This window comes from Diadema antillarum, unplaced genomic scaffold, assembly GCF_040938485.1.
Source record: "Diadema antillarum isolate AM-2024a unplaced genomic scaffold, OU_Dant_1.0 scf00000103, whole genome shotgun sequence".
In the NCBI taxonomy this organism is placed as follows: Eukaryota; Metazoa; Echinodermata; class Echinoidea; order Diadematoida; family Diadematidae; genus Diadema; species Diadema antillarum.
This window is the reverse complement of record NW_027270992.1, coordinates 4,146,820-4,207,767: the sequence shown is the minus strand read 5'-3', so window position 1 is coordinate 4,207,767 and position 60,948 is coordinate 4,146,820. Positions and strand designations below refer to the sequence as shown.

The 60,948-nt window shown below is 38.2% G+C and overlaps 3 protein-coding genes across 3 annotated transcripts; 1 reads left to right on the top strand and 2 right to left on the bottom strand.

Annotated features, from left to right (window-relative positions):
• Window positions 1–1,358: 1,358 nt before the first annotated feature.
• LOC139718947 (uncharacterized) lies at window positions 1,359–10,796 on the bottom strand. The gene is made up of 4 exons (XM_071630393.1): window positions 10,718–10,796; window positions 5,950–6,372; window positions 4,788–4,887; window positions 1,359–3,017 (listed from the first exon to the last, which is right to left on the bottom strand). Exons 1-4 carry the CDS (start codon window positions 10,776–10,778, stop codon window positions 2,981–2,983), a joined length of 621 nt encoding a protein of 206 aa, XP_071486494.1. The 5' UTR covers window positions 10,779–10,796; the 3' UTR covers window positions 1,359–2,980.
• Window positions 10,797–27,667: 16,871 nt separating this feature from the next.
• Window positions 27,668–43,632, top strand: LOC139719028 (dnaJ homolog subfamily C member 21-like). Its single transcript, XM_071630471.1, has 17 exons — window positions 27,668–27,773; window positions 28,177–28,305; window positions 32,646–32,734; window positions 33,391–33,516; window positions 34,955–35,128; window positions 35,316–35,366; window positions 35,989–36,068; window positions 36,995–37,116; window positions 37,463–37,544; window positions 38,182–38,433; window positions 39,321–39,452; window positions 40,023–40,137; window positions 40,523–40,532; window positions 41,263–41,413; window positions 42,147–42,308; window positions 42,782–42,827; window positions 43,435–43,632. The coding sequence occupies exons 1-17, from the start codon at window positions 27,668–27,670 to the stop codon at window positions 43,630–43,632; spliced, it is 2,025 nt and encodes a 674-aa protein (XP_071486572.1).
• A 5,665-nt stretch (window positions 43,633–49,297) lies between these two features.
• Window positions 49,298–53,075, bottom strand: LOC139718946 (alpha-ketoglutarate-dependent dioxygenase alkB homolog 7, mitochondrial-like). Its single transcript, XM_071630392.1, has 4 exons — window positions 52,705–53,075; window positions 51,325–51,498; window positions 50,651–50,775; window positions 49,298–49,648 (listed from the first exon to the last, which is right to left on the bottom strand). Exons 1-4 carry the CDS (start codon window positions 53,023–53,025, stop codon window positions 49,519–49,521), a joined length of 750 nt encoding a protein of 249 aa, XP_071486493.1. The 5' UTR covers window positions 53,026–53,075; the 3' UTR covers window positions 49,298–49,518.
• Between the last annotated feature and the right edge of the window lie 7,873 nt (window positions 53,076–60,948).

Genomic DNA, 60,948 nt, shown 5'->3' with positions numbered 1-60,948 from the left:
TGGCACTGGACGAACGACAAAGGAGAAAAAAACAGTGAAATAATTGAGAACACTCTATAATCATCGATATACTCTCTTTCTACATGTACCATTACCTATATACTGCTGGAGAAAAAAGAAATGTATACAGGGATTCATTTTGAGCCGGAGCTCAACAAGAAGTGAACAACTATAGTTGTTAACGCACGCAGACACACGCTCCTACATGAAAACATCCCAAACCGATATGCACACACCATCTCTGAGAGGAAGTTGGCTCACACTTTGTATTATTTGCTTGCTTTGCCTCCCGTTTTAGTGAGGCGAATGTATAGGCACTTCCGGTATCTCTCGAGTTACCTTCACGGAAACAGTTTTTTAAAGTTTTGAAGTTAGAATGACAACAGCGTGGCTGCCAACACTCACACAGACCGATCGGGAAGAACGCGTGTGCTTTACAACCATCTCAATGGGCGAAGAATATTCCTGCAGTACAAAGATGTCTGCATTTCCTTGCCAGAACATACAATGATATCCAAATTCAACGAAGCACCCTGCAGAGAGGTTACTCCACAGCTTTTCATCAGCCTTGGGCGCATATCAATGCGACACGTCGGAGCACACATTAGTACGTATTAAATTTTGTGCAAGAAACAAGAAGTGATAGGCAGAATATGATTCACAAACATGGGGAATACCCTAGTGTTAAAACTTGATACATGTACTTGATTCAAGGACTACGAGTAGAGTTACATTTCCCATTGCTCGAGCCCAGTGACACTTCAGAATATTCTTTTTCACGCCAACGGTGGGTGTGGGACGGTTATCAATTTCTGTAAGGAATGCCCAAACCGCCTCACCATTTGATATAAAGTTATATTTTACGGCGAGACGAGAGCGAATAAATATTCACGGACATACACTTTGTCACATTGTAAATGTTTTCTCTGCGTACAATACAAGAGTAAAAAAAAATGCATAATGTAAACTTACCCTGTTTGTGCTTTTTGTATCAGCTTCGAATCGATATTTATTCATTTACATGAATATGTTTCAAATAGAATTGTGGATTCCAAATCGCAGACCAGAGATTTTTTTCTTTCCAGATCATGGGTGAACTTTCATCTTGGCAAGAGGACTCACATGTGCGATATGACAAGCCAGTCATTATTTATGTGAGGAATTTACATACCCTGCCAGATTGGTTTTTTTTTTCAAATTTTTCTGAATGCTAAAGTGTGCTACAATATAGTCCTAATGAAAATATACTTACATACAATGTACAGAAGTCAGGGAGTTTTTGTTATCTACAAAGCGTGCTTTCGTGAATTTTTTTCTTCATTTTTATCACTGAATATCAAATTGTGACCTCTATTCATAATTCCATCATTTAAAAGCATATGCTTTTTTTATTAAACACACATTTTTGAGCAACTCACAAACTATATTTCCGCTTTCCCTTTTCACACATATCTTGTCTCTTTTTCAATAACTCAAGAGTACTATTGTCGGGATGTTACAAAATACAGTGTAACGTATATCTCTCATTTGTGAAGACAAATTCCAATCAAAACAGCAACAATCAGATAAGATACAGTGTAGCTACCAAGGTCGAAACTTCTGTTGTAGATGAGAAATTCCTCAATATATATCTACAAAATATCTACGGCTAAATAATATGAAACTAGGCCACACACTATCACAAAAAGAAGACACAATTATTCAGACGAGTTTGTTGTTTTCTTCCTCATACAGAGTTTAGAATGGGGTCAGCTTTAACTCCAAAATAATTGATGTTCTCTAAGCGATGAAAAATCGGCTAACCATTCACAAGTCGTGTTTAGTTTACCTTGGGATCTTGGCACAGTAAATAAAACCGAAAAATCACGGTACTTTTTCGTGCTTATTCCTCTTCTCTCTATCATAATACTCGCAAATGAGGCATCTGCGGAAACAAAAATTATATTGTTTTCCATTTTTTTTCTAGCTTATAAGTGTCTCAGAAAATTGCTGTTTGGGTGCGCAATCATACAAACTGTAAAAACTTATTCGAACTTTGGTCCTTGTAGGTATTTTCACAAGTATTTCACATTATTTGAGAAAATTGTGCAGATGATATTTTTGTTGTGCATTTCGTTTGACAAGACTCGTGATTCCACCATGAAAGAGTATTATACCTCTTTGCCATCTTAATCACACGGACCTGCTCAACTTTCACTTCTATGCTACAATGTTTCTCACACACATACTGTACTCTTTTTAAATGATTTTAACCAGGAATTCTATTTTTTTAACCTTATTAATATACATCAAATCATGAGAAAGCATAATCTTCCACCGCATACTTTTTTTTTATACAATAAAAGTATAAGTACATGTTGAATGCAAGGTTGCTCCCAAATTATCGATTAGTTTGTCCAAAACTATTTGAAACGGCCAATTTCACTCTCGCAAAAACAGTGACAATGAAAGAAATAACCGCGTAATTTTGGATGTTTTGCTTGTGTGTATGTGTGTAAGTCGCGAAAGGATTGTCGCTCTAAACCTTCCTGGACACCTCAGCGGTATGTATTGTGTTGCTTTTTTTTTTTTTTGGCGCGAAATGCAGACAAATCCCGATTATTGGCCATAACTCATTTCAAGCTATATCCATTTCGCTTCTTTTTTTTCTCTCTCTCTCTCTCTCTCTTTCTTTTTTTTTCTCTCTCTCTCTCTCTAACACTCACACACACGCACACACACTCACACACACGCTCTTTCACTCGTTGGCGCGCTTGCTCCGACTAATTCGTGCGTCCCCTTACAGAGTGTTTGTGAGGTTTTTTCTTTCTTTCTATCGTTGTCGTCTGCCCATTCACACATTATTTTGCTCTCTATTTTTTTTTTCCATAGCAACAGTTTACAGGAAGTATAGACTCGATGGTAATCCTGAGAAATTCCCCGTTGAAAGACGGCCACAGCAGACGACGCCGATTGATTTGTGTCACGTGACCGAGCAGCGTTACGCATGACTGACGTCAACCTCCACGTAAGATGTTCTGTCGAAAGGAAAGGAAAAACAAAAATACAAACTTCATATTCTGATATCACGATTTCATCGGCAACTCCTCTTAGGAATGTAACGCTCAACGTGATGATGGGGGCAATAACAATAATTAATAAAAATCACAATAGACATTCGTGAAAATGAAAATCATCTTCATCATCATGAAAATATTCAAATAATGAATACATTTTACCTACTCATTTTATTCATGCATTATACTTCAGTGGCGGATCCGTGGGGAGTGCACCGGGCGCCCCCCCCCCCCTTTATTTTTTGTTAAAACACAAGAAATAAAAGGAAAAAATTGGGGGAGGGGTGCGTGAGCCCCCCTCTAATTTTTTAAGGCGCCCCCTCTTTACGGAATTCCTGGATCCGCCCCTGTACTTCGCTCCTTCTCTCGAAATAGCACTGATGGTTACTTGGCTAGACATTAACACAGCAATTTATATTTTCCTTGGAATGCCCCCAACTTATCTGCCCGTTTCATGTAAATGAAAATGAGACCGTGCGCACATTCGATATTGACGGTTGTACATACTGGTACATTTTCACAAAAGTGAAATGACACACCAAAAAAGTGTCAGCTCGTAACTACAATCCAGCAACCAAACTGTTTTGCCATTTTTTGCAACATCACTTCCTCAAATGACAGTATTGCATCTAGAGTTAATACTTCCTGAAGAAACAAACCGCAACGTAGACTTGATACGTTGCTTTACCGTAACTTTGGCATCACTTTCAAACACATTGATATCTACGTGAATACTGGCCAAAATCCGCAGATAATTATGTACGCACGTGGCAGAATGAGATTAAAACAAAACAAAACGCCCCGTCATCCATAAATTATATTACTGTAATTATGTAATTATGTTAGTTTTCTTTCCGGCAGTCATTGTTGGGCTACTGACGCGTTATGCTACGAATCACTCAAAATTACATTGTCATTTCTTTTTTCTCAAAACGGCACCACCATTAACGGGAATCAAATGATCAGGAGATGGGTTCCTTATTCGTTTAAGTAAATCCTATTTATGTGCCAATTACGGCGAATCTCTTATGGGATAATCATCAGTCTCTACACACATCGAAGACAGCCATAAGCGTTGCCAATCGTAGAAGTAAAATCAAGAAACATGTACAGTTTACATGTACGTGGGCTTTTCAAGAGTTATACTTGCAAATTTCCGATTACTTTCAAATGATATTTTCTGCCGAATATACAAAAGTAATTTCACCTATATTATCATGATATGGAGTTCCGTTTTGAACTGCGCTACATACCTTTTGTCAGTAAACGTCATTAATACCCAGTTTGTTTGTGGTTTTTTTTTTTATAAATCTCTAGGACTTTGCTCAAGATGTGAAGGACATTGCGATCTTGCAGGTTTTTAGAAAAAAGAAAGATATGATTATTCTTGAATTAGCTCCGTGAAAAAAAAATACTTCTGACAATTTCAGCGCAAGACAAACGCATTGATATTTGACTACCTAAACCTTGCGGCAAAATAATACCAATCAGCGGCTGTGATGTGTTAAAGATCTGCTGACAAAAGAGCTTCTTCTACCATTTTGGTAAGCATATACACTTACTCGATGCCTTGAGGTGAAAATAACTTGCTAACTGTATTTAAGGGCTACTTTATAATCACGGGGGCTGGGATCTCATCAAATTTTAACGTGGGGGAGGGGAAATGACAGAGGGAATGCATATCAACAGAAGGTCCGGGTGAAAACTAGTGACCCGGAAGTTATTCCTCACCCGTGGTACTTCCACCAGAGAAGAGCTCCGAAGGCGGTGATGGTCATCAATATAAGCAGCGTGGCCAGAATGGTCAGTGCCACTTGACCGCGGGACAAACCTGGAGTGGGAAACGAACAAAGTTAAGATAATGGACCTTTTTCATAATGAATAGCAAAGACTTTGAACAAGAAATAACCCCAATAGGGATTGAGTGTCAACCTGAAACGGGTGACGAAAGTGGCTATATATAAACGCGTTCCTGGGAGCTAGGAAGGTGCGGGAGGATGAGACCGTTGGGAAAAGGGCGGGGAAAGGAGAAACAAAGGTCTATATACGTCTAAAGTGATGAGATAATGAGATAATTTAATAATAATTGTACATTTTATTAACCATCTTATTACCATACTCGGAGCTCAGATACACACACACACAAAATGGAAAGAAATGACATACTCGGAAAGACAAAGACATGAGACAAAACCGTAAAAAGTACCCCCCCCCCCCAAAAAAAAAAAAAAAATACAAAGATGAGGAGGAGGAGAAAGCATAGAAAAGAATAAAGAAGAAAAAAAATGACGTATAAGTGTTGTGTTAAAATGCTACAAGAGGAAGAAAAAGAAAAAGAATAAGTCGTGGCACAATATCAATAGTAACAGAACTAGTAGTACGGTAGCGCAAGTAGTACTACAAGTAGTAGTAGTAGTAGTGGTAGTAGTAGTAGTGGTATGAATAATAGTAGTAGTAGCAACAGCAGCAGTAGTATTAAAAGTATAAATAGAAGTAGGAGTAACAGTAGTAGTAGTAGCAGCAGAAGTAGTGGTAATAGTAGTAGTAGTAGTAGTAGTAGTAGTAGTAGCAGTAGTAGCAGTAGTAGTAGTAGTAATAGTAATAGTAGTACTAGTAGCACTAGTACTAGTAGTACTAGTACTAGTAGTAGTAGTAGTAGTAGTAGTAGTAGTAGTAGTAGTAGTAGTAGTAGTAGCAGTAGTAGTAGTAGTAGTAGTAGTAGTGGTAGTAGTGGTAAAGCAGTAGTAGCAATAGTTGTAAAAGATGCAGGTTGGGAAAAAAAAGAAATCTAAACAAATCAATTAGAGAGGGACAGAATATAACCAAGAAACCATAGGAGAGTTGTCTGAAAGTATACATTCATACATACATACAGACAGACAGATAGACGTACCTTCATCTACAACATCTTCATCTTTATCATCATCACCTCCCATGTGTGTATCGTTATCACCACCTTCGTTATCGCCTTCGTGACCGTCACCGTCTCCCATTGGAGTGGTGGCCGGGCCCTCGCTTCCCATCATGGCTGTCGAACCGCCACCGCCCATGGTCGGGGCATTGGTACCATCCATCGGCATCGACGGGCTCTGGGTGGGGGCCATACTCTGCGTCGCAGCGGCAGGAGTTGAGGTAGGTGTGGGGTCGCATCTTCCCTCGGTCCCCGTCCACGTGCCGGACTCGCAGGTGCGCACTTCACTGCCACTGAGGGTGAAACCTGGGTCGCAGCTGTACGTGGCTGTCGTCTCGACAACATCCAAGGATCCGTCTGCAGGGGGAACTAGGGCGGGGCAGTTCGCCGGCTGTTGCGTAGTTGCTGCAGAAGAAATAGGCAAAGGGTCTTTCAGTACTTCAACTTAAATTGAATCTGAACTTTATTACCAGTATACAAAATAAAGAATCAACACATAATGTTCATTGCATGAACATAAGAAGGAAGAGAAAAGAGCCAGAAAATTATCAACACTCGATTCTCGCACCTCTATCAATGTAAGATTTCATTCAGCAAATTATTTCAGCAACAATATACATCAATATATAAATATGATACAGTATATAGTAATATTGGTGTGCAATAATACACAAGTACATTAGAAATAGAATAATAATGGGCAATCTACATACAAAGAGCAACAGTGACGTACCTAAAACTAGTACATTAGACCCCGAGACTGCATGGGTAGATCACAATTCATCTGGTTTACAAATTACAAATCATAACGAACTATCTTCATGAAAGTTTAATCATTAAACATTTTCAGACATTCCAAACAAGGTCTATATAATAATTATGGAGGAGGATGCTTGGTGATGGTCTCTTCCTCATACAACGATCGAGTTTGTTGAAGGGAACATTATCTGCTTATACAGCAGAAATATATTTCCCGTCAGAGATATTATTTCTATTTTGGGGTACTTTTTCGTCATTTATTCTCTCCCCGGATCAGAATGAAGAATAGTTCAAGAGAATCTCTGACACAGAGCACGGATCAGTATGAAGAATGTACAAGAATAAGAACGTTCAGCATCTCAAACAGTAGTGGAACCTTCTCATGAAGTTAGGATGTTTCCCGTCACCCAAACTATACAATGAATTTAATCATTAACCTTGTTTGAAGGTCAAATGTTGGTCAGGTGGTTGAGGGAAAACCTTGGCCGTTGGCTTGCTCCGAGCATGGACGTACTGTACTATATCCATGCTCTGAGGTAGAACCCAATTATCCACACAATATTTATAGAATGATCCTCGACCGTACACCTTTAAGGTGATTAAACGTCTTATACGATACCAGGTTCGTAAAATTTCTACAACAGACAGGGTGACGAAATGAGGTATGACACTACACCTCCTTACTACATTCAAATCTTCCCGATTTCGTTATCTTTTTGTTTTGTTTTGGTTGTTTGTTTGTTTGTTTTTGTTTTTGTTTTTGCTTTTTTGTTTTTGCTTTTTTTTTTGGGGGGGGAGGGGGGGGGGAGGAGGTACATGATAATCAACTTTCTATAAGGTGTTGATACGTATATTAGTTCCTGACTTTGATTTCCCGAAATACGTTACTTGTGACCGATTACGCCTTTGTAATTAGGCCTATATTGTGTGAGTTCTCTTGAAAAGTTGAGCACCCCTCCCCATCCTCCCTTATGGCACTTGATATCATTATCAACTTAAAAGAAATGTAGAATTCAAGTTTCATATTTTCAAAATGTCCCTCAATGCAGTTCGATTATCGCAACGTCAATTATTGACTAATCAAATGAGCAGTGTTTCGTGATGTTATATCTTGTAAATATCTATAGGCCGTCCTGCTGTCGCCGTACGATTTAATCATCATATTTTGGTGTAAATGATATTAATGAACTATATGCGACTTGATTCCATAACACTTTTCCCAGAACATAGAAGTTGACAAATGAAGACTTTCTGAAAAACATGTTCAGAATGAAATAATCAATTTTTTCCTAAGTCTTCACTCTAGCAAAATGAAGTCACTGTATCAAAAGGGTTTTCAAATCTGACTTCACTTCAGCAACATGACGTCACTGTATCAAAAGAGTTTTCAAATCTGACTCTGAAAAATTCTTCAAGTCAACCCACGTGTCCCTCGAGCACTCTAACCGCACAGTTTACTCTTGCGGATGCTCTTGAAAAGGCTATGTGTGCATCCCTGCCCTTCAATTTATCAGCGTAGGCTACATTGTTCGGTTGTGTGCTGAAAGAATTAGCAAACGCCGATTATCAAAGCCATTGATATCTTGAAATCGCCATGCCTTCTTGCACCAACGTCCAAGTCGTTTGATTGGACTTTGTACCCGGTGAATAGCCCCCCGCGCTATACCATTGTCCACTCGGTTAGGTTTTCAAAAGAATGTGACCAAAAAGGTGCCGAAGTCAATTCGAAGTGATCAAGCATGTCCCGTATAAAGATCGACATACGCAGTCATCTCGCATTGGCAGATCTGCAGGGGCCGTTTCATAAAGATTGATCGTAGGATTTATCTTACGATTGATGCGATTAAAAAAAAAAAAGTTACGCTCGAACTGCTATGAAATCTGTGCTGTAAATCCAGCTGAAGTATCTTTATAGAACAGACTTACGATCAGTATTGATTGCATCTTATGCTCGATTATCTGAGTTACTCTCAATAAATCAGGCGTAAGATCAATCGCAAGTCTTTATGAAACAGGCAACAAAATCCATGTGTGTACGTTTTGTTTTTTCTCTCTCTTTCTAATGGGGGGGGGGGGCGAATTCATCGTGATCTGCATCCACGATTGGAATAGCTGAGTATTAATTATATCACTTGTCTGTATATAACTTTGATGAAATGGGATGTGAAGCCAAAATATTTATGTGGATCGAGTGAATGCAGCAGTAACAGTAGAACACATGAGTGAAAGTTTGAGGACAATCCGACAATCTGTTGAAAAGTTGTGAATTTCTTTTAAGTTTCGGTGCCGCCATCGCTGCATGGATGAGAAGACTCCAACCGATATTCTAAATCTGTAAGTTGATGCTTTTGGTGATCAACTCGTTTTCCTCCGAAATTCTGAAATCCCCACAGAATTTGTAAAACACCACATCGGGTGACCGACGTGTTTTGCTTTGTTTTATTTTTTTACAGCAGCACTGTCCATGAAAAATAGGTGGTATTGGGATTATAGGTGGCCCATATATCGTATATAACCTATATAAGTTAGTTCTTAACGTAGCGACAAGGAGAAAGGTCGAATTGCGTTACTTTTTTTTAAATTCCTCAAGACCAAAAGTGACGAAAATTGATCAGCTAATTACCAGTCATTCGTCTCAAATTACGGAACAATACTGCTGTCCATCATAGCCGTAAAATTAAGTCATGAGAGAAAAAGACTACTGATACACCTCTTCCTTCTTAGAAGCCTCGAAGTAGCCTTGACTATCTTCATCCTCCCTTCCCGCCATCTTCTTTGAAAATACATTGATAGTAAACTACAGCAGACTCTGTAGCGCCAGCAAGGAAATTGATGACTTCAGTACATCCGAAGCGAGAGTATTAAACTTGTTCATGTACACTTTACAGAATTTCACATCCCCCCCCCCCCCCTCCATTAAAAAAAAGCGTGTGACCGGAATCGCATTTTAACACATCTGTGAGCAGGATTGAATGGGAATACACAAGGGAAACTAGACCAATACTTCAAGTCGAATTTCAGATAAGAGTTGTAGCAAAGAATACAAACGGCTCATTACGTAACTTCTTAGATGTGCCTGGTAACATTACCCGTATTACAGCGGTCAAACCGGCGTTTATCTAATCAATGTATATGACTTTACCGATACCACACTTTGCATTCTTGCGCATGATTATCCCTGACCAGTGCTACTTTTAAAACACCTTCTTTCAGTTTTCATTTGCGAGGGTCCACAGTTTATTGTGAATTCGACAATCTTTGACTCTTCTGATGCAAGAAATGATACATGGTAAGGATATTATCAAAAAAAAAAAAACAAACAGCTATTGGGAATTTTGACACAATTCTTTCATTCACTATTATTCCATCATGGTGACACCTGTCACAGTCGGAGTTTCTCACATTAAAAAAAAAGTGCGTGAATGAAATACATCATGGTATAGGGGAATACACAGACGAACAAAGGGAAAGCTATATAGCTACACCTGAAATCTTTACTTGTAAATTCAAACACGAAGGGTTTATCTTGAGAACGTACCGATATTATTCCCATCCCCATAAAAAAGATAAATCAAAGAAACAAATTCATAAAATTGTGGCATGAGCTCAGTGCAATAAGAACGGATCACATTGAATCATGGTAAATACAACAACGATGGAGGCCAGTGCACGCGCCACAAGATTATTGTTTGAAAGGTGGGGGGGGGGGATCATCAGGAGTTGACGTTGTTTCCCTGGTATTAGTACTGTAAATTGGAAGTCAACTTTTACAAAATAATGATAACTTCGTGTAGATTTCGTCAATATAGGACAAGATGGATGATACGCAAGGGTCTCATACCATTCGCCCATAGTCGTCATCTTAGAAATCGGGGTCCCACAAAATGTCATGAGAGAGTGTCGTATAGCTATCTTGGTAAACACCACTTGATAATGTGCACCAGACAGTATATACGTGTACTTGTTACAAGAATCATCAAACAATACGTACTTTGAGAGGCTGCTAATGATGCCAAGCAGACGACGAGGACGGCCACATGATGAAACGCCATCTTTGACTCAAGATAATTCAACCTGAATGACGGAAATATGAGAAAAACAAACAAACAAACAAACAAACATGAACGTAAGTATCAAATACAAGGCATTGTACGTGTATACAAATCATATACAGTTATATATTCTTCAGATAGACATACAGACAGTCGTTGTGCTTGCTTATTTTTGTAGATTCATAAATGACCTTGCGACCTCCACGGGGGAGCGCGATGGGTTCAGGGGTGCTAAACATGTGGTACAGGCTCTTCAACTAAAATCATGCCTGATATGTCCTGGCACCTCGTCCCAAATTTGAATCGCTGAAAGCAGGCGGGTGAAACACGTCGGCTGAACAGTACATAATATTCACTGTTGTAATGGTGCTTCCTCACCACCATTTTATCTCATCTACAAAATAGTGGCTATAGTTTTCACGAATAAGAGAAAACATTACATACTTCCAAACTATAGTATTTCACGTTGGAAGATGGAAAAGCAGAGTGGATCATAATATTACTGATCGTTTCTGTCATAGACTGTACAAACACATTACAGCTTTCTGTCATAATAACGATCACATCACGCGCTCCAATTAAAACAAACCTTTCCTTGGATAGAATGCATGTATAATGTAATGCACTTCACTTTTCAGTTGGTTTTTGTGGGTGATAGCCTCAGCTAAATTTTACATGTTTTCTGAAGACAGTATAAACAGCCAGGTCAAAGCATACTATACCAGGGAGGTCACCTCTCTGACTATATACACAGCCTAGTCGCTGCACGGCGTCTGGTCGGGCTATAGTCAAAGCAGAGGAGAGATAATGGCAAGAACAGCCCCATGATGCAGTAATGTATGTATTAATCCATTCTTTTAGCCTGAACAAATTCTGAAATTTACTGCCCTATGGCCTATCCCTTCACAGACACGATGTCTTGCAGATTCAGAAATCACACATCTGGCGAATATGCACCGTTCAGCTTCTGCGTGTGAGTGTGTGAAGCAAATACAGGCGCTGATGTAAATCGAAAGCAAATTCTACGTTCATTTTGTCGGACAACAAAATACATCATACATGAGTTTCTTCCTTTCACACGGTATACCGTACTCTCGCAGCATCCACGATCATACATGCGTAATACTGTGGCAAGGTAATCTCGTTATACAGTATATATACTGAAAAGCCAATTGAGAATTCCCCTTACACCGATCATGTTCATATCCGTAGTTCCGTGTGCCAACACTTCTGTTTATTTTCATTCCTTGCTCATATCCGAGTCTCTCTAAACATCACGTCATATAGACGTCATAATCCGTACTCTAACCACATAACAAATAACGACGAAGACAAGAAAATGAATATGTCTTCTCCGAATAAGACTGATATTTGATGCTATGTGGAGATGAGTTTCTACTGGAGTTCCGGGTAAATAAGAAATGATAGGCTGACGATAAACTTATACACTGTATCATTTCCTGAGAGGGTATAGGTCTATACTCTCCGCAGGTTCTGCTTGAGACAGTTTTAGAAGAAAAAGAAAGTGGATAATTCATGTTGTCAGCTGGAAGAGTTGAAAGCGGAGTGAGACGATAACTCGCAATAAAAAAAAAACACGAAAAAAAAAAGAACAACCTTTTCCGTGGTTTCGTTTGTGTTCGTATCTGCTAACTTGAACTCCTGGGGGAGAAACTGGAAAACGTGATGCCATAAACGAGTCGTTTATATCTCCATGCATACTAGAAAACATCTTGAAATTGCTCTCTTCTGAGACAGTTAAACTCTCACACATTTTACGTGGCAGTTCAGATTTCAATATTCAAAATAGAATCCCGTGTTTCTTTTTTTCTTACGCGACATACTAAAGCTATATTACATCTCGTTTCTTGTTTGCGATTTTATTTTTCTTCAGACAAACTGGCAGGCAAACTCAGGCAAAACATGAAGACGTAAAAGCGGCATTCACATAGCACTCATTTGTATTTACACTTAGGAAGAAAGGAAAATAATGGAAATTGTGACTAGTATAGCCTATTCGCAACCTTGGGCTCTGCTTCATGAATGGTTAAATAATGATAACCGCAAAATGAAATACCCTACCCATCATGTGTGCTAATAAGGAAAACACTTTCATTGTTCCACAAGCTACACTACAATTTTCTCTCTAGTCTGTTTATAAATGCTTTGTAAAACATCACGGTAAACATGGTATGTCATTTGGGGCATTGAAGAGAGATCCTAAATGATTATCTCCGCTTTAATCAGAATTTACAAGTTGAGGAAGGAAAAAAGATCACGTGACCAATGTTTCCATTCACACAAGGTCATTCTATTTTGTTGTAACTATGTCCAATACGCTGTAGAATATAACACACGATGACCCACACAGGTTCATCATACACTGTGATATTAAATACAGTTAAACTTGTCTACATCGATAGACTGTTCAAAGGAAACGCCAAAATGTGGTGCCGTGGTCGTTGTAGACAGGTTCCATGCTGTGGCCATAGTGATAACAGGGGGGGGGGGGGGGGGTGGTATCTATTATTCTTTTTATTACACGTGCACAGCGTATCTACGATATAATGCTTTATCTGCAAACATCCAGATACTCGCATGCATGAGACATGGACACATAAATACGACTATGTATTAGAGCGCTATTTGGTCAGCTAAGCAGCTACCCCTTCAAAAATAATGATCACCTATTGCCTAGCCATACATAGGTTTTGGCTGAACTTATTTGATGCAACGGTCAACAAAGCTTCTGTAAATTGGTCGCTTTTAAAGTGGCATTAACTCTTTTCTGTCTCGTTCCACCTTCCATCACGAAATATCTACGATGTTGAGCGATGATGATATCAAATGGTTGTTGTTGTTGCTGTTCTGTCTGTCTGTCTGTCTCTTTGTGAGTGTGTGTGTGAGCGTGTGAATGAAATAAGGTCTGCATACCACATTAATTTTTCGTCTGTCATTATTATAATGTCTGCACTAAGTGTGGGGCAAATTAGTTGTTGTGTTGGGCCTCAATTTCTTCTCTCTTTCTTTTTCCTTTAAAATAGAACAACAAGTGTGAAATTTGTGCATGTTTGACTCATTGGCACATGAAGGGATAAGAGGCTGCATCAAGTAAAATTCGCATGATACTGAGAGGGGAAGATGATAGGATTCTAACAGTCAGATGAGACTAGTGATGTCACAGTCAATATTGCACCTCCTGTTCGTGTGTTTTTATCCATTGTAAAGAAACTGTCCAAGTTCATCGACGGTCGACAGGATACTCGTTTACAGCTGGCCTCTTATGAGCACCTTGCCTCTGGTCAGGCCTCCTGGGTCAGGTTTATAGTTAGTCTGGTTTCCAGACCCTTTGCCAACTGGACTCCGCGGCGACGAAGTCGCCGCCACGCGACGAAGTCGCTGCCTTTGCCGAATGCAAGCGACAAAATCAACTTAAACTATACTAGTTTTCGACGTTGAGGGCGTCAATATCATGAATAGCGAAATAGTAAGGGCAGAGGGTCTGGAAGCCAGACTAGTTTATAGTCCACACCGCATGACCTCTTATAGACTAATTTGTCATGGTGGAAAACGGCGAGGTAAGGCTTAAAGGGATGTATGGCATTGGTGGAGATGAGAATTGACTTTTGATTGATTTTTTTGCAAGATACATGTCCTAAGAAACTACTTATGAAATTTTACAGAGCATATACCATTCTAAGAGGAATTCAGAGTTTTTTTTTGATGAAAATTGGTTTTGAAATGGCTGACACATTAAAAAAAGAAACAAAAACAGTGACTCGGGAAGATCCTAAACATTTAAAAGATTGGTCCCATCTTTGATCAATATTGCTTGTTTTGGATATCTCAGCCATTTCAAAACCGATTTTCATCAAATAAACGTTGAATTCCTCTTGGAATTACATCCTCTTTCATATTTCTCATTATTTCACAAAAAAAAAAGGTTAGAAACCTGAAGACAGGTCTTAAAAGAAACTATACCATCCCTTTAAACGAGTGTACCGAGACGGCACTATGACTAGTACCTCGTTGATAGTACACTTCAACTGTATCACTATTTACTTCCCACCATCCCCCCCCCCAATACACACAGACTGATAAACGTATTATACTCTATTCAGTCAATGATGTGTAAAACACAGAAGAGACGTGATGTGTTTGATGAGGAAACACAACCATTATTTCGTCGTCATTTCTTTGATCACGCGTTCATGTTGGTGAATGTAGGGCATATTTTCGTGCACTATTCATATTATCAAATCTGAACGCGGCGGATGTTATGTATGTCTGTAGAGTCTTTTGTTACATGGTCATTATGGATTGATGACTAGGTTAAGAAATCCGTTGCGAAACTTACAACAAACGAATCACTCATTGATGGCCAACTTATATCATAGGTCCTGCCGGAAAAACGTGAAGAAATTCGAGTTAGTCACAGCCTATATATAGGACCTACAACCTGCAAAGGAGGGAGTGTCTCAACACCAATATAAAACAATATTAATACAAGAAGGTTTCGCTCATCTTTTTGTTATTATGTACACTGTAAAAACATCGGTGTTAGATTTAACACCACGGGTGTTAAATTTAACACCGATCAAGTGTTAATAGAGGACCACACCCACAGGTGTAGAAAATTGCACTGTGATGGTGTTGAAAAGTGTTCACCTGACACTTCGTGGTGTTAAGTTGACACTGTACCTGGTGATATTTTGACACTGTACTGGTGTTAATTCAAAAATGACAACACATGGTGTTGATTTGATATTTGTTGGTGTTAATATCAATGGTTTAACACCCGTCCAGCTTCAATAAGAGACCACACCAGCTGGTGTTACTGTGGTGTAAATTTATTTTCACATTTTTTCAAAAATCTAGTATTTTAATGTAAAATTCTTGATCGTCTTGTTTAAATTAAAAATCAACAAGAAGTGCAGTTACTAAGAAACTCTTCAAAAAACAGTTTTATATTTGAAAATGACACCCGGAGGTGTTAATTTAACACCATAAATGAGCACCGAAAATTTAAAACCAGCTAGGTGTTCACTATTTAACACCGGACTTTTTGCAGTGTATGATAATTGGAGAACACAAAGGCTATTGAAAATGCTAGATACAAATGCATGCCAGTTTCAATAAATATATTTCTCCTTAAAAACCATTATCTCAACGCTTTTCCAAGATTTTCTCAACATTCACATGAAAAGAACAGGAAAAAAAATGAAATAATGAAAGAGTCTAGCCGTTCATACGCACTACCTCTTGAGAATTCAGCAATGTGAGGTTTATACACAGCTGCTGCTGAAAAAAAAAAAGTGAAATAATATATTCTGTCATTCGAGAACAGTTTGCCTAGTATAACGAGTCTCATGAGGGCGTCATATTATTTCGAGGAACCCGAATCTTTGTGAATTTGAATCTACGACTTTTTCAGCATGAATGTCATGAAACAGAAGATTATCATGCAGTTCATATAAGCCCCCCCCCCCCCCCCACCCTTCCCAAAATGAAGAAAGGTGCACAGACACTTGCAGTTCCTGGTGTTTTTTTTAAGCATGAGTGCCATGGCGCAAAAGACATGTAATCGCGACAAAGATATGTAATCATCATGCAGATCGTATATTCACACACCATTAAACCGGATTTCAAAAACTCATTCCTCCATATTTTACCATGGCCCTATTCTTTGGAATACTCTTCCTCCAACAGTCAAGAGTAGTAAGACTTTACGTCAATTTAAAAGGCTGTATAAAAAAAATATATATTTTTGATGAAATGTATCTGAAACTGTAAGTAGAAGTATGCATTGTTTCCACCTCTGCATCTTCTCTTCTCTTTTCATTGTATCTTCCACCTTTGTTTCATCAATTGAATTTGTATGATAATTGTTTCGTTGAAATGTATTAATAATTGTTTTTAGGGGATCATTTCCAACAAGCCTCATGTGTGCTTTCTCATCTATGATCCCTCCATTCAAAATAAATGTACCAAGGCAATTGTGTTTTGATATTTGTAAATGTTATGTTTTGATATGGAAATACATGAATGAATGAATGAATATGCCTCCAACCGAAAAGGCCCTTGTAGTTCCTGTTATTCTTTTTTTCGAGCATGAATGTCATGGCGCAAAAGCTATAGGCCCTATAATCATCATACAGTTTTTGATCATATTTACAGTACTGTATGCAAGGAGGTCCATGAGGGGTTTGAGCATGTCTCTGTAGTTATGAGTTATGCTCGAATTCTTGCGCAACATCCTCAAAAACCATGCAGCAACAAGCTCTGCAACATCCTCTTACATGCTCAAAATAACATGTATTCAAACATGTGAAACACGTGCAAAACTTGAGAAACATCAAACTATATGTGCGCAAAACGTGAGACAGAACATCAAACATACGCGGGACAACGAGAAGTAAGTCGCAAAATATCACATGAACGGTCTACGTGCTTGTGATGTCAGCTCTGCACACGTACAACTTCCACAATATTCTCACATTCAGAGCTTGCAACATGCTCAAATTTTAAGTTCCCTGATTATGCACCCAGAAAAGAAGAAAGTTATACAGGCCCTTGCAGCTTCTGTACAGTGACAATCATAACGTCATTTGTCTGATCGAGTGCATGCTTGAACAGTCAAAGGGAAGATACAGTTTTTGTTGAGATGGGGCTTCAGGTTTCCAACGTTTTTTGACGAAGATTTTTTTAAATGATGAGAAACCTTTACATGATAAAATATGAAAGAACATATAATTCTAAAAGGAATTCAAAGATTATTTGATGAAAATTGGTTTTGAAATAGCTATACAAAACAAAACGATCCTAATAAAAGGGCGGACCCATCTTTTACAAGAATCACTTGTTTTACCTAGTTTGTATTCCAGCCATTTCAAAACTGATTTTCCTCAACTAAAACTTTGAATTCCTTAGAAAGCGGTTTCTAAGTATCTCGCAAAACGTTAAAAGCCGAATCCTCACCTCAACCAATGTACCAGTATACCATCCCTTTAAACCGTGATGAAAAATTGAGCTTTGCAGGAATTGAAGAAAAAATGTTGGCATTCATGCGTGTGTGTAAAAGATGCACGAAACTCACCTCAGTATTTCACTATACTTGATGAACAATTTTGTAATTATCATAAACAGATTAGGCCCTAGATAAATCACGACATCGTGTTTTTTTTTACAAGATATTCTCAGAACTTTTAATAGCATAGCTTCTATGAATTACGCAATGCCAAAGCTGAATTCACGTTGAGCATGGCTCGAGTCCTACAACATAATTATATGTCGTACCGCGAACAACATCACCCCTAACCAACTCCTTGCCCTTACCGAGGGTTATCTATTTACTGCACTGATCAAGTGCACTCATCTATGAGGCTTTGGCAAGGATTAAACCTATACTAGTGCCATATTGTATCACAGATAGAGACCCCCTAGAAAGCATGCACGCACAGCTTGAAAATGTCTCGGATCTTTTCTCCTTGGCATTATACGTCTCTCTGTCTCCGCAGTATATAGTGCCATCACAATGAGATAATAGGTGCACACATCAAAGAAAGCCACAAATCACAAAGGAGACATGTGCGCAAATGTGTGTTGCCATATTGCAGAGGGGATAGCCTATATAGCGTGGTACGTTGGGCTTTTAATTAGACGCGACGGGATTCGGATAATTGGCCACGCAGACAGTCCTATGTGTCCTATAGTATGAAGTACAGCCACGTCTGAGTACATGCCCTCCGCCGTTGATATCTCATTTAAGGTTATCAGTGGAAAATGAGACTTAAAAGGCGCCAGTGAATTTGGAAGTTTTCATCGTATAATACTAATATCCTATCAATATTCAGCAATTATTTACTACTCCAGCGAAGGGACAGTGATATCTAGCGATAGCATGAAACGCATATACTCGGATGAAGTGGACATCATGCTATGCAAGATATAAGTCATAAAAAGGAACACATTAGGAACAATATTTTGTGTGTATAGGCTTTGCTTCAGGTTAACAGTCTGCAGAAAGACAGATACACACATATAGGATCCTACATACATATAGGGCCTATACTGCATAACAAGGATATTAGGTGAACTCAATGAATAAGAGGAAAACAAGATTGATAGACATAGTTTAAGGAACTATAAAAAAGGGATTTACATTTACATTTGTAACTTGTTATAATTTGATAGTGTGATAAATGAATAGAAAGAAAGATAGGTAGATGTCAACAGAAAGAATGATATATGGACAGAAAGAGATATGTACGTATACATAATAAATAATGGATACACACAGGTGCATATCATCGATTGATTACTGTTTAATGAATATACAAATATAATTAGAAGGGTTGGAATACTAGACGTAGACGGGGAAGTGGAGGGATAGAATCCCTGGGTATCATAATAGGTCCGTATAAAGTGTAACTCCATGTTATGTTTAGTATACTGTTACTGTAAAACCAGGGAGGTGACATGTTCTCCCGTCCTTGGTAAAACCAGATATATTCGTGGCATGAATCTTTCGCGACTTGGAGCCCACGGCATTTTTCGCGGAACGAAACTTTCGCGAATTGTCACTGGTATTAAATGCACTGTATTTTGCAAGACAAACACATCTGCCTGTATTTTATGCTTTCACGAATCTTGGCTCCTCTCGAAATTCGCGAAAGTTCCTGGTTTTGCAGTCACAGTGTATGGCGGAAAATCGGACGAATAGAAGGGTGAGGGTTCACCAAAGTTGGACATAGAATAAAAACATTAAACATTAAACAATACTAAATGAGTTTTACCTATATAAATCGTACGTACATGTATGTCAGTGTACGCTAGCGAAGTCAAACATTAAAGTTACTCTGCTCTCCTCAAATATCACTATGTCTCATCATACGTTTACGTAAAATTTGAGTTGGTAAATCCTAGCTCGAGTCACCCTTTAATTTGATTAGTATATCGAATACATTCGATTAAAAGGCTATTATTACCTGAATGACATCATGCATGAAACAATTTCCGTTTAGAATCGACTCGGTGTCTTTCATTACAGTCTTTGTAAAATACATGTCTCTATTTTCGGCAAACAAGATCTCCCCGCTGTATACGTAGACAAGAGTAAAAAGGTCACACTTGGACATGGTCAGAGGAAAAAAATCACATCCGCCTGTGCTGCGGATAATTGGTTAGGGTCATTCGCGGAAGCTGACGTCATAATGAGAGAGTGCAACTCATGCATCCTCCACTACGACAGTCTACAACACAGTCTGACGTACATGATTGTATAGGTCATTAAAGGGGGATTAAAGTGCAGTCGCAACTTAGTCTGGAAAGAAGGAATAACATTTCCTTAGGGCGACAATGACAATGTGATCAAAATCGGATGAAAATAAGGAAGTTATAAATGACATTTTGAAGTTTCACTTACTTTTCAGGAAACAGCAATTTAGCAGTCGTTATGAATACGCAAATAATGTAGTGATGATCATCCCCTCACAACTTACTCGACAAATAGTGAGAATTGTGAGGTTATCAGTGCACTCATTTGCATATTCATATCAACTGTGAAATGAGCAGTAATTACCATGGCGTCGATCCCTAATATTTTTATCAAAATGTTTTCTGTGATACTCTCACGATCTTACTCTTTCTTAATCTTTAGTGGAAAAATGAGCAAAGAAAATAGGATTCCATTTCTTAATCTTAGAAGGCAAAATCATCACCGGAGTGGAAAATTCCTCTGTAAATACGCGTCATGCTTCTTAGCGTCATCTGATTAGAAGCCATCTCATCCTAACATCACTAGCAGCATCAGTATATATACCAATGATGCATTCTGCTATAGTGATGTACACATGATAGCGAGTATAGCGCTATTCAATGAATGATATGCACGGGTTCTTCGATGAACGATAACGATAATGAGATGAGATTCACTGTGTGAGAAAAGCACGAAGATCGTCGGTATAGCTATAGGCCTATGGAATTGATGGCAATGATGCACTTAAACGTAACTCGTATGTAACGTAGATAATTTTTGCACATAATTTTAGATAGTAAAGACCAGCAATGGAGCCGTCCGTCCATGACATCATACGCATTCATATAATCAGCGGGGCGGCAGAGATGGACACGACACTGAAGTACACTGCATTGTATGTGTAAAGAGAACCGTGTATCATACATAGGCAATGCAAAACCAAGGAGCTATTACGAGTGTAATAGCTCCTTGGCAATACGAACAGATTCATCAAGGCATCTGTGGTATACCAATTCGCATCATTTAAAACTAAACTTCCAGACGGACAGACAGACTGCAGGGAAAGGTAGCTGCATATACATACACACACAGTGATCATGGTGATTCAGTATATTCTTATTGGCGAACAGACGCACTTCCGATTACTGAAGACTAGCTTCAGTCATTTATAGTGTAACAACTGCTGTTTCCTAAGGGATTCCCCGCCGTCCCTTGTGGAATATACTGCAGTTGCTTTTAAAAGCTTGACAGATATATAGATATACTCTTACGGGGAATAATAACGTTTGGTGCTATAATGTAATCGCAATCATAGGATTAATTCACCACGAATGTAGACAGCGAAAATGGACGAATTCATTCATAAATATTGCCGGACATCAACGGTTGCATCACGAGTATATATAGACGCAAGTGGGGAGTTTCCGATGAGAGAAAAAGTGAACCGGCGAATCAGTATACGACCGGTCGCGACCCCCTGGTAATATTCCACTACCATTACACATCCTGACACTACAAGTGCGCATACAATGGTATAAAAGACACTGCCTCTTGTATATATGCACAAAATGCAACGCAATGATTTTCACATTTTATACCATAAAACCATGGTCGATTTTCACTTCGTTTTTGAATGAGTAACAATGGAATGGAATGCTTACATCTCGTTCTACATTTTTGAAATCGACTAGAGAAAGAAGAGATAGTCTACGTACCTTTACACGTACTTAGGACAGGTGCATGCAGAGGAATGCTGAAATTGGTATAGATCACCACGCCTGTGCTACAGGATACAACCGCACGCTGGTAATGCTGAAGATCAATTGAGCCTGATTGTGCACACGGCGAAAACACGCGGTTCCCGTGTTCTCTAGCACAGCGCTTTCAGTACGCCCGCTCGCGCTCTGTACATTGACTGTAGGGTCTTCCTCCCACATCCATGCTCTCACACGCGGTTTTTTCATGATCCAATCGTTTCGAATACAATGGCGCGTATGAATAGAAAAGTCGGAAAAGTCCTTTCATAAAACCTATTCATGCATCTCAAAGAAGGGCTCCAAATTGAAGCCACGAGTTCCTTCAATCGGTTTGTTTCGTTTCTCGTCAAACAAGACAAAGAAAATCACATTTTTTTTAAATCAGCGTGCGTGAGTTTGAAAAAAAAAAATGTAGTGGCCTGGAAAGTTTTAGTTCAGTAAATTAGTGGAGCATTCAAGAAGAAGAAGATCGAAGAAGACGATGAGGAGGGGGAGGAGGAGGAAGAAGAAGAAGAAGAAGAAGAAGAAGTAGAAACAAAAGCAAAGTTGCAGACCGGTTGATTTTGCAGTGAGAACGCGCGAATTTCCTGTAAAAAGTTGCGTCATATCCTTTCACTTACAAGTTCTAAAAGTGAAAGTATGACCCAAACGTATTCTGAGGGGATGTTTACTTTTGTAGCTATACTCATTAGCTGTAACTCTAGCTTTGAGCATAGAAATGTTTATCACCTGACGTTATAAAAAAAAGGTAAGATGTAATAAAACTGAATTAGGGGCTTAATACCCTTGGCAAAGAGAACCACCTTGGCATTGTTATCATGATTGACGGAATATACGATTTAGAAGAAAACACTTTTATTTTATGTAATCTTAGGACAAAACCATTTTGTATATTTTTTTTTCAACTTCATTAGACTGAATGGTGAAAGAACAGCCCTCACTGGTCAATATTGTAGGAACAGCATACTTGATTAAAGGAAATGATTACAGTGAAGTGTTTAATGATGCTATTACGACCTCACTCCTCAGTCTCTGGTTGCTGTTATAGTACCTTCAAATATCATACAAAACTTCAAAGTTTATTCATTATTCTCTCTCCCTCCCATTGCACTTTCCCCTCTCTCCCTCTCTGTCTGTCTATCCAGTATCTATCTATCTATCTATCTATCTATCTATCTATCTATCTATCTATCTATCTATATCTATACCTATCTAAATATTCATCTATCTATCTTTCTATCTATAATACATCTATACATCTATCTATATATCTACCCATCTTTCTATCTATAGTTCTACCATCTATCCATCTATCTATCTATCTATCTATTTATTTATTTATTTATTTATCTATCTATCTATCTTTCTATCTATCTATCTATCTATCTATCTATCTATCTATCTATCTATCTATATCTATACCTATCTAAATATTCATCTATCTATCTTTCTATCTATATAATACATCTATACATCTATCTATATATCTACCATCTATCTATCTATCTTTCTACCATCTATCCATCTATTTATCTATCTATCTATCTATCTACCCATCTATCTATATATATTTATTTATCTAACTATCTATCCATCTATCTTTCTATCTGTCTGTCTGTATATCCCTCAGGATTCCCTCAATCCCCATTCATCTTCTTCGTCCAACTACTACACTACACTTGTATCTCTTCCTCTCTATCTATACAATAATTAATCTCTCTTATATCCATCCGTCTTTAAACGTATCTATGCAAATACACTGGATGTCTTGTAATCTGTCTTTCGTCATAACTATATTCCATTCTCTTTCACCATGGTCCTGTGTAATTCCTCGTTCTTTATTCTTTCAATTCTGTCGATAAAAAGTCAATCATAGTTCAATTGGTATATCATTTAGATCATACTTTCCTGTCATCTATGTTTTATTTTTTCTTATTAGTGGTGCCCCGTTTTTTGTTTTTTGTTTTTGCCTTGAGTTCGTTTAATTGCTTTCTCTTAAACCATCTCTATTCACGATCAACTTATAGATTTCAATCAACACAACACAATATTAGTATTTTTTAGTTTCCGTACTAACAGTGGCTTAGGAGATTGGGGGAGTCATTTATAGCTATAAAAGTGAGGATTTGCAGTAATTGAATTTTGACAGTCCGTTGTCCGTGGTTTTCCAGGCGTTTGTTACTAGTATGCTCCCTTTCCAACTCGGATTTATCTGCTCAAGATTAAATCAAGAAGATAGATTGACAAGAAGAAGCGTATAAAAGGAGGAAAAATGAAGATGCGTCCACAGAGCTGAAATGGTCTGCAACCAACCAGGGAGGTGGGAAGAGAAGTCCCACCTCCCTGAACCAACCTTACAAAGGCAGTAACGTATGAAAGCTAAATTATGTGGGTCTGGGGAAGGAGGAGAAGGAAATATAATAAAATTAGATTAAATCTATCTATCAATCTCTTGATCTATCCGACTGTATTCCATCCATCAGTAGATTGGGGAAGGCTTCCATAAATTGACATTGAGGAAACACTTCACTCTCTCAATGTCTTTCCATAGCCTTGCTGTTAGTGCACTCGTCCGTTCGTGTTTGTCAAATATAACTCCCTCCCGTCTGTGTAATTATACCAATTCACTATCTCCATATACGTCATATGCATTTCCCTGGTAACGCGGAATACGATTAATCGACGACATCTCATAAACGCTGAGCATCCCTTTTGAGAGGGGAAAATAAAAACTAACGTGAGGATGCATATTTATGGCATATAGTCCTTGTAAAAGATAATATTGGCCTAACACTTGTCTGTTCACGGACTGTGGTAAAAACTGCAAGATCCTGTGTCTTCTCCTTTCTTTTCTTTTTTTTCCACCATGACGCTTTATGACTAGAGAACATGAAGAGTGAAGTAAAATTACAATAACGATTAAACAAAAACAAAAACTGGACGTCAAATGCCTTAGCCCGAGAGCTCCGCAAAAAACATATATCCAAACAAAAATGCACAAACACACACACACACACAAACAAACACACACAATGTAATCAACCCAAGTTGTCCAAAAAGGCGGCCTTCAGTGTATATTATAGTAACTCTGGTTTCTTTTCATACGAAATAAAAGATACAGTGTAAATACTAAATTGAAACGTTGCACTCTTTTGAATTTGTCGAGAAGTGAATTAGTTTATCAAGTTACGAACATCAGTTTTTTTTTTTTGAAAGATGCCATTTCATATGTCATATCCTACCATTCTAACTCCCATCATGGTAAAATAGTTCGTTCTCATTATTGTATCTTTGTTGGCAAATAATTTTTCGTCATGAAAATGATAAATGTAACAAAGAGAGAACAAGATGAAAGCATGACCATCAATCATTTTCTGGTCTACTGAGTAAGCACAGAAGTGTTAGGGTTCACGCATGAGGCTATTTGTACTGTTTAGTGACAGCAACTAAAGAAATTGTATGTTGTTGTTGTTGTTGTTTTCTTTTCTTGCTTGTGTGTTGATGATATCGATAGTTCATTCAAAGGGCACTAAGAGGCAGCAAACATAGTTATTGCAGACACTGTCAAACAGATTGTATTCTAGTAATATGCTTGAAGTTTCTTCAGGGAGGTGGACCTCCCTGTTTTCTTCTATCTTGTCCATTTGTTTACCGGATCTTGTCTTTGTTTATCTGTTGTTTTGCTTTTGTACTGGTTTCCTTGCTTGAAACCCGATACTGCTTTTGATTTAAACGTTCTGCGTGATAATCAACTGTGTGCAATAACATAAATTTCAAGGGTTACAAGCACAGGTCATTCTAATCATGCTGCAACGGGTTAACCCCTTTATGTGCCAACGAGTCGAATGTGCACAACTCTCGCACGTAAACCTATACGAGCAGGTAGTATCACTGGTACACAGAGGGTTAAGTGATGCATTCAAGTTGTATAATTTGCCGAGTACATAGTGATACAATGACACTCCTAAGTGATATAGTTTTAGTGGAGTACATGTATTCTAGTGATACATTCAAGTGGTATATTTTGGTGAAGAGTTCTAGTGGTCTGGTGGTACAGGTGTATATTCAAGTGTTATCAGAAGTCTATTCCATCAGTGGGCTATTCAAGTTATTATCTTCTTATAGTGATATAATCTAGTCATAGTGCTAGTGGTTTATTTTTTATTCAAGTGTTACTTTTTAATGACAGATACGTGTGGTATATTCTAGCGGTATATATCCAATTATTTAAGTGGTATATTCTGCTTGGTATATTGTAGTGGTCTAGTCAAGTGTTATACTATAGTCTACAGATACATACTACGGTATCAAGTGGTATGCAAAACTGCAAGTGGTATGCAAAATTGGTATGTCTAAGTGGTATATTCTAGCGGTGCATTCACGTGGTGTATCCACGTGGAATATTACTATTGATATATTCATGGTATTATATTCTAGTGACACAGTATCCAAGTGTTATGATGTTTCAGTGGTATAGGCCTAAATTGTAGACCTACGTCCACGCGATGTACATACAACTGGTAGTATAATATTCAAGTGGTTTTTATATATTCCAGTGATATAGGCATATTCTATAGTGGTGTATTAGTGGTACAAGTGGTATTAGTATTCTGGTCGAGTGTTATAGTAGTACATACACTCGGTGTATCCACATGGTGTTAAATTCTATTGGAACAATCACGTGATATATCCACGTGGTATAGGCCTGTATTTCATTGATATGCTATACAATATGTAGTATCCAAGGGCTATATTTTAGTGGTATACATGACTATTGTATAGCTCCCCACTACAATTGGTATAATAAGGTGATAGTGATTCTGATTCCACTTAGACATGATTATAACACTTAGATATCATCCATCATCCACTGCTCGGGAATACTACCCGACTTAAGTCAAGTAAGTCATTCTCGTGATATATTCTATCATAGTATATATTCTGGTTGTCTTAGGGTGGTGCTTTCACTTGCAGTGTACTGATAACCACGTGGTATAACAGTGGCATCAAGTGGTATGGACGCTGGCAGGCCTACATTCACTTGGTATATTCGCGTGGTATATCCAAGTGGTATATTCCAGTGATATATTCCAGTCGTATATTCAATAGGCGGGTATATTCCAGTGACCAGTGGTATATTCTGGTTATATATTCTAGTGGTGCATTGTAGTAGTATCATAGTAATATAATTTTAGTGGTATATTCCGATCACAATATTCTAGGGATATATTCTGTAGTGCAATATTCCAGTGGTGTATTGATCCAGCGGTATATGACATATATCTTAGGAATGTATTATGGTAGTACACTTGTGTGCTGATGTTACAATAAGTATCATTCTTATTACCAACGTCATGGTTTATGTAATGATTGTAGGTCTACCCGTCCATGTTTTCTCTTATTTTCATGCCAAAGTGTTTTTTTTTTTCTTTCTTTCTTACTCATATCGATATCTTCACAAACATGATTATCTTAGAAAACGTTTGTAACAGTGGTGGAAATGATATCTCCTGTTGACATTTTTAAACAGGTAGCATAATAAGATTGCTCGTGTGTCTCGATACTCTCAGTGTGGTTATTATATTGTATTACAAATCCACACCTAAATCCAACAATGGAGCTAGGTCCAACTCAAAAATACTGTGATCGCATTTCGATAGATCATTATTTCGCAATCTATTTCTGCGATGTCGCAAAGCCATGTGCGCAGTTCGAGCAAAGGGGGAAAAAGTACACTGCACGCAGTGTAAGTTTCGATGTGTACTGACTGCTCACTATACTACAAGACGACGACGGCACACGGAACTGTGTATGTGCGCCGCAAACTTGATTGCAGAATTTCGTTCTTTTTTCTATTGTGAGGAAATAAAGGAAAGATGCCTGAAACAAAATGTTATTACGAGGTTCTTGGTGTTTCCAGAGACGCCGGAGATGATGAACTGAAGAAGGCATACCGTAAACTGGCTTTGAAATGGCATCCTGGTATGTTGGCTGAACAAGAAACCGGTCATTCGAAATTCTAGTCCCACTCGTGTTATTTTATGTTGGAAATATAAAATGTCGTACAAGTGGTATGAAAGTGTCATGATAAACTTGGAACAAATGCCCAAGCTAGATTAGCAGTTTCGATCTTACAAATTTCACTTGTACAGAGAGGGCCAACAAATTGAAGAAAACTCGTACCTCATATCGTCACCCTCTGGCTCTGCTTATCTTGCTTATCTTATGATGTTTTTCATCATGTTCATTTTACACGTAACATGATTTTGACTTGCGCTTCGCGCTTAACTGTACGCCTTTTAATTTTACCGTATTTGAAGTCTTTGTACTGCATAGTAGTGCTAGTAGGTCACGCCACTTCATTTTCTTCCAACTGTCTCAATAGATAAGAATCCAGACAATGTGGAGGAGTGCACGCGCTATTTCGCTGTCATCCAAAGAGCCTACGATGTACTTGGAGACAAGCAGGAGCGGGCCTGGTATGACAAACATCGGGAGGCCATCATCAGAGGAGGTAATACTACATTTTGATGTTTCGAATAAGACTTTCTCAGTTGGATAGAAATAAACAATTCCCTTCCTTGGCCATAGGAGGGCTAATTGATGCGCATGAAATCTCATGTAATATGTGATCCATTTCCACAACTCCAGAAGTGTTTGATAAAAGCACTTGCAGGTTTACCTCGGCAGTGGTATTGTGATAAAATTACAAATCATCAGTGAGAAAAATTTCACAGTATCTCAATGTCAATGTTCGTCACTTCTTGTTTTCAGTTTTGAAAGTTGCACATCGCTGCATTTGCCCATTTACCCATCTTTGCAATGAAAAAACAAGCAGACAAACAAACACATGAAGTGAAAACAAACTACCCAACTTGGGTTATCATTTCTCACTTGGATTCATATGAATACAATTGTTATCATGGTATGGCATGATATCAAACAAAGGGTGCTCCCATTCATTTTCTAACACTTTGTTAAATGTAGATGTCCAAAAAAGGAAACAAAATGAAATGAGGGATATCGATCCTCATTCATTGTGATCTTTTGTGATGACTGATATGGCAACTGTAAGTGAAATTTACTACTAGACTAAATTACATCATACTAGCAGTTGCAGCTCAGGAACAGTGTGAGACATTACCGTTTTAACTCTTAACGTGCCATGGTCGCCGAACGGCGACCTTAGTCCTGACGTGCCATGGTCGCCGATCGGCGACTAAAAAGAACAAGAAAAGCATTGATCATTGAAGTTCTTGTGGTACTGTAATGTGTTACACCAAGCAACTGCCAATGATATGTACTGGTAGCTGATTAGTATAGCCATCGTTTCCACTAAAAATATGAGCATGCTTACATTGGAAAGTTTTGAGTAAATACACGATTTTTCAGCTAGTTGTATTTTTTTTTCGCGTCGGGAAAATCCGCAGCGGGCGCACCCTCTGCGAGATGTGTATGGGTCAAAAGTCTCATAGGTAAACCACGCGTGTGTGTGCTATTGAATCTGCGTGTATTGTCTATGCGGTTCCACTTGCATTGTTCCGCTTGGACGCTGTCCTGCGGGAAGCTGCTTTGATTTTGTCCCTCACAGAGGGTCAGCTTAGGTTCGTCAGTCAAGTCTTTCATCCTTTTGTTTTGGTGAATGTAACTAATCGTCCCCACACTAGTAAAGGAATTGCACGTGGACAAAGGCCTGCCGATTTCAATAGAGTACGCCCGCCCGCAGTCCGCTTAGACAAAAGGAGGATTAGCAGGTTCTTCCTTCTCAGGTGGACAAAAGACACTATTCCAGAACCCGGGACTATTGCTTTAGTTGCAAATACAGGATCTGGGACTAAAGGACTCAGATTTGGGAATGAATTACTGAGGCAAAAAGAGAAATTGCCAAGACAAAATAAACTGCTAGTATCTTTGGAATCATACAATTCTAGAAGACAATTTTGTTATCATTTGAAAGAGGAGATGTTGCTCTAAAACTTTCTCACAGAGTCAAGGGAGCGTTCCATTGAAGAAAAAACACGACTGACTCTTTTTTTCCATACTACACGAAAATCTTCAATAATTTTTTTTGATGTATCAATTATTTCTGCAATATTTCAGGTTCAGATAGATATTGTGGCAAACTGACTGCATGACACGAAAGAACAAACATTTCTTGATATATGTTGTGTAGAACTCAATTAAACAAGGAAAAGTAGAAATTACGCGGTGCGTAAAATATGTCCCCGCCGGAAGTAGCATTTAGTAGCAAAATGTACAATATCGGTAAAAAATCAAGGTCAAAGGTCAAAGAAGTCAAAGGTCAAAATTCTGTGTAGGAGTTTTGAAGCCCTCACCTAGTGCCATCACAAAAAGCAAACGGAATCGAAATCGGGTTAGAAATGGCGAAGGAGTAGCATTTTGTAGCCAATGTACAATATAGGTCAAAAATCAAGGTCAAAGGTCAAAGAAGTCAAAGGTCAAAATTCTGTGTAGAAGTTTTGAAGCCCTCACCTAGTGCCATCACATAAAGCAAACGGAATCGAAATCGGGTTAGAAATGGCGAAGGAGTAGCATTTTGTAGCCAATGTACAATATAGGTCAAAAATCAAGGTCAAAGGTCAAAGAAGTCAAAGGTCAAAATTCTGTGTAGAAGTTTTGAAGCCCTCACCTAGTGCCATCACATAAAGCAAACGGAATCGAAATCGGGTTAGAAATGGCGAAGGAGTAGCATTTTGTAGCCAATGTACAATATAGGTCAAAAATCAAGGTCAAAGGTCAAAGAAGTCAAAGGTCAAAATTCTGTGTAGAAGTTTTGAAGCCCTCACCTAGTGCCATCACATAAAGCAAACGGAATCGAAATTGGGTTAGAAATGGCGAAGGAGTAGCATTTTGTAGCCAATGTACAATATAGGTCAAAAATCAAGGTCGAAGGTCAAAGAAGTCAAAGGTCAAAATTATGTGTAGAAGTTTTGAAGCCCTCACCTAGTGCCATCACATAAAGCAAACGGAATCGAAATCGGGTTAGAAATGGCGAAGGAGTAGCATTTTGTAGCCAATGTACAATATAGGTCAAAAATCAAGGTCAAAGGTCAAAGAAGTCAAAGGTCAAAATTCTGTGTAGAAGTTTTGAAGCCCTCACCTAGTGCCATCACATAAAGCAAACGGAATCGAAATCGGGTTAGAAATGGCGAAGGAGTAGCATTTTGTAGCCAATGTACAATATAGGTCAAAAATCAAGGTCAAAGGTCAAAGAAGTCAAAGGTCAAAATTCTGTGTAGAAGTTTTGAAGCCCTCACCTAGTGCCATCACATAAAGCAAACGGAATCGAAATCGGGTTAGAAATGGCGAAGGAGTAGCATTTTGAAGCAAAATGTACAATATAGGTCAAAGGTCAAGGTCAAAGGTCACAACTGAAATTCTGTGTAGAAGTTTCAAAGCTCCCATGTAGTGCTATCATATAAAGCAAACAGAATTAAAATTGGCTCATAAATGACAGAGAAGTAGCAAATTGAACATTTTGATCACACACGGACGCACAGACAGACAGACAGACGGACGGACAGACACACGGACACACACACGTACGGAGCCCGTTTCATAGTCCCCTGCTCGAACTCGTTCGGCGGGGACAAAAAAGTCAATAGTTTCAGAGATATGGCGGTTTTAAATTTCATTGTTAGTCCAGTTTCAAAACGTTCTGGCATTAGGTAAAAACCTCTGGCACGTTAGGGGTTTTGGGCCTGGCACATTAAGAGTTAAGATCATATTTGTCCCTGCCGAACGAGTTCGAGCAGGGGACTATGAAACGGGCTCCGTACGTGTGTGTGTGTATGTGTGTGCGTCCGTGTGTGATCAAAATGTTCAATTTGCTACTTCTCTCTCATTTATGAGCCAATTTTGATTCTGTTTGCTTTATATGATAGCACCACATGGGAGCTTTGAAACTTGTACACAGAATTTCAGTTGTGACCTTTGACCTTGACCTTTGACCTATATTGTACATTTTGCTACAAAATGCTACTCCTTCACTATTTCTAACCCGATTTCGATTCCGTTTGCTTTATGTGATGGCACTAGGTGAGGGCTTCAAAACTTCTACACAGAATTTTGACCTTTGACTTCTTTGACCTTTGACCTTGATTTTTGACCTGTATTGTACATTTTGCTACAAAATGCTACTCCTTTGCCATTTCTAATCCGATTTCGATTCCGTTTGCTTTATGTGATGGCACTAGGTGAGGGCTTCAAAACTTCTACACAGAATTTTGACCTTTGACTTCTTTGACCTTTGACCTTGATTTTTGACCTTATTGTACATTTTGCTACAAAATGCTACTCCTTCGCCATTTCTAACCCGATTTCGATTCCGTTTGCTTTATGTGATGGCACTAGGTGAGGGCTTCAAAACTTCTACACAGAATTTCGACCTTTGACTTCTTTGACCTTTGACCATGATTTTTTACCTTATTGTACATTTTGCTACAAAATGCTACTCCTTCGCCATTTCTAACCGATTTCGATTCCGTTTGCTTTATGTGATGGCTTCAAAACTTTTACACAGAATTTTGACCTTTGACTTCTTTGACCTTTGACCTTGATTTTTGACCTTATTGTACATTTTACTACAAAATGCTACTCCTTCGCCATTTCTAACCCGATTTCCGCTGCAACAAACTCATTGATGCCAGTCCAAAGATTTAAACTTCCGGCGGGGACATATATTACACATCGCATAATTTCTACTTTTCCTTGTTAAAATTGGCATACATGTAGTTGATTTCCTTGTTTTGGCTTTGAGCAGTCTGTAGAGTCGTTCATCTTTTCTTTTCTACCCTCTCTTCTTCCCTTCTTCTTTCATCTTATTGGTTATAGGATTTGGTGAGGACTATGAAGATGACTTCCTTAACGTGATGGAGTTCATGAACCCTTCGGCCTACACTGGCTTCGGAGATGGCAAAGATGTAAGTGGACTGTGACGTATGCCAGCTCAATGGCAGGCTTGGGTTTCAAACTAGCATAGGTGGATCTTTTTGCCAAGCAGTCATATAAATTGCAAGCTGTTCATCAATGTCTTATTATGATATAAAGGCATTTCTGGGAGATTTCATTTTGTTAAAGTTACATTGACATCGTATTGACACTATCCTGGTAAAAAAGTTGTACACTGTTGCAGTATTTTTCTTGCATTGTGGTGTCATTTGAATGGATTTTTTATTTTTTTAAATATATTTTTAATATCTAGTGATGATGGAATGGGAGAAATGGCATTTCATTACCTAATCAGTAAAAAGGTATCTAGGAAACAATGTAAATTTGTATTATGCCGTTAAACTAAAAGTTAGCTTACATTGTACTTTCGGACAATTGAAGTTGAAACTTTGCTATTCTCTCAAGGTAGTAACTGATGTCAGTAGGAATAAGTCCTTTGGGATATTAGGGTATACTTGCCCATGGTAGTGTAAAACCTTAAACAGACTACAATAAAAACGTTCCTTTTCAGTTCTTTTCTTCGTCGTAAAGACATGAAAGTTTAATTCCATTTGAGGATGATTTCTCTTGAGTTGTGTCCGACTTCAACAATCAGCGTGCTCTCTGTCTGTTTGGTTTTTTTTCCCAGGGATTTTATGCAGTATACCGTGACATCTTCTTCAAGATTACAGAAGAGGATCGTCGATACATGGAGGAGGGTGACCCAGAGGCTAATGCACCGAGCTTCGGTGACTCTCAGAGTGACTATGATGAGGTAGCGACAATGATTTATATGTGATGCTGTGAATGTTAGCATTTTCACTTGTGTACGTTTGTAGCAAGTGCCTTGTGCAGTGAGACTTTGGGTAACATTCTGGTTTTCAAAAGAGTGTGTAGGATGAGGCCCCATGCAAGTAAACACCCCAGTGTTGGCTTTCTGTTTATCCTGAAGTAGCCTTTACTCGCACACATTTTGTAGTCTTTAAAAAAAGACTCCGCTCATTATGGCTTTATCAAGAATCAAATACCTGTCTATGTAGCATGGCACAGTCTCAAGTTACCATCATGTAAGGATTACCATCAGTATTGGGAAAATTGTTATAAACTCATTCATCACATTTTTGGTTGAAGATGCCATCAAAAAACATAAGAACATGGATGAAGTGTTTTGGATTCTTAATAAACCAGGCAGGACTTGTTTGAAGATTTGACAAATGATGTTTGAATGCCAATGTACACCTTTGATTAAAGGACAAGTTCACCTTCATAAACATAAGGATTGAGAGAATGCAGCAATATTAGTAGAACACATCAGTGAAAGTTTGAGGCAAATCAGACAATCCGTTCAAAAGTTATGAATTTTTGAAGTTTTTGTGCAGTACCCGCTGGATGAGAAGACTACTGCAGTGTATGAATAACTTAGATGTCACATGCGTACAACAATATAAGGAAAATATAAAGAGAATTTCACAAAATTCCATCTTTTGAAAAAAGTACACATTCCCCTGACTCGTTACCAACAAATAGTATGGGTAATATTATTCCCCCTGCCTTTAGAAAGAGGCAAGTCAAGTGCTCTTTTATTATGCAAAAAAGTGAAAATATGTTGAATTTTCTTTTACATTTTCTTTATACTGTTGTACGCATATGACTCACAAGCTGTAGTAGTCTCCTCATACAGCGGTTCCAACACAAAAATTAAAAAAATTCATAACTTTTGCATCGATTGTCCAATTTTCCTCAAACTTTCACTGATGTGTTCTACTAATATTGTTGCATTTTCTCAATCCTTATGTTTATGAAGGTGAACTTGTCCTTTAAAACAAAAACAAAAACAAAAAAATGATGAAATATTGGGATGGAGGTTTACGGCTTGCACCCATTATGTTGCTGGAGGTAAAAAGAAATGGCCTTGCATTCTCTTCACTGTCCATCAAACAATAATGAGAGGAGCAGCATGATGTAGATTCTTTCAACATTCGTACCTGTGAACGAAGCTGTATACAGTATGTGTGAAATTCAGTTCACAAATAAATTTCCTAAATTTTTAGTCAGCACACATTTCCCTTACAAACTGACCATGAACTGACAGTACTGATTCTTTTGTAAGCATATCAAATATTGATTGAAGTTTACTTTCTTGAGTATCAATCTGTTATAGATTTAAGCAAATTACGCAGGAATTCAGTTGGTGTTGCCTTTTTTGCCGCCAGGTTGTCCGTCCATTCTATGCCCACTGGCAGAGTTACCGTACAGCGAGATCCTTTGTGTGGGCAGAAGAGTATGACACGCGTGACGCTCCGAACAGACGCGTAGCACGCCTCATGGAGAAAGATAACAAGAAGAAGCGAGAGGCGGCCAAGAAGGCATGGAATCAGCAGGTTCAGGTGAGACACTCTTGCAAGCAAAGATTACCATCGTCATGTGTGTATGACATCACTAAATTCATCCTTTTGCCCTTAGAAATGTTTGCATTTAAAGTATTTGTAACAAAGTCTTTCATCCTTTTTGTTTTTGATGAGGAAAGAGGAGCCAATAAAAAGTATAAAGTTTTGATTTTTCTTATCTCTGCAGCTTCTTGTGTCCTACATACGGAAGAAGGACAGGAGAGTGCAAGCACACAAGGTAAGCGCTGTACCCAGTCACAAATTCTTTAACTCTTTAGCTCCCAAACCAGTCCATGTTGCCTCTCGTGAAAATGAATAAACCACCTGTGTTTGTGCATGCGTGCGTGAGGTGCAGATTTGTGAAAAAGTATGCCTTTCTTTGTGTTGCTCATATCATTCGCACATCACCCTTCTCCATAGGTTAAGTTCTGTACATGTGCGATCAGTTGTCTAATTTGATGCATGAACACACATCCTTTATGAACTATGAATGTGGGTATTTTGTACAACCTCGGTCGAGTCCGACTATAAACCAAACGATATGATTGTTGGACAGATGTCATTCACTTCTTTGATATCGCTTCTATTACAAGTGTGAATTACTTGGTGTGAAAGTGAAAGTGTATTATACCCAACAGCCATCTGTATCGGAGTCCAATATAAATACATAGAAGCATATTTCACTTTCAATTCAATAATACAAATGATGTTATGAATTGCTTTACAAAATGTACAAAATGATATGATAAGGTATGCAAGTGAAATGTGATATCTTATCTGCATATGATGTGCTAAACTTTGGTTACACAACTGTGCCTTTTTATGCTAATGCTTCTTTGGGTTTTTCTGTCTTTCGATAGAAACTGATGGGAGAAAAAGCAGCAGAAAGAGAGCGACTTGAGAAGGAACGCAGAGAGAAACAGCGGAAGCAGAGGGCAAAGTGAGCTGCATTCTCTCATTTCATTATGGTGTCTATTGATGACATATTCACTGTCAATAGACTTCAGTCATACTGTATCTATCTGTCTTTGATGCAGATGAAGACTTTATTTTATGATAAACTATAGATATCTTGTTTTTCGTGGGGGGGGGGGGGGGGGTGGGAGACATGGAGGGAATCTGGATGACATTTCGTCATTTTGATGAAAAGTTGACAAGCATGACGTTTTGTTGCAAATTTTTGTATGAAGATCAAATACAAGAAATTATTTGAGCCCGCAAAGAAAGGGACCATTCATTCATTCGTTCGTACGTTCGTTCGTCCGTCCGTCCGTCCGTCAGTCAGTCAGTCAGTCAGTCAGTCAGTCAGTCAGTCAGTCAGTCAGTCAGTCAGTCAATCAATCAATCAGGTTTATTAATATTACTGCCATGGCAGCCAATAGGCTTACTTGCGAAGAACAATGTAGAAATACAAAAATTTTAAGTTAAAAATATGTACAGTACAGTATTTAAAAAAGAAACAAATTGCAAATGAGTCAACTAATGATGAGGAGACCAAAAGAAAGCCAAACAATTCCAGTATATACGACACCAAGAATGGATAGAATTAGAATTCTTTGAAATTGAAATGATAATCACATTACTATCCTTATTAGATAAGTTAATGGTAGTCCTCAATCCTTTCTTTCTTCAGTTAATAAAAAAATCAGCTAGTGTTAGTCCTCAAATCTTTTTTTGTTAAGTTAAAAAAATCAGTCAGTGGTAGTCCTCAATTCTTCTTTCTTAGTTAAATAAAGAAAATAAATCAGTTGAGTAAGCCCTCGATTCTATCTTTGGGTCCTCCCACCCCCCCCCCCCCCCTTCTCCGTTTGTGAGTCTGGGTCTCTACATGCCAACAGTAGCATTTTTTGTGTCCTGTCAACACAGGGAGTATGAGCAGCTGGCTGCGGAGGGCCAGAAGGCTATGGAGGAGATGGAGGAGGAGTTCAGGGCAATGGAAGCGACGCTGGACGACGAATTTGGGGCAGAGAGTGAGGACCAGAGCACAGGTACGAGTTTTGAACCCACGACCTCCTGATTGCTAGACAGGCATCACATCCACTGCACCACCAAGCTTGGGCCCGATTGCCAGTGATAGTTCTGATCCCTCATGGCAATGAATACTGCATGTTCATTCAAATTTACAATTTCTGCTTCGAAACAAGAATTACTAAAATTTTGTTATAAGTGACACATTTCCTATTCTTTTTTTTTCTAATATCATTTTATGTATTTGGTTATTAATTCGTATTAATTGACTATTGATATATGTGTATTTATTTATTTATTTATCACTCTATTATTTTTCATCCATACACGAGTTAATTTTTATTCATGATCATTTTCAACAAACAGACTCACAGGAAGAGGAGGTTGAAGAGGATCTTGATGACCTGTTCTGTGTGGCGTGCAACAAGAGTTTTAAAAGCCCCAAAGCGTAAGTTCAAGTCATCAAGCAAATTCATCATTCAATTATCAGTCACACTTGTAATGTTAGTTATAGGAGATATGTTAGACAGATGTAAATTTTTTACTAAGTATCTGGGCAGTTTTTAGTTTAATCCTGCTCTATCAATGGTGATGAACTTTTTCTTTTTTAAGTTAATCTCACATCAAAGCTAAAATTCTCATTCTCAAAATATATTTGGTGCATTATAAAAAAACGACAACAGTGAAGCATAGGTATATTGTGAGGTTTTTGAAAAGGTTTGGTATTGTATGAATACGAAGATAGTGTACTGTTGCAGTGGTGTGTGTCAGTTGTAGAGCTGTGCCAAAGCTATTGACTGCTAACTTTAACAGATCTAGGGCCCGTTGCATAAAAGTTACAATTATGGTAAGTTTGCTATCCAATGGTAACTACCATGGCAACAATACTCACCAGCCAATCAAAATCAAGAATTCCAATGAAGTTACCATTGGATGGCAAAGTTACCATAATTGTAACTTTAATGCAACGGGCCCCTGGACATCAGTTTGTGGATGTTCTGGGCATTGAAGGAATGGTGCCCTCAACCCCCTTTTCATTTCTTTTCTCTTTTCTTACCACATTTTCTTTTACTCCTTTCTTGCAGTTTCTCTAACCACGAGAACTCCAAGAAGCACCGGGAGAACATGGCCCTGCTGAAAGCTGAGATGGAGGCGGAGGAGGAGGCGTTTGCCGGAGAGGAGCAGGAAGTGGAGATTGGGGAGGAAGAAGGAGAAGAAGAAGGGGATGGGCAAGATTTGGAAGGAAGAGATGGGGAAGAAGCAGAGGAGAGACTTCACAGCGATGATGAGGAGCTGGTAGAGATATCTGTGAATGGCTCAGGACAACCGAGGAAAAAGTGAGTTGCTGTATAAATGGCGCTCCCACTACGACGAACATGGTTATTACAAAATTTTGTTACAACGCAGTAAAAATTAAGGTCCCAAAGTTATCATCATTAACCCGTTGAGGACGGTTTGATTTTGCTACAACACACATTTCCCATAGACGCTTGCCCGAGTATACTCGGGACTCGTCCCCAACCGGTTAAAGTCTATGGTGTAAAATTCTCTTCAGCTATAATGGAATTTTGATTTAATGAAGTTAAACTTCCCGTCCTGAGGACTTTGTTATAATGGGAGTCAAGTGTATACTATATATTTTTTAATCCTCCAGAGATTAATTCAACCTGGACCATCTAAATCAATTTGATAAGGTTTCTTTCCAGTTTAAGATGAGAGAGAATTCAACTTTTCAATAAAGTTTTCATAAAAGAGTTGCTTTCCACAGTTGGTTTTCCTAATTGTTGTTTTAGGCTTGTAGAAGTGTAATAAGATTCTTAATGAAGTGCAGTTTCTGCAATTGTGGCAAGTTGATGTTGATTATGGTTGACGTTTACTAATGGAGCATCGCCGAGATACATGTCACAAGTAACAGATCAAATCCTGTTGGACATGATATTGATTTCTCATGTAAATGCAGGCATGGCACTTTTTTTGTAAAGTATACTTTATTCTTTAAAAAGTAATTGATTGATTTTCGTGAAAAAATTAATATTGCAGTGCTGAGATAATTTAACTAGATGTCTCTCACTTTATGTTGTATCTCAATGTAATGTTTGGAAATGTTGCACTCATGTAAACTCTTGTTCTTGTTTGTCAATCCTCTGAGACAAGACTTTTGTTGTTTAGATATTCATATGATCGAGCCCAATCGTTTTTACTCAATAATTCTCTCTCATCACAGACTGACCAAGAAGCAGAAGAAAAAGAGGAGACAGCAGGCTAAGGCAGACGAGACAGAGGAAGTGGAACCTGACCTTTGCCCTCCTGACAATGACAAGGAGGCCGATGAAGAACTGGAGAACTCCAGAACTAAGTATGTTTAGTTTCACCGCATTGTTTGTTGTTGTGGTTGTATATTTGTGGTGTTTGTATGTGTGTGTGTTCTCTGAAAATTTGCATGTTTGATGTTCTTGCTTTGTTGGCTTGAGGTGCATCAGTATTCTTTTTTGGCCGAGTATGGTCCTGTAAAAGACTTACTCATTTTGTGGCAGGTCTGAGTTGGTTGTTTTCAGGAGCGCAGTCATCCAAGATAGAATAGCAAACAGCACAGTGCAGTGCACAGCAAACCACTGTAGGTTTGTAGGTGTGTGCATCTATAGCTTTTGTATTATGCATTTTGTCTGTGTGCTTTATGTATGTTTCTATTCAGTTGTAAAATTGAACTAAACATGAAGAAATGTATCTGTCATTAAACACTTACAAATATACTGGTTTGACAGAAACTTACTGTCCAAAATCTGAATTTGAATCTCAGAGGTAATCATGTTCCTTGTTGCCCATCACCAGCAGGTGTAATGAAGTAAGAAACTGTGTCACTTACAGATCTCTATGATCATTTTTTTTTTCTTCAAAGTTTGATTTTGTTTCTGTTCTTTTTGTTCAGGTTGTCTAAGAAGCAGAAGAAGAGGAGAAGGCAACAGGCCAAGGCAGGAATGGAGGAGGACGAGGATGAAAAGGCTGGACCTTTAAAAATTGACGAGAAAGAAGATGCTAACAATGTTGACAAGGCCAAGTAATCAAGGAATACACCCATATGTCCACTAGCGTATTCACAAATATTATGTTTATGATAAGAAATACACATAATTGTTCTTTTTAATCTGGGCCCTTTTTGTCCAAACTTGCAATGATTTGAAAGCTTATTCCAATTACCATGAAACACTTGTCCATTGTTTATGACACATGTAGTTGACTGTGGAAAGAGAATACATGTAGCGCTTGACTGCTTTCACACAAGTGGATTACCACCTGTCTGTTCTCTGTCGACCTATAAAAAGGATCTCGTTTGGGGGCATTGGAGGCTCTCGCAGAATTGCGGGAGGAAAGGGTTAACATTTATAGGGGAAAACTCTATCAGATGGATAATTTTACACTTTTGCTAAGAAACATGTTGGTTGTTGAGATTAAGATGTTTAATAATGGTTTATTTGTTTTTAATGTAAGGAATGTTGTTATACTGTACAAAGTCAAACAGGTACAGAATGTTTGGCAAAACTCCAGTATCTACTGTAGCATGGACCATGATATGATATCAAACACCTGAAGTCTATGTGATACTTTACCTAGTATCAAGAGTTTGCCAGAATGATGATAATGATATTGTCTTTTAGTTGTCCAGGGTAGCCTCTACAGTGTTAACACTGCTCTTCCAGAAGATCCTACCACTTTTATTACCCTCTGACAGCATTGTCAGGCACCCATTTATACACCTAAGTCTAAGGGAAAATTATCAACAAAACATTTTGTCCAAAGGTAAATGCACCAGGCAGGACTCAAATTCTGGCCTTCTGTTTTCAAATCCTTGGTCTTGTCTGCAATACCATGGTGCTCCCTTGCATGTGTCTATAAATATGTATAATATACCCCAAAATGATATATAATATGATTATACTGTGCACTCCAGTTCTAACAAGCACAGTTATAACGAAATTTCGGTTACAACGATATAAAAATTCGCGCGTCAACATTATCCGATCTATGCTTTTTATTGTTTATTTGTTCGGATATAGTGAAATTTTGGTATAACAAAAGAAAACTGGCGGTCCCGAGGACTTCGTTATAACAGGAGTCCACTGTATATTACATATAATCATACCCAAGAAAAATGTGTGATGACCTGGAAGACAATTCACTCTTTACCAAAGTGTCCGTTTTCGTCATCTTAAGGCTTTCCAAGAAACAGAAGAAGAAGAGGCGGCAACAGCGTGAGATGCCGGGAGATGAGGATGAGGAGGAAAATGGGGAGGAACTTTTCAACAATGTGCAAGACGACAAGTAAGCATGCACATTCGTGTGAGATGTTCATCGTATTCAAGCAAAATTGTATAGCTTCAAGTAACAGAAAGAGATGGCTTACAAGAATAGCATATTTCTATGTCATAATGAGCTGCAGCTGTTTCATAAATTCTTCAATTTGATTGCCTCTTGATGGCAGTAGTAACAAAAGGCAACTTCAGCTTCATTTAATGCATGATTTCACAAATAAGGCCCTAACAGTGACTATATGATATAGTGAGACAGCATGAAATTTGCTTTGTGAAATGTAAATTTTACTGAATCTGAGTGTGAAATCACTTGACTGGAATAAAACATTGGTTAAACAGGACGCATTCACTAACTCGCGTACAAAATAGAAACTTTGTATAAAATTCATATTACTGAATGAATCAAGTTCAATTGATTTGACACACTGTTGCCAATAGTATTTACAAACATGTGACCAGTTACATCCCACAATCTACGTGCAAAGAGACATAGAGATATGGAACATGGGATTTACAACAACTACTGTATAACTGGACAATGCATTGCATAGTCCACCAGCATGCCGGACTTAGCCACACCTAAACTTTAGCCGAGCACTTGTAGGTGTAGCATAGACAGTTGCTTAACTGGGACAAAGACCTAATACCCATGAGTCACCCTGATCAAGCAGTGGTGATTATATTTCAAGGAGAGGGTCACATTTTTAGATCGTTTTCTCTTCTTCAAAATTTTCTTGTCCCAGGAAGGGGAAAGTAGAAGAAGACAATCAAAGAGATGACGATATGGAGAAGATACCAGAGGAGACACTGGATCCAGACAGTCTTGGGACTGATGTGCAAGAGAGGTTGCACATTGGGGAACCTGCCGATGAAAGCTGCCGAGATCCAAGTCAACAACAGTCGAGGTGGGATTCTATGCATCTTTATCTTCACTCCAAATTAGTCCATTTACCCCGTTCAGAATGATTTTAGTATTGAAGCCATGCCTACTGTTATTACATGGTTGGCTGATTTCACTGTATATGAATATCAACACATGGATTAGATTAGAAAAGCAGTATTAACATATGAATCATTAATATTTGTATCTCACTGTCCATAACAGTCTAAAGGAAATGAGGGCTATTGTAATCTTGCACGAACATATAAGCAAGCGTCATAAAGTAGCGATAATGTTGAAACTTACTTTACATACTTCTGTCCAGGAACTTTGAGTTCTCTCTATCCCTCTGAGGTAAACTGCACCCAGGTCTTTATTTCATAAACATACATGTAGGTGACTGACTTTTGATATAATTGATTATTACAGATGTTATATATTGTTCATTTTATTGTCTTGTATGTTTGATTCTTGTTTTATTAATTTTCAATCCACCAGACATCAAACAAATCATGAGAGGAATCAAGTTCACAAGACAACAGAGGTGAGCATCACAAATCTTTCATTTCAGAAGCTATTACTAATAGGGAGAAAGAGAGAATTTTTTTTTCTTCACCTCACAACTTGACAGTGTTCACAATTCTGTTGTATGATCATGCATGTTTTCCATCAGTGTTTCTTTGTTTTACCAGTTTGTGTTATTTTTCCTCACAATATACTGTAAGTGCAGATGATCACTATAAAGTATTGTTGAATGTTGATGGTGTCCGAATAAGTCAACAACACAGAGTCCACTTTGTTTCTGATGAGTTTACACCACAAAATGCCACGGGCTTCAGATGATTTTCTTCATGTACAGTGGACTCCCGTTATAATGAAATCCTCGGAACCGGCAATTTTCTTTCGTTGTATTGAAATTTTGTTGTAACTGAACAAATAAACAATGAAAATACATATAGTGGATAATGTTGCGGCCTGAATTCTTACTTTGTTGCAACCGGAATTTTGTTATAATCGTGTTCGTTATAACGGGAGTGCACTGTACATATATATGACATATGAGATGTGCTATCATTAACTTTAAAGAAGATCCGGTTACATTTATATTTCGCCTCACTACTCCTTTTCCTGCTCTCCACTTTTCGCTACAGGCTTCCACATCTTCAGCCGAGCACACCTGCCACACGTGCTCTTCACACTTTTCGTCGCGGAACAAGCTGTTCAAGCACGTCAATGCCACGGGTCACGCTCTCCGGCTACCCACCGAAGTCGGCGCGTCAAATCACCCCTCTGCCCCAAAGGGCTCCAAGAAAAAGAAAAGACAGAGAGGGAGATATGAACTAGAATAATGGATGCCACAAACCTGCCATATTTATACAAAATATTGAATTGGTGTCTGCTGACTTGCCAAGCTGGTAGTTTGGTTGCTGCAGCATCAAACTCTTTCAAATATTTATGATAAAGAACAGCAGAGCATCAGCCACACTGCAGTTTAAGAGATGGAATAGTTTTGGTTGAGAAACAAAGCAGAACAAAATGGTCCTAATTAAAGGTAGGACTCAACCTTTATAAGGAACACTTTGTTTTACTTTGTTTTTGGATATCTCAGCCATTTCAAAACTGATTTTCATCAAGAAAGCATTTAATTCCTCTTACAATTGTGTGCTCTTTAATATTTCATATAAGTGGTTTCTAATTACTTTGCAAAAAGTTGAAATCTGAATCCCCATCTCAAGCAAAACTATACCATCCCTTTGAAGTCTCATCCCCTGTATGCCTCAATCCAAACATCCAAATGAAAGTTCACTCCACGGAAGTTGACCCAATGAAAAGTGAATTCAAACAAACAGTACATAAGACATTTTTCACAAAATTTGGACAATGGAAAGTAAGGCAGTTAAGGAATTTCAAATCTTCCCATGCTTTTGGGAACAGTATCTGGAGTGGCAGTCATATATGCAAATTAGATGAGATGATATCATAGCCCCAGAGGGCTCCCCTTTGATCTGCCAACAAATGTTCACTGAAATGCCATTCGGCTTAAAATGAATTCAAGAAGATGAAATTATGTCCTCCACATGAAATTGTTGTAGGGGTTTGAGCAGTGATTATGTTGTGAGGGAGGCAAATCTGTTGAAGTACAGAGAAAGCCACGGATTTATATATATATACTGTAGGAACAATCAATGGGAAAATCATGATGCAGTGAAATCCTGTCTAATTTGCACAGTGACGGTGACAAAATATCAGGCTGTTTTGTGCTAACACATGAAAATCTCAACAAAATTCTGCACACTTTTTTTTTTCAATTATAATGAACTGTCACTACAGTATCCAGCCTGATTGTAATAATTACCACAGTCAACTTGAAGGCATAGTACATCCTGCATCATTTTGAACATGAGGGACTATTGCATGTGAAGATCTGTATGCAGTGACTTGCGTGGAAGTTGAGATTCAGGACACCAAGGCCTCCAAAGACTATTGAATTCAATGTATTAGATTAAACACGAACAATAATCTCTTATGATCAGTTTGTAAACATCCTGTTAAGCTTTTCTGGATGTGGACAGGATGAGACGATTCAACATTTATGCAATAATCAGTTTCAAGAATATATTTTTTTTTCCCATCATACACTTGTGTCATTTGATCAACATGCCAAAGAGAGGGGCTGCCAGAGGCAGATTGGTTTTTAGTTGTCTTACAAGTCAAAGCTTCTGTTCAATTTCACAGCAGAGTGGAAACTCGATATAAAGAGATCTGATGTTACAAAATACACTGTAACTGATATAACAAGCTAATTTCTCCTGTCCAATTAATTTATTTCCTTTGTTTTGTATTAATTACTGACTACTGATATAACAAAATATCTGATATAAAGATGAAATTGTCTTGGTCCCAAAGATCTTGTTATATTGAGTTTCCACTGCATTTTTCTTTGGCATGCTACCAGTAGTCCACATTCTGGTATTGTTGATTTTGATCTTACAGCGTAGTTTGAGCATCTCCTTTGGGCAAAATGGGCAAACCCAGAGCTTCCAAGTCTCCCGATTCTTTACAGGCACTCCCTGAATACATATGTCTTGAAATATCTGTCTATGTGGTGACAAAGAACATAGTAGCTACCCTTTTGATATTACTTTACCCTATTAAGGTGCAGGTAACACAGAAAATGTCTCCCATAAAGCTTTGGAGATATCCTCAATTTTTATGTTTAAATGTTGGCAGCCCTGGAAAGTAACTACGAACATCAGGATATTGTGTCCTCCACCACTGTAACCTGTTGAGGACGAATCCCAAGTATACTCCAGCCAAGTGTCTGTGAGAAATGCATGTTGTAGCAAAATCAGCCCGTCGTCAACAGATTAATAATATGCTGTGTACAGGTGCTTGTACTATAGCAGTGTATGATGCTGTAGGTCTATGTATACGGGTACAAAGTCCAATAAATGACACAAACATTTGTCTTCACAAGAACTTTTCCTCAGGTATGATATGTCGATTGTAGCATCATTGTTTTATGAAATTCTGGCAGTCATGGTCGAGTGAAAGTGAAAGTGTGTTTCCCGGATGAATATCTGTTTAGAATGTGAAAGAAATACTGTATACGCTATAATTTTCGCGTACATAAATTTTCGCGAATTGCCGCTGTCACACATTTTCGCGAGTGGTTAAATTCGCGATTGGGGGATCAGAGAAAATATGAAGTGGCAAAGAAAGTGTGAATTTTCAACTTACTAGCAAATAAGAATGATACTAGTTATACACTGCATGAAAAAAAACTTACCGGTACCAAACTCTGCAAAGTAGTAAGTTAGAATTCAACATTTTTGAAGTGGTTAAGTCCATCGCGCTAGATTTCTGACGAGTGGTCCCCTTGCAATAATGGATTGGCTCTCTACAGTATTCGTAAGTAGACGTGGACGAGCGTAAACAAGCTTAGCCAGTATGGTCTGTTCGGTAAGCCGTGACATGGTATAGTACTGAAATGTTCGTATATCAAAGCAAGGGATTCATTTTGGAAGGTAATATTTTCGCGTGTTGTTAATTTCGCGAATAGCTCCCGACTCGCGAAATTCGCGAAAATAAAACCCCCGCGAAATATATAGCGTATACAGTAAAATGTATGTACTGTATATTCAACCTATACATGTAGACAAATGCACAGAAAGGGGGTGTCAATTTACCAAGCATTACAAATTTGTGTAATTGTACATTTGTAACAATCCTGGAAGTATGTATACATGTATGAGTGTTCTGTAGAATGGATGCTTTGTAAAACTAGGGTCTTAATGGCAACAGTCAACATTAAATCACTGCCACAGAAACTGTGTAGTCTCACATCAAAATAACTTCAGTTGACGATTTTCTCCCACTGAATAATTTTTAATGAAAAGTCACTTATCACATCAGTGACAATGTATAATAATACATACATGTAGTATGAAAGATTGTACAATGTACTAAAATAGGTCAGTTGTTCAAAATTGCTCTTTCGACTTACATCCATAAGTGACACTGTCCCACAAATTACCATCTAATTTGCGCAAGACATTACATGTGTACTATCAGCAGGCAACTGCATGCATACTTTTCCCATTCTTTGCCACTTCCCCTATGTATCGCCTTCAATTCTCAAGATGAACTGTAAGCAGATGGCCTCCTGCTTTGAATTTCTGGGTTTAATTTATTTTGTCCTATACATGTAGAATGGAAATTTTCTATTAAGAGATTCAAAGGATCCAAATGGTATGTGTGATCAAACACTTTTCATGGTTGCAACAAAATATGACAAAATAATATCTCTTATATTCCAAGTATATCTGTTTTCTTCCTTAGAGAAACAACAAAAACGACTACTTGATGCAAAATGCAATTCCCTGCAATCGATGACATCTTTAGGTCAATTTTCCAATTATGAAGACTAAATAAACAAGAAATAGAAAGAGAGTAAGAGAAAGGAACAACAGGCTAACATAGAACTGAGATAAGCAATTTGAGTAAACGGAATAAATGAGCTCCTTACATCGCTGTGTTCTACTGTATGTATATAGAAGCAGCTTCAAGCTAGTACTTTATAAACCATATATTTTGAAAGGTTTTTATTGTAATTTTGCAAGTCCCATGCTATTTGCAAATCTAGAAACAAGCGAAAATATTAAATCTGACCCGTCATGAATGCAACATGCACGCATACAGTTCTCCGTTCATTTCTGTACTTCCCCCATCGCAAATGAAGCCACTCATAAAATTACTGGAAAGTCCCTACAATTTGCGAAAAATAAGACTCACTATTATATCATGGTGTATACAGTAATCTAATGGATCAAGACATGCTGGAAAATACGGCAAATTTTGATTTAAAAAAATTCTTCCAACTGACCATCCCTTTAAAATCACCAGATTCATTGCAGCTCATAACAACACACTGATAAGAGTTGGGCACCAGCCTCTATTTCAACAATTTACAATTACCTCAACAGCCTTAAACTCTGATGCCGGGATTTTGTAGACAACATCTGCAATCATTATATGAGCTTCAATAAAATACATTGCACATGTACAAGGAAAGGGGGAAGGAAAGAATATTCCTGGGAGTTTTTATAAAGCTTTGTTTTATCTATTGGTCTACAATTTACTAGTCGTCTTTAACTTTTCAGTTTGCTTTCTTAACAGTGTGTTATATGATCCCAAATCAAGGGCTGTTGCGCGTCTGAACAAGATCATTATTCAGGTGCGAGTTTCTTCACTTTGTCTCCCTCTACAAATTAAATTTGTTAAGATCGCAACTGCTGATCTGTAAATTCATCATGTCACTGCCGGCAACCAGGGACAGCCTGGTGGTAGTGTCGCTGCCCGGAAAGCAGTAGATGACAGGTTTGAGTCCCACTGGTTCTTTTTCCGACATGTTTGTTGATTTACAGATCAGCAGTTGGGATCTTAACAAATTTAATTTGTAGAGGGAGACAAAATAAAGAAACTCGCACCTGAACCTTCATCCCTCTGAATAATATCTTTCTTTCATTTAAGATCATTATTCTATGATACAGTGAGTTAATACATATTTTTTGAGAGCTTTCATCACGCTTTGCTAATGAAACCTTGAATGATACGAGGCAGTTAAAACATTAGTATGTCTTACATGGTGACGTGTAAAAATGTATTCCCATCACAGAAAATAACACATGACCAGTAAATCATACGATTACAACAAACTTGTTTCCATTTGCTCAGCCTGTTTCTAGCTTTTGCTTGAATGAATGACCAAAATATGCCTTCACCTCAGATGCCTTCAGTACATAAATCAATGCCTCCAGTACAAGTTAATCTGCTGGACTTGATTTGCAGTGCAATTAGAATGTTCCTTTCACTCTCTTCTGAGGAACACAAAATACAAGAACACAAAAATACCAAAAGATAACAGTATATACGACACAGTAATTGCACCACAGACAATGATGTGATGTAAAGCAAAGTGAAACAACTAAATACGTAGTTTGTAAGAGCGCTATATAAATAGTAATCATTGTATTGCCTATATTTGGTGTTACTGTGACATGCAATCAGCACAAAATTTCAGGTTGGAAGACAATCAGAGAAAGACCTTGTACATACTGGTTTTTTTTTTATTCTTCTTGTAAAAAATTGTTTGTTTTCATTTTCCATCTGTACAAGATGGCTGGAGAGCCCATATTCAGCTGCACCAGCCGGTCTTCCACTGGGTGCGGTTGTGGGTAGGCCTTCTTGAGGTGGACCATTTCGCAGGGTTATGCATCCTGCTCTATGCAATGAATGAATGAAGCGGGATCTTTTCCGTACGTGGGTTGTGACTCTCTCACAGACTGGACCTTTGTTTTATGTCCTATCCAAGAGACAGAGTGTTTTGCCTCTACTAGAGAAGACAGCATAACACACAACATAATAATATTGCTTTTTTAATAGTAAGGCTAACTTAAAATATCAGACCCGTCCCTGAACCTGAGTAATTCGACCAGAAGTCAGATACGCTACTGACTAAGCCACCTCGCTGCCCTAAACTAAGAAAATATAATAATAGTAATAATAATAATAATCAGTTCTTAGAACACATAATACCATACGATAGCATGATGTAGTCTCTATGCGTGAAAATATGACCTTTCTGCATTGATGGGGCATCAACTGCTTTGCACATACAATTTATATGATACAACTTATAGGAGTCTATTAACTATTGCATCATCCAGCGGTCTTCACTGTGGAGGGGAAACTTCATTCCTACACATAATGGATATTCTCCTGTCTCTGGGCACAGGCTTGCCTCTGAAGATAGAATCCTCGTCCTTTAGAACCTCATGGGTGTAGTCATAGCGAATGGTGTCTCTGAAGAGAAAAAGAGCGACATGCAGTAAAGCCAGTTCATAGTTACCACAAGTCTGCAATGACCTCTCCAACCACAGACTATGCAAAACATAGAATAGTCTTTAAGACAAGCAGTTGAAAACGGCCATGTAGGAAGTGGTAATTTACATGCCAGTGCTGCATGAATGGCTTTTGTTCAATGTTGCTGAAAAGAATGCACATTCACCTGTAAATACCAATCTGCACTAGGTTCATTTATAACACAGTTGTCATGAAGCCCTATCTAGGTTTTGAATACCTCAGTTGCAAATCCATTTCAAGAGAAAGCCTGCAATGACATTTATCTGCACATGCTCAGATTGGAACTGTAAACTGGCTTATTAATATGAACTTGTTTCTTGGAAGTAAATCATTAGTATTATGTCACATTTACTATTGACTGAAACAGGAAATCTATCTTAACATGTTTTCATGACACATTGGTCTCAATTCATCATTTGATTAATTGATTGAATAAGCATTCAGAGAAGCAGTCAACCACCACTGCAATTGGTATTTGAAATAGAAAAATCACAAAAAAAAAAAAAACATGCAAACATTATATGCAAAAGGAAATTCTGAATGTGAAGAAATCTCCATCAAGAATTTCAGCATGGGACACCTGTACCACGTGTTTCATGACTAAGTTGAAAAATGAAATGCAAATGGACCAGTGTCACGAACAAGTTTGTGTACAGCTTTCATCTCCATCAGGACTCCAGCAGTACCAGCATTTTGCTTGTCATTAGGATTTAAATATTGAAAAGTCAAACAATATGACTGGTGCATTGTATTCTAATCTTTTTGAAATAAAAATAGACAATATTATGCTAATCACAGTGCCCATATGGACTAAAACTATACACTTGCCCGCACCAGTACAGTACGTATGATGCCCCTAAACGCCTTTAGCAGTCAAGGAGAAGAAATCATACTGCTCTCAGTGCTAAATACAAGTCCATTTGATTGTGAAGTCACCTTTACCTCATAACATAGAGAGACCGCGGAAGGAGGAGTGCGTTGACCCATCGAGCATTGTCCGCACAGTTGACCAGCCTCATAACCGCCGGAGAGAGCAGGCACAGGCCAGCAATGGTTGATCCACAAAACTGGATGACAGAGGGGAAGAAGCATCAGAAATCATATCACTGACCATTTGAGTCAAACCAAATGTAATCATCTCGCTCAGCTCAGGACACTTTGTTTTACTGTACAATGATATTCAGTGGTAAGCAGAGCTCCATTGCAAGTGGAACGATGCTGACAGAATATTACTGTATGGGCCATATATTTAGCGAGTCTAAAGTTTTCACAAATCCAGACCTTCCGACAATTTTATGAGTGTACAGAGTACAGTACTGAGTAGTGAAACGTATTCATGCATGTCACATTCATGTCAGGATTAGAATTAATATTCTTGCGCATCTTTTATTTTGTGAATAGCACCTGTCTTGTGAAAATAAAAATCGTGCAAAATACTAAGCCTATAGTATATAGAGACAGTTTACCACTGCATTGAAGAATTTAGAATTACTCCATGATATTGTCTGCCAAGTCTACAAGTCTGCATACCTTGAAAAAGATAAAAGAAGAAGAGGGAAATACACACAAGCTTGTACACATGATTGTACACAGGAGATATTGATACAATTCCTCACCTTTACACTGTCTACATGAGCTTTGATGTAGCCGTTCTTCGCAAGGTCTAAGACGTGCACCAGACTAAGCTGTGAGGATTCTGATGAGAACGCAGTGTCCCGGATCCTCTGAATGACGGGACTGTTGAGTTCGGACCATTGGGACTTCTCCGTCTCTCTGAATCCATGAATCGCCTTTAAAATGAAAAGATGATGACAAGTCAAGTCAGATTCCTCCTCCAAAGTGTTATCAAGCTAGAATACGTCAAGAAACCTCAACAAGTCAACACTATACATACTCTGTTCTTCTGCCAAGTGAAAGTTCATTTAACTTCTCCAACCACTGGCTTCATCTGCATTTGACCTAACCCCGTTACGGGGCGCTGTTACTGTATGTTGGGGTCGCCATTGCAGTTACACCTATGTACATGTATAATACATGATGAAACAGCAGTCTTGGTGGATTCCCTTAGCACTTCAAATTGCTTTCTTTCATATACATGTACATGTACTGTATACGCCATATATTTTGCGAGTCTAAATTTTCGCAAATCGGCAATTCCCGACGATTTTGTGAGTGGTTAAATTCGCGATCGTGGAGTCCTGCACTGAACGGAGAAATGTACATGTACGTCACATCCACATCAGGATAAGAGTCAATATTCTCGCGTGTTTTTAATTTCGCGAATAGCACCCGACCCACGAAATTCGCGAAAATAAAAATCTCACGAAATATTCGGCGTATACAGTAGTTTTTTTCCTTATGTAAAGATTTTTTTTTTTTCAGCAGTGCTTAGGCATAAATTTCAAAGACATATACAAGATAGGTCTCAACACCACATCATGATATTCCCAAATCCTTAAAATTCATTGACATACTGAACAAGCAGCCTCAATGCATAGAAAGCTTGCATTTGTTTCTGAATTACAATGGTAGACTTGATCTCCAACACAATTTTTGTTGGGCAGAAAGGCTGTTTTCATCACAGTGGCAAACATGAAATCATTAACTTTTAATTCAATTTTTGAAGAGAAAAATATGCTTTGAAATTCCATTTCAACTGCAATCATTTTTGCAAAGCCAAAGGTTTCAAGTTGAATGCGATTCATTTTCCAGCTATGGAAAATTATAGTGCAGCTTTGGATGCATGAATATGGGGCTGAATGCAGTCCTATGACTAGCCCACTAGATAACGGCGCATAATAAAAATTGACAATATCTATCACCTCTCCCCCTAATATAAGGTAATTGAAAATTCAATTTGTTCACTAATGTTGCATTTTCATGAAAGAAAAAAAAAAGTTCTTCTGGCTTGTTATGAAGATTGATTAATTATCATTGATTTGGAAAATATATCTTTTAACACTTTTAGGTTGCTGCATGCTGTCCATTGCACTCACATTGTCCCAGTGATCATACTCGTAGCGTATTTTCTTGAGGAATCTCTCAACCTCTTTCAGCAACGCTGATTCTTCCTCCTCTGTGATGAAATCTGGTATGATCCTAAAGTCTCTTCCAGCAACAGCTTTCGTTTCCTCGTCACTGTAGTCCAACAATTCAGAGCTTTCAATCACTGATGACAAATTTGACGCTGTAGATGAAAACCGAGCAGTGCCAGTGGTGCTTACTGCTAGCGTATGCATACATCTTGGACATCTCGCGACGGGAGATAGTGTTCTCAAAGTTAGCTGCAGAAGGCCACCCGACCAAAGCCTGGACATTGTGTCGGTGTCAGTGATGGGTTCTCCTCGACCATGAAATTTAATTCCCACGAAAGATGAACAAGAAAGCTTGCACTTGCGAAGGTCTCCTCCAGAACTTCAGAAGTAACTGATGCAGCAAGCCCGCCCGCACCCACACTTAATGGCCACAGCATTCAGGAACAGTATAACTGTGTGAAGGAACGTCTCAGGTTACCAGTATACTCCAGAAGGTGTCCTAGACTCCTACATTAAGAATACCAAGACAACAAAGTAACAATAACACTAACAGCACTTGACCGAAAGATCGGTCTGTATCTGGTCGTCGGGGAATGTTCCGCGGAGACTGCGTCTGGCTTCACGGATCCACTAGAGAGCGATAACGTCAGAAATATAAAAGACTCCTCCGGACAGACGGATCTTTCTGTCTATCATAACAGCATAAGATAAGTGTGACTATTTGTATTAGACCAATACAGTTAGCCTCCTAGCACAGCAGTTGTGTGATACACTCACAACTAGTGCACCTTCTTCAGTAGACAGAAACTAGATCCGTTTGTCCGGAGGAGTGCCGGGTCTTTTATTTTGACGTTATCACTCTCCTCCGTAGACATAGGAGGGGATCCGTGGAGCCAGACGCAGTCTCCGCGGAACATATCCCCGACGACCAGATACAGACCGATCTTTCGGTCAACTTCTTCAGCTACAACCGGGTGCATTATGTACATTTGTAGATTAATCATACGCCTAAATCTGCTTGTGCGATCAATTTAATCATTGTCAATGATCATGGAGTCGAGTGAATATTGGAACATTATCAAAATTTAATTCAAAACGCCTAAACAACCACTCTCTAATCGGAGTTACATACCGATACTGTTGAAAAGCAGGCAGGTGAGTGGGATCGTCCCGGATCTCATATCACTACTAACTACGTACCGGGCGGCTACGGGCCGCGGGTCGATGGGAGCTTTGGTCAAGATCCCTGCGAAGTATGCATTGCTCGTTGTGAGTGCTGGTGCTGATACAACTTGCAAAACAATTAGTAAAATCAGAGTAAAATGTTATAGCGCCATCTTGCGGTATCCTACAATGCAACTTAGGCATGAACAGATTACTGGTGTATGGAGTGATGTCGTCTCAAGAATTATTTTAGGGCCTTCAGTATTTCATTTCATTTCACCTTTTCAAAGGCTTTCGGAAAGGAGAGTGAGACCGGTTTGGCCCTATCGTTTGAAAAAATGATAAGTGAAAATTACTTTGATCTATGCGTTGATGTTCATTGTCATGATGACTTATTTTTTTTTTAATTCGTATAAAATTCTCCACATATCCATGTGGTCAAGAATAAAACAGGAAAGTGAACATTTTAAGAAAATAGACGGAGTATAAGAACAGTGAGAAGATGATGCTGAAGTAGTAGGGCTAGAGTTAAGAATAGTGTTATTATAATCTTTATTCATTTGATCGGCATTTCCAGATGACACTGCAGAAGTTGCAACATTATGAAATAACATATGTAAAATAACAGAAATCGGGATTCCCTGATGTTGTGTTTTAAAGATAGAAGAGAGAGAAAGAAATTGGGGGCCCTATGCAACAAATAATTTGCTCCAAACAATATTAACATAAAACAATATAATAAATCTTTAAAGTATTTAACAGGAATATTAATTAGATGTACCATGATGTCTCCACGGGGGAGCTCATAACGTCTCCGCAAAGGAGTTCATAAAGTCTCCACGAGGGAGCTCATATAAAAATACAAAATTATTAAATATTAATTATTCCCTGATGTGCTTAATTCTCTAAGTTGCCGGGCGAAAAATAAATATGAATTCAAAATAGCCTAACTAAGATATTGGATGGGATAAAAGACTTCAATTTATGGATAATGCTACATGTACCAGTGTTCCTGGATAATAACTTTGTCAAGACACCTATGTGTGCATGTCTTTCAGGACAAATTTTTATCAACGATTATTCTAAGAAATTTGGTAGAATCAATTATGGTTAGTTCAGTCCAATCAATATAGCCTACTTATACTGGAGAAGGTAAATGGATGCTGCATTTACTAAAAAAAATAAAAAAAATAAAAATCAATGTGAATGTGAAAATATTTAGTGACATTTTGTTTGCTTTTATAACCACTTCATAACATTTGTCACTTCAGAATTCAAAGTATTGAAGAGTAGAGTAGGCCCTACGGTTCTGGTGAGAATAAAAACACGCAATTGTGTCATCAGCAAAAAAGAGTTAAGGAAAGTCAAGAACTCAGTTTCGGAAAATCATTTTAAAAAGAGCCAAGAACAACAGTGGACAAAGGAGTGACCTCTGAGGTACACCACACGTTATAGACTTTATGTCAGGTTTGTAGACATTAACAACAAATTATCTCCTGTTATGCAAATAATTTCTGATCCAATTTAATGACTGACACCTCTTATTCTGTATCGAGATAACATATGTAATAAACAATCGTGATATACGATATCAGAGGCTTTAAAAAAGATCTATTTGCTCCAGCTGTATGAGAAAATTTATCTGTGGCTTGAACTGTCGTGTTCACTGATTTTAAAATGGCATGGGCAGTTGTATGTTTCTTTTGAAAGCCAAATGGAGATTCACATATCTATGAATACCGAGATATATATATATATATATATATATATATATATATATATATATATATATACATATATATATATATATCATAAAAGGTGGTATGTTCTTATGTTGATGATTATATATATATATATATATATAGGGCCTATATATATATATATATATATATATATATATATATATATATATAATCATCAACATGAGAACATACCACCTTTTTCAATAAGTTTTAGAATGTGGGAGGAGAGAGATTGGTCTGTAATTTGTTATTTCTTCAGGATGGTCCTTTGTAAATGCTTTTATAACTTTAGCAATTTTCATCTAGTTAGGAACAATACCAAAGATTAGTGACGGGTTAAATATATGCACAAGAGGTTCAGCCATTTCAGAAATTACATACTTAGAGAAGATCTCAGTGTTACATTATTGTAATTGTTGTATTTTGCCACTCTGGGAAGAAAAAAAAAAACAACTTGTCTGTAACAGAGGAAAAGAAAGCAAGAAGCAAAACGCGCGCGTTTTATCGTACGCAATCAGAAATCAGTGATCTTACCTTTTGTGTGCTTACCTGTGTGTGATGGACACACGGGTGCACTCGTTACCGACACAGGTGTATATACCAGTGTAGTCTACGACTGTGTACTAGAAATCTATATGCGCAGTACAATCTGCGCAGAACAGAAAATTCCGTCTCCTACACGACCATAGAAGCCATAATATTACCGTGTACTGTTCTTGCTGTGCTGTATGCATGCAGTGCAGTAATATGCGGCCGTTGTGTATGCTCTACACACATAATACATTTTATACAGGGCATAGCTAGAGTGTACATTAATCAGACATACGATATTTTCATACATGTCAAATAGATCTAGATTTAGATAAGACTACTTCCAACGCAATATGAATCGTACTAGTACAGCTAGCAGCTCCAATAGCCTGAAATGTGCGTATGGACGATAAACAAGTCAACCAGCCGCGTCTGACAAGCAAGGACAAGGTACTAGTACTCGATCCTCCTCTCTTTGCCGACGACGGAATAAATCTCCTGTGTTAGCACAGCCATGATGATGTAGGACTACTGGAGGCGGCGCGCACACACACACACCATCCATCATCATCAGCGAGCATCCGGAATAAAAAGGTAAGTTAACGCTTAGTTTATTCTCATAATATCAGGATACGAACAGATTCGTGATTATGGGCTGGATCAAAACCAATAATGGTTCTACATGATCAAAACAATTACACGAGACCTAGCTTCGGTCAATAATTTTTGACAACAGTCGACACCAACACTTCTCATTCAAGGACACACCTGAGTCCTGAGCTTAGTCAACCATCATCATCTAGTAAACATAGATGTCAGATTGCATCTGGCCTGCACAAGATAGCTGTCTGTACAGAGCAGTGTCATGATTTGACTGACAAGTATGTCTAATTCTGCGAAAAACTTCTCATTTATAGTAGACCCCTAATGACATTTGCTGGGTCAGTTTTTCGCTTCTTAGACAGACACCATTGATACATATACGCCATTGCGACGGTTTCCACCGTTCTGGCTGAAACGCAACTTCGACCCAGTTCCCCCGCATAAAAATAGTTATTATTTTTTTTTTTCAGTTTGGTTTTCAAAAATATATACAGGATTTGTCAGTAAACATTCTGACTCACCTCTTCCACTGCACCGTTTCCTCCTGTTTTCTGGTTGTTTCCTCCACTTCTTTGCAGGGCCCCCCAATTCATCGCCGCCTTCGTTTGAAAAATGACCACACGAACGTCTATGGCAAGCCAAATGCTCCATACAACCACTATATCGGTACACTTACGTTTATTGACTAAAGTAAAGTTGTTCAAGCGCTAAATTTAACTTCGTAATATTGTGAATGAGAAGTTTTTCGCGGAATTAGACATACTTGTGGGTAGTAAGTTGGTCAATATCGTGATGGAATAGCGTGATTAGAGAGTGTAAAATCATGTCAATGTCCTCTGACCGAAAGATCGGTCTGTATCTTGTCGGGGATACATGCATGTTTTGCTCGGAGACTGTGTTTGGCTTCACAGAGTCCCCTTTGATTTACAGAGGAGAGCCGTAAAAGTAAAAAAAGATGAAAAAAAAGATAAAAATGATAGAAGACTCCTCAGGACAGACAGATTTTTCTATCTAAAAACGTTTCTAGATGTATTGAGGAGAATGTAATGGTATTTATATTAAAATGTCAGCGAGTGGATCATGACATCTAGAAATCTTGAAATTTTATGAAGTTTCCTTTCTAGTATTGGATTGCACTGCACATTAAACCTTGCCATTTTTTAGCTTTGTTTATTCCATGTTGTTGTACATGTAGGGCCTATATGTACTTCTCAATTTTGGCTGGCTGGCCCTGGGATCTATCTGCTTATTCTTGGGACTCTGCACAGTGGTTGGATTTTTTTATTATTACATGTTTACATGTTGTGGGTCTCATTGCTGGTCAGCTAGGATTGAGAAGTCCCTTCATAATGGGCCCCACTTCCAAGCTCTGCTTCTTGGGGACTCGATATCCATTTTCTTTTATGTTCATTCGTTACTGTGACTATTTGGTTTTCAATGAATAGAATTCAATTGAAAAGAAATCTATTCAACAGAAAGATTTGCAATTAAAAGTCTGTTTAGATAAATTACAGTCATGACAGCACACCAGTCTTTAGTGCATTGAACTTCATTCAAGTTATTTTCAACTACATTATAACTATAAAGGATGCACATTCACAGAAGCACAGAAGAAGAAGAAGAAGAAGAAGAAGAAGAAGAAGAAGAAGAAGAAGAAAAAGAATCGGACAACATTTACAAGACGTCGTACACGTGTACCTGGTGCCCATTTCATAAAACTTGTTATCTGTGACAAGTTGTCACATTTGTTATAAGCTACTGAAATCCTTGCATCTTTTATGATTGGCGGAGAGCAAATTTGTCATAGAAATGTGGCAGTTATCACTGATAGCAAGTTTTATGAAACGGGACTCTGGTGTGGTAATGTTTACTGTACCTTGATACCTTGATGTAGTAATCCCTTGAAGCAGCTTGTACATGAAGCTATACTGGGATGAACTCGAGCTGTGTGTCATGAGGGGGTGTCATTCAGTGTATGTACAAGTGTCTCACTATCGTACAAAAAAAATGTGAGTATAGGTGCTCAGTGCAAGTAAAAACAGCGTCCATCCTCTTACACAGTGGCAGATCCAGCAGGAGGCTGCATTGCCCTGAGGATGGGTTAAAGCAGCTCCTTGAAATAATGTTGGGTTGGCAGTGCTTACTATGGGTCCCGGCAGGCGATTCCATAGTCTTATGGCTCTTGGGTAGAATGAATACTTGTGGGAGTCAATGGTGGATCTAGGGATTGTGATTATTTCCAAGCTGTTATTTTTGCATGCAGATATTTTTGCGAATGAGGAGGTCACAGAAATTTTCACGAAATGTCGTCTTTGACACTGACGCTATTGTAGTATGCATTATTACCCTAGTGCATGGTGACATTTCTATGTTGGCAATCCAACTGTGATTCTTGAAAACCGCAAAATTACACCATCGCGAAAATAACAGCTTATACTTACAGCAGTAAATGCAATGTATTTATAAATATTTTTAGTCCAAACGGGTTGAAAAAAAAAATGCAATTGAGTCATGAAACAGCTCTGCTTCCCAGTCAACCCTAAACTTCCTGTAAAAAGCAAAGACCAAGAGGTAACAGCTTGACACTTAAATCCACTTTTCCAAGTTGATGTCACATTCAGTGTGTCAAAACTCAAATAATCCATACTCCCAAAGGTCAATTTAAAAAAAAACCCTTGTAGCTTTCATAGCCTTACATGTGTTGTTCCTCAATAAGTACCGTAAAACGGGGTGAAAAGGGACGGCGAGGTGAATAGGGACAAAACCGAGAAAAGTTTTTTGAATGTTCATGTTTCAAATTTGCTTGAACTTTTTTTCTTATTTTTATCACAGGATGGAAGGACCATCCAACAGTGTCCAGAAATTGGTCCTCCTGATGTGAAAAATTTTGTAAAGGGTACTGGAGGTCCAAATAATAAGTTTTCAAAAAATCACAAAAAAATCAGGGCGGTCAAAACTTTTCTGCTCCTGTGGCCATTGGTTAATGAAAGTCGCTAAAAAAGGTTCATGAATCTAGCCCATTAGGTCCTACAACACACCTTTAAATTTGAAATAATTATTTCAACAGGAATTTGTGACAGCACATTTTTTCTTCCCTTGAGCAAAAAATCAGTTAGACTGGGGTGAATAGGGACACCATGGTGTCGTTTGATTGGTCCTTTAAATTTTCTGTATGATTAACTATTATAATGTCATAAATTACTCTGAAATGTTTGTTATGTCAGGCTATTTCCAAAAGTGTGAATTTTCATTCTAAATCTCTTGACAAGAGAGCAATAAGATCTTTGGATATGTGGCTTCACTTTTGTATACATAATTGAGAGTGAACTTTGCTGTCTTAACCCTAACTTGGGGAGGAAGGGTCTGGGAACCCCTGCCCCACCCACCCTCTTGGGAATTTTTTTCACTGCCTAAGACAGGCTAGGACTTTTCCACTTGTATTTCATGACCCTTTTCTCTGTCTTCTGCATGTTTTAATGCCAATAACACATCTGTTTGGGTCAGACCCATACAATAGGTGCCAGCTTATAATTGCTGTAAGAACTCCCAAAATGTCCCCGACATCATAAGAGTCAAGTTACACTGAATTTAGAGTGTATGAATAAGATTGTACATCATGATTTGCCACTTGAAGAAGAAGTGGGTTAATATTTGAGTGCAATTCAATGGATTAGTAAAGTTTTGACTTACTTTTCAATCTTAACCTTTGACCTTATGGGTCGTATTTTTTTATATCAGCTCATTTTGTTGGGCTGTTGAAATTTTTGTTAAAGATTGATTTAACAATGGAATAGATTGCTCTTAAATGTTTGTATATCATTTTTTAAACTCTGTAGTTGTTCCCTTAATCCAATTCATTGGATGGATAAAAAAAAAATGCCTCCAAACAGCTTTTTTTTAATCAAAATTAGTGTTGTCCCTGTTGACCCCAAATTTGGGGTCAATAGGGACAGCATCATTTTATCAAAAAACATACTTTTCCCACAAATATTTATTTTCTTTCACAATACCAAATTAAAGGTATTTTAGGTGGACATAAAATCCCCACATAAGATTGAGTCTCTGGGCTGCATGAAAAAAAAATACAATCATAAGAACTTTAAATTTGTCCCTATTCACCCCGTTTTACGGTAGATTATCGCTTAAATAGTACTGTACATTGTTA

Excerpts from the sequence above, each read along its gene's own strand:
- LOC139718946 (XM_071630392.1), bottom strand. The coding sequence starts at position 53,025 with ATGTCCAGGCTTTGGTCGGGTGGCCTTCTGCAGCTAACTTTGAGAACA. Across the intron at positions 51,499-52,704 it reads AGTATGATCACTGGGACAAT|GCGATTCATGGATTCAGAGA; the intron begins GTGAGTGCAATG and ends TTCATTTTAAAG. Across the intron at positions 49,649-50,650 it reads CGGTCTCTCTATGTTATGAG|AGACACCATTCGCTATGACT; the intron begins GTAAAGGTGACT and ends TTTTCTCTTCAG.
- LOC139718947 (XM_071630393.1), bottom strand. The coding sequence starts at position 10,778 with ATGGCGTTTCATCATGTGGCCGTCCTCGTCGTCTGCTTGGCATCATTA. Across the intron at positions 6,373-10,717 it reads ATCATTAGCAGCCTCTCAAA|CAACTACGCAACAGCCGGCG; the intron begins GTACGTATTGTT and ends TTTCTTCTGCAG. Across the intron at positions 4,888-5,949 it reads TGAAGATGTTGTAGATGAAG|GTTTGTCCCGCGGTCAAGTG; the intron begins GTACGTCTATCT and ends TTCCCACTCCAG.
- LOC139719028 (XM_071630471.1), top strand. The coding sequence starts at position 27,668 with ATGCCTGAAACAAAATGTTATTACGAGGTTCTTGGTGTTTCCAGAGAC. Across the intron at positions 35,129-35,315 it reads CATGGAATCAGCAGGTTCAG|CTTCTTGTGTCCTACATACG; the intron begins GTGAGACACTCT and ends TTATCTCTGCAG. Across the intron at positions 37,545-38,181 it reads AGTTTTAAAAGCCCCAAAGC|TTTCTCTAACCACGAGAACT; the intron begins GTAAGTTCAAGT and ends CCTTTCTTGCAG.